General features: G+C 42.0%; 4 protein-coding genes across 8 annotated transcripts; 1 reads left to right on the top strand and 3 right to left on the bottom strand.

Moving 5' to 3' along the window:
* Nucleotides 1-23860: 23860 nt before the first annotated feature.
* LOC106579246 (tRNA (guanine(10)-N(2))-methyltransferase TRMT11) lies at nt 23861-45810 on the bottom strand. Its single transcript, XM_014158978.3, has 13 exons — nt 45618-45810; nt 45350-45415; nt 43876-43949; nt 43645-43726; nt 43459-43551; nt 43155-43289; nt 42707-42863; nt 42501-42581; nt 41797-41961; nt 41528-41609; nt 41198-41332; nt 33109-33229; nt 23861-24382 (listed from the first exon to the last, which is right to left on the bottom strand). Exons 1-13 carry the CDS (start codon nt 45693-45695, stop codon nt 24230-24232), a joined length of 1422 nt encoding a protein of 473 aa, XP_014014453.3. The 5' UTR covers nt 45696-45810; the 3' UTR covers nt 23861-24229.
* Nucleotides 45811-46090: 280 nt separating this feature from the next.
* LOC106579251 (actin-binding Rho-activating protein) lies at nt 46091-50721 on the top strand. 2 transcript variants are annotated; one of them, XM_014158989.3, is made up of 2 exons: nt 46091-46353; nt 49317-50721. In XM_014158989.3, the coding sequence occupies exon 2, from the start codon at nt 49381-49383 to the stop codon at nt 49894-49896; it is 516 nt and encodes a 171-aa protein (XP_014014464.3). In that variant the 5' UTR covers nt 46091-46353; nt 49317-49380; the 3' UTR covers nt 49897-50721. The 2 variants fall into 2 exon arrangements, with proteins under 2 accessions (XP_014014464.3, XP_014014473.3); XM_014158998.3 differs by having other exon boundaries at nt 46091-46357.
* Nucleotides 50722-50890: 169 nt separating this feature from the next.
* LOC106579257 (adenosine 5'-monophosphoramidase HINT3) lies at nt 50891-54330 on the bottom strand. Of its 2 annotated transcripts, none has more exons than XM_014159020.2 (5): nt 54148-54330; nt 53719-53836; nt 53538-53604; nt 52886-53012; nt 50891-52095 (listed from the first exon to the last, which is right to left on the bottom strand). In XM_014159020.2, the coding sequence occupies exons 1-5, from the start codon at nt 54283-54285 to the stop codon at nt 52048-52050; spliced, it is 498 nt and encodes a 165-aa protein (XP_014014495.1). In that variant the 5' UTR covers nt 54286-54330; the 3' UTR covers nt 50891-52047. The 2 variants fall into 2 exon arrangements, with proteins under 2 accessions (XP_014014495.1, XP_014014487.1); XM_014159012.3 differs by having other exon boundaries at nt 53538-53607; nt 54148-54328.
* Nucleotides 54331-55326: 996 nt separating this feature from the next.
* On the bottom strand, nt 55327-62126 carry ncoa7a (nuclear receptor coactivator 7a). 3 transcript variants are annotated; one of them, XM_082961628.1, is made up of 8 exons: nt 61964-62126; nt 61280-61397; nt 60091-60174; nt 58197-58343; nt 57672-57824; nt 57430-57525; nt 57146-57219; nt 55327-56985 (listed from the first exon to the last, which is right to left on the bottom strand). In XM_082961628.1, exons 1-8 carry the CDS (start codon nt 61987-61989, stop codon nt 56850-56852), a joined length of 834 nt encoding a protein of 277 aa, XP_082817754.1. In that variant the 5' UTR covers nt 61990-62126; the 3' UTR covers nt 55327-56849. The 3 variants fall into 3 exon arrangements, with proteins under 3 accessions (XP_082817754.1, XP_014014516.1, XP_014014524.1); XM_014159041.3 differs by lacking the exon at nt 60091-60174; XM_014159049.3 differs by lacking the exons at nt 60091-60174; nt 61280-61397; nt 61964-62126 and adding an exon at nt 58920-59151.
* Nucleotides 62127-72089: the final 9963 nt, after the last annotated feature.

The following is a 72089-nucleotide window of genomic DNA, read 5'->3' as shown; positions in this document are numbered from 1 at the left end:
TAGCAACACAACATAACAACACAGCATGGTAGCAACACAACATAACAACACAGCATGGTAGCAACACAACATAACAACAACATGATAGCAACACAACATAACAACAACATGGTAGCAACACAACATGGTTAAGATTAATCCTTGTCCTGGACAACATTTTTAGTCGAAGACTAGGCTTAATCTGTGCCCAGGAAACCAGCCCTTAGTGATCATAAGTGTATGGTCATCGTAAAGTCATTGTGGTTGGTTGGTTGGTTGTTCTGTTGGTTGGTCTGCTATTTGGTTGGTTGTGTGACCAGTAAACACTAATAATCAGCTCTCTTCTCTGTCTCGCCTGTCAGTAGCTTCTCGTTGGCAATTAAGGTCGGGGGCTTGTGCTCATTCCCTGACTTCTCTTGCTGTGTAAAGGTTGGCATGCCCTGGGGGAATGGAAGTGGATACAATGTTTTTCCAAATATAATGGTCTGAATTAGGGTTGCAAAGCTACTGGTAATTTACCGGAACCTTCAGTATTATTGGTAATTAGCAGAAACTCTATGGCAATCTAACGTAACTTTGGTAATTTATACTTGAACAACTTTTAAACAGTGTATTCATATATAGTATTCATTTATTATATCTGTGTCCATATTGTCCATTCATTTCTAGTAGATAGACTATATGGTTCAACAGAAAATAGACTAATTAATGACAAAAAGCATCGAATCAACAATGGAATTATTTTCAATTATCTCTCAACACAAAACTATTGCCTGTGTTCACAACTACCACCAGTTTGACACCAAAGCATTGACAACAAATACATATTATCATAGTCAAATAAATAAGGGTGTAAAAAATATTTATTTTCACGTTGAAAGATTCATATTAAACACCAATGGTATTCACTAAGTTGATGGTTTATATTTAGGATAATGTTTTACAGCTTTGTCATTCTATATACAGTATATATTTTTAAATCATCTAATTTAATTATTTCATATATTTTACGTGATAATCTGAAGTACAGAAAAGGGCCACTAGATGTGATTGATTACATACAATCCTTGAAAGATACCAACATTCTGGTAGTTTACTGGTAAATGCACCAAGTTTTCAGTAATATAACCTCCCTTTGCAACCCTAGTCTAAATACCTGTCAGTGAACGCGTTCTGTGCGCCTTAGTGCATTGAATATCCATTCTCCTTCTCCCTTGGGACGCCAACCTCACCTCTTTAAACCAGGTAGTGTAGATCGGCTACAAACTTTCATAGCGCTACAGTTGGTTGGTTGATGCCAAGGAACACCTGCTGAACCAAGCTAAGGTAAACGTCTTTACGTCAAACCTTAGATGGATTCAACCTGAAGAAGGGTCGTGGTGATTCATCTACTGTAACTGATTATCCGTCTCAAAAAGACACATCCAACATTCTTCAACTCGTAAAATATGTGAGAGGTCAGATGCAGTGAACCCTCACTCTGCTAATATTGCAATGTCAAAGATATGAACCTCAGTTATGGACTTGCTGGTCAACCGAACTGACAATATCAAACCCGGACATGAATAAAATGGAAAAACACAAACTTCTGTAAGCTACAGACAAACTGCTATTACTGCTCCTTCTAAAATGAAAATCCATCATTACTGCCTTTCTGAGACCTAGAAGTACAGTACTGTCGCCTCAGATCCAAAAGTGCCTTGGCTTTTCTAGGGCAGTGGTAATGATGGTGTTTCTTCAGTGTGTTGTGATGTGAGTTTACCTAGTTTTCTTTATTTTCCATCCTTACTTTAACACCCACAGAACAGAAGCCTTTTCTTCTCCTACACCAAAGGAGTGATGTCATCTTAATGTGCTTGTTATTTCTCTAATGTTCCACATGGATGATTTGATTTGATGGTGTGTGTGTGTGTGTGTGTGTGTGTGTGTGTGTGTGTGTGTGTGTGTGTGTGTGTGTGTGTGTGTGTGTGTGTGTGTGTGTGTGGTGGTGGGGGGTGGCGTGAGCGAGGCGTGTGAGTGAGAGTGAGTGGGGCGCAGCTGTTGCGTCTGCCTCTCTCTCTCTCTCTCTCTCTCTCTCTCTCTCTCTCTCTCTCTCTATCCCTCTCTTGCTCTCTCTCAATTCAATTCAATTTAAGGGCTTTATTGGCATGGGAAACATGATCAGTGAAATAGATAAGAAACAAAACAAAAAAATTAACAGTAAACATAACACTCACAAAAGTTCCAAAAGAATAAATACATTTCAAATGTCATATAATGTGCAAATTGTTCAAGTACAAAAGGGAAAATAAATAAACATAAATATGGGTTGTATTTACAATGGTGTTTGTTCTTCACTGGTTGCCCTTTTCTTGTGGCAACAGGTCACAAATCTTGCTCCTGTGATGGCACACTGTGGTATTTCACCCAATAGATATGGGAGTTCATCAAAATTGAATTTGTTTTCAAATTCTTTGTGGGTCTGTGTAATGTGAAGGAAATATGTCTCTCTAATATGGTCATACAATTTGCAGGAGGTTAGGAAGTGCAGCTCAGTTTCCACCTCATTTTGTGGGCAGTGTGCACATAGCCCGTCTTCTCTTGAGAGCCAGGTCTGCCTATGGCGGCCTTTCTGAATAGCAAGGCTATGCTCACTGAGTCTGCACATAGTCAAAGCTTTCCTTACGTTTGGGTCAGTCACAGTGTACTCTCAGTTTAGGGCCAAATAGCATTCAGTTTGCTCAGTTTTTTTGGTAATTCTTTCCAATGTGTCAAGTAATTATCTTCTTGGTTTCTCATGATTTGGTTGGGTCTAATTGTGTTGCTGTCTTGGGGCTCTGTGGGGCCTGTTTGTGAACAGAGCCCCAGTATAAGCTTGCTTAGGGGGCTCTCTCTCTCTCAATCTCTCCTGCTCTCTCCTGCTCTCTCTTGCTCTCTCGCTCTCCATATACCATTATTGCCCACCCCCTCATTGTCTGACTACTTAACTCCCTTGCATGACTGGGGAAAGAGACTACAGTATCTAACCGCAGTAGTTTCACTTGATAATTGACCTCTTTTACTATGAGTGAGGTCCCACAGCGTGCAGATAGAGACCACCTTGTTGCCCTAGACTGTGTAAAGGGTACTGTCTGAGCCCCCTGCCGGGTGCTGACATAGTGCCTGCTCTCCCCCTGGAGCGGGAAAGGGCTAAACTCATCCAGTCCAAAACCTTTAGAACAGCAGGGCCTTGCCTTTGCCTCTGTGTGTGTATGTGTGTATATGCGTGTATGTGTGTGTATGTGTGTGTGTGTGTGTGTGTGGGCATGTCTATGAGTCAGCTCATAAAGTCCAACAAGGATAATTTAAAGTGGCAATCAGCAGTTACTACATCAATGTTTGGACTTATAAATTAATTATACTGCATGTACCCATTGATTCTTCAAAAATATAACTTATAAATGGATAATGAGCTTAGTTCAACTGGCGTACCCCATCAGAAGCCAAAGTGGTTAAGAGTGGTTACATTTCTCTAGCCCCATCCCCACACGTTTTACCAAAACAGTGGTGGACAACGCTTTGGTATTGTTTTAAAGTGGAACTGACAGAATTTTAGCAACAGGAAATTTCATAAAACAATCTGTCCATATACACCCCCAGGAATAATATGACACTTTTTAAAATATGTTCTGACAAGCGAGCACTTAGATTTGGTCATTTTCACATTTTCATAAATTCTTAGAATGTTTGGCAATTACGTATACTAAGGCGTTTGTGAAAATTCTATAGCAATATAGAGTAGGACAGTGGCCGTGCATTTGGGCAATTAATAGACACTGCAGTAAATAAAACCTAGTAAAAACATCTGTCTCATCCAGGACCGGAGTCTACACAGACCGGTGCACTATAGCCAATCAGAGCTACAGCCTCCAGTTCAAAGTGAATGATAGAAATCCTGTGTCGCAAATGCCTTGTCCTCTTGCTCAGTTGTGCACCAGGGCCTCCCACTCCTCTTTCTATTCTGGTTAGAGACATTTTGCTCTGTTCTGTGAAGGGAGTAGTACATAGCGTTGTACGAGATCTTCAGTTTCTTGGCAATTTCTCGCATGGAATAGCCTTTAAGTCAGAAGTTTACATACACTTAGGTTGAAGTCATTAAAACTCATTTTTCAACCACTCCACAAATTTCTTGTTAACAAACTATAGTTTTGGCAAGTCGGTTAGGACATCTATGTGACCCCAACTTTTGTACGGTAGTGTATACGATAATAGTTTCTCACTTTTTACTTTGATTCCTTTGACATTGAAAAGGAACATTTCCAAACATTTTAATGTATCGTTTATATTTTTTCCCCAGCCAATGAGGCAAGCCAGGGCTCTGAAGTTTAGACTCAGAGTGGAGCTTGGAGGAGGACGCAGCTAACAAGCGTTACATACTCTCATGTAGATACAGAGAAAAGAGGCTGCCAGAGGTAAACTTGCAACTGTAAAATGTATAATGCTCAATAAATAACAGGACCGATTAATTCCGTTCCATTAGTGTCAGTTAGCTGGACGGTAAATCAGACAGACTTCATGGACCCATATGCGTCAGATCAGATGTTCTGCTACAAAGGTGTTGAGAAAAAGACCAGATTATTAAAAACTTTTCCATGAGCCAATATTATTTTTTATTTCAACTTTATTTAACCAGGTAGGCTAGTTGAGAACAAGTTCTCATTTACAACTGCGACCTGGCCAAGATAAAGCAAAGCAGTGTGACACTGACAACAACACAGAGTTACATATGGAGTAAACAATAAACAAGCCAATAACACAATAAACAAGTCAATGACACAGTAGAAAAAAAAGAAAGTCTATATACAGTGTGTGCAAAAGGCATGAGGAGGTAGGCAATAAATAGGCCATAGGAGCAAATAATTACAATTTAGCAGATTAACACTGGAGTGATAAATGAGCATATGATGATGTGCAAGTAGAAATACTGGTGTGCAAAAGAGCAGAAAAGTAAATAAAATAAAAACTGTATGGGGATAAGGTAGGTAGATTGGGTGGGCAATTTACAGATGGACTATGTACAGCTGCAGCGATCGGTTAGCAGCTCAGGTAGCTGAAGTTTAAAGTTGGCGAGGGAAATAAAAGTCTCCAACTTCAGCGATTTTTGAAATTCGTTCCAGTCACTGGCAGCAGAGAACTGGAAGGAAAAGCGGCCAAATGAGGTGTTGGCTTTGGGGATGATCAGTGAGATATACCTGCTGGAACGTGTGCTACGGGTGGGTGTTGTTATCGTGACCAGTGAACTGAGATAAGGCGGAGCTTTACCTAGCATAGACTTATAGATGACCTGGAGCCAGTGGGTCTGGCGACGAATATGTAGCGAGGGCCAGCTGACTAGAGCATACAGGTCGCAGTGGTGGGTGGTATAAGGTGATTTGGTAACAAAACGGATGGCACTGTGATAGACTGCATCCAGTTTGCTGAGTAGAGTAATGGAAGCTATTTTGTAGATGACATCGCCGAAGTCAAGGATCGGTAGGATAGTCAGTTTTACTAGGGTAAGTTTGGCGGCGTGAGTGAAGGAGGCTTTGCTGCGAAATAGAAAGCCGATTCTAGATTTGATTTTGGATTGGAGATGTTTAATATGAGTCTGGAAGGAGAGTTTACAGTCTAGCCAGACACCTAGGTATTTATAGTTGTCCACATATTCTAGGTCGGAACCGTCCAGGGTGGTGATGCTGGGCGGGTGCGGGCAGCGAACGGTTGAAAAGCATGCATTTGGTTTTACTAGCGTTTAAGAGCAGTTGGAGGCCACGGAAGGAGTGTTGTATGGCACTGAAGCTCATTTGGAGGTTTGTTAGCACAGTGTCCAAGGAAGGGCCAGAAGTATACAGAATGGTGTCGTCTGCGTAGAGGTGGAACAGGGAATCGCCCGCAGCAAGAGCGACATCATTGATATATACAGAGAAGCATATACAGAGAAGCATATCCCAGTTTAGGTCACCTAACAGAACGAACTCTGGTTCAATGGTTGTTTTAATATCCATATTTTATTGTTAATTTAATTAAGGTGGAGCTGGTATACAGAAGGTCAGTGTGGGGCAGCAGTCAGGGTGGAAAATGGGTCATATCTAGATATCTATGTCCCTCCACTCTCCATGTTCTCATGTGACCAATTGGGTTTGAACTCGGGTCATCTACACACCAGAAGACAGTGTTAGCCTGCTGAGCTAAAACAAAACCTAAAGGAATAACCTAAGTCTTCAGGTTTTAGAGAAGGTTGCTCATCACATGAGTAGCACTCACTATCTTCCATGTAACTTTTTCTCTCCTCCTCTCTCCTTTCCAATCCTGTCTTTCTCCAGGTAACGCTGCTCTCTACTTCAAGGAACCTGTGAATGCCTTCCCCCTAGAGGGAGAGAACATGCTCTGGTGACTGGGTCCTAGATTGTACTTTATACCAATGGAAAAATCGACATAAGTTCAGAGAATGTGAATATGGAGATGTCGGTGTGGGGGTGTTCAACTGTGGGGGTGTTCAACTGTGGGGGGGGGTTCAACTGTTGCAAACTGATGCGGAGTGGAGTGTTCGGGTGGTGGTGGGGGATTTTTGGTTTTGATAGGGCCCCCTAACAATTGGGAGCGTCTAACTGCCTCGCTGCATTCAAGTCTTAATTAATTCCTTATAATGTAAAGTTTCCCCACCAACCAGCTCCCCCACTTCAGGGGAACCCTGGCAGCGAATGAAACAGCCTCTCTGCCTCCCCATGCTGCTTGGAATGTCTGTTTTTTATTACAGGTTGAACTCGTTTTGCTACGTTTTGTTTTTTCAACTTTCATTACACAAACCATTATTTTTTGGAAATAAGTTATTTGTGATAAATGACTGTTGGAAGCACACACTGTATTTCACCACTGGACACCACTGGAAGGGAGTGGGGAGGGGGGGTGACCGACAAGGATATTAAATCCTTTTCTACACAGCAAAACACACACACACATTAGCAGACCCACACTAGTACACCAGTAGACCATTACAGTAGACCAGTACAGTAGACCAGTACAGTTCAGTAGACCCACCCCAAGCATGAATCAGCCTTACAAACAACTAGGTGAGGATGACTGGATGGCTGCTGCCTGTGGTCCTGTGTCAGGATGGTAGCTATAACACCAGCAGAAAAAACACCCACCCGCCGTGGCTGGAGCAGCTCCAAACTCCATGTTTTAACTACCCCCGTCTGAAGGTCGGCTGATGAGGTGCTAAGTGTCTAATAAAGGCAGATCAACACTCCTTAAATTAGGACATTTCTCCTTTTATACCTCACCAAGACTGCCCACTGGCCATCCCTCTAAATGGGAATGAAGTACTGTAAATTCACCTCCAACTGATGTGAAACGGATCAGGCCTTCTATAACATCATCTGAAGAGTGGATCAAATACCCTTTTTCAAAGGACCCTGAACTTTATCACAAGCTTTTTTCTCTTTCCTTCCGTGCTTCCAAATGAGAAATTCTTCAATAAATATTAGTGTTTCAGATTTGTTTTCCAGAGATCGTTCATCTACCCCTTGCAGTTTTGGCCTCGATACTCATTATGCCTACAATATTGCTACTGCACATGAGATCAGTTGAATATGGGCACTATCATAACAACTGAGCAGCAGCGGTAGAGGTATCCCAACCCTACCAACACTATAAATCTATAGTTATGCTCTTCTGAACCTAGCCACCAAGGTTTCAGACACGGACGTATGGGTATGACAATGTGAATCTATCTATACCTTTCCTTATCGCTACTTAACTGTATCCTTATCTGATCTGATCCTGGATAACCTTTGTCTCTCTTGGTTTCCCACTGAGTTCCTGGCACTGGTTCTATAGCTCTGACTCAGGCCTGTAATCCATGTCAAATCATGTGATGCGTGGAGAGCATGGAGCCGCAGGGAAGCGCTTCAAACAGCAGAGCTGTAAACACCAGACTGCATGGGGGGAGAGAGAGAGATAAACACACTTGTAGGTTTGGGAAGCCTGGGTGGATAAATATGCTAGGCTTTGGGACTATAAAGTTCTATCTGACATTTTTTTTTAAATGATATATTCCCTAAGGCCCCGATTCCGACCCGAGTTAAGCGAGCGTAAATGGAACGTAATTCAGTTTTTATGCATTTTTCCTTGACCTTGAACTTAAGCATGAGAATATTGTACTATTCACATGCTGCTTGTTTTGAATGGAGCTCAAATAAATGAAGGTGTGGCGGAGTTGTGTCTACAGAAACGGCATATTACGACTTTGACTTAATTCCCTAATAATTCCACCTCCTTTATGCGTGAGGAAACCTAGAATAATGTCTAGCCAACCTACCGGTTCCAAGAAGAAAAACATCTAGGCCTACTTTATTTTTTCTGATAGAAAAAACACCATTCTCCATGCACTGTAATTTACAAATAGACAAGCGATATCAATAAGAGCTACCGTAAATTCCGGACTATAAGCCGCAACTTTTTTCCCAGGCTTTGAACCTCGCGGCTTAAACAATGACGCGGCTAATATATGGATTTTTCCCTCTTTCAATTTTTTTTCTCCAAAAAAACACATTCTGTGACGTGCTCAGTTTTTTGGCGGCATGAAGCTTTCATTAGACCAATGAAATTGCCGAACGGGTTAAGGTCAAACAACTTTTTTGTTTACTGTTTAGATTAAATCGTGCGCTCTCAAACTTCCCATCATTCTGATTACGGTAGTCATTTTGTCACCCGCATCATGGCAAAGACACGGAGAAATGCATATGATGCAGCTTTCAAGTTGAAGGCGATTGATCTGGCTGTTGGAAAAGGAAATAGAGCTGCTGCACGGGAGCTTGGTCTTAATGAGTCGATGACAAGACGTTGGAAACAGCAGCGTGAGGAATTGACTCAGTGCAAAAAGACAACTACCGGTAAAGCTTACTGCTAATTTTTTATTTTTTGTTACAAGCCGTGTTTCGTTAAAGCCTATTTATTTTTGTTACAAGCCGTGTTTTGTTAAAGCCTATTTATTTTTGTTACAAGCCGTGTTTCGTTAAAGCCTGTGTAAAGTTAATTTGTTTCAATGTACCGGTAGGCACCTGCGGTTTATAGACATGTGCGGCTTATTTATGTTCAAAATAATATCTTTTTTTAAATTCAGTGGGTGCGGCTTATATTCAGGTGCGCTTAATAGTCCGGAAATTACGGTAGATAAATGTGTAATCCGTTTGGATAAGGGAATTGTAGCCTAAATATAAATGCTAGTTGTTTCAGATCTATTTTACCTTACAATCGCTGGAGACAAATGTGAAACCAGTCACTTTTTTCCACAGTAAAGTTTATGAAATGCTGTGCATTTATGCAGAATTTAAATTCTACGGCCTTTTAACTTGCAGGGATGGGCACTCTGGAAAGTCTTAATTATAGGCTACCCAACTTTCTCTCTCTCTTATTTCTATCATGTTAAATATTAGCCACTATCATTATCGACCGTCAGTCGGCCTAATAACCACACATATTCAACTGCCAATTTACTGTTAGTTCCTTCAGTTGGTATAGCATACATTATCATTCCATTTAATTACATTGTTTTGTTTACCTTCATTTGCTTCCTCTGTAAACGCCATCACGGCCATGTGGTTGTTTCTGACGATCATTAGTAACAGTTGATAATATTTAAAAAGACATGGAGGCTAAATAAATCGTTATGAAGTGGAGTGGAGACCAAGCCTAAGAGTTTGAACCCAATACATGGTGCAATACTTGGCTGTGTCATCACACTGTTCCATGGTTAGTGCAGGCAATAGACGAGAGTACAGCCTACTATTGTACACTATTATCCCTATTATAATTATATAAACTAACCTGCCAACATTATCATGGGTGGAAGAACTGAATGTCGCAATTTTCAGAATGAATCAAACCAGTTTTCTTTCTTTTGTGCATAAAGGCTATCCAAACCTGTTTTTTTTATGATTCATAAATACTTTTCTTCCCCTATATAATTACAAAAAATATTATCTACCAATTGGTGCTGTAACAGAGATTAATATGCATATATTTAGATGGCTTTCTTTCATTGATCCCTAATATTCTGAACCTGTTCTCTCAATATATTCTAGTGAGTCTGTCGACAAAATTATAACTACAAGGTACACCGTATTTGTCACGTCCTGACCATAGTAAGATGTGATTTTCTATGGTAGAGTAGGTCAGAGCGTGATGGGGGTGTTTTGTGTTTTTCTATGTTTTCTATTTCTATGTGTAAGTTCTAGTTTTTCTATTTCTATGTTGGTGTTTTTTGGGTTGATCTCCAATTGGAGGCAGCTGGTCCTCGTTACCTCTGATTGGAGATCATATTTAAGTAGGGGTTTTTCTTCCTGGGTTTTGTGGGTGATTATCTTTTGTGTAGTGTTTGTTTCTCTCTGTCACGGGTTGTTGTTTTGTAAATTCAGTTACTTATGTTTTGCAAAGTTTCACAGTTTTAATAAAATGTGGAACTACAACCATGCTGCACTTTGGTCCGATCCTTTCGACAGCCGTGACAGTATTTAAAGGGATGGCTTATGATAAACTTACTCGAAACCCTAATGAATGAAAACTCCACAAGAAAATCTGTTGGTTAGCAAGAGGAAAGTTTTTCAGCAGTTGAATTACATTTATGCAGCGCACGCAAGGAAACCATGCCTGCAAAGCCTGCTATGCACCTTCATAAGGTAAGTCTGAATAGCAACTACTGAGAAGTGCGTAGGAAAGGTGTGTGTAATCAATATGTAATTTCCTAATTTGGAATCGGGCCCATAGAGTTACTCTTTAGTTGGTCCTTTACATATTTGGTCCTTTAGATATTTCAGAACAATTAAAAAAAATGAAACATCTGAAAGTTCCATCTGCGCAAACACCTTTGAACTTGGTGCTATAACGTTCTATCTGCAAGCCAATCACACAATGCTGGGTTGTCAATCAAAAATAATTGTATGTAAGGTGATATACTTATTGAGTCATGAAAGAGGAAGACATCACAAAGCAGTTCTAAGATCTGGGACTTGAAACATACTCATTATTTCAAAACTATACATTTTGCAGTTAGAACTTTATAGTCCCAAGTCCTTGATTATTCATATCATCGGTTCTGGTCCTCTTTTTCAATTCATTACATTTTTTTTCACCACTTTTTCAGATGAATGGCTATAACGTCAGCTCTTTATGGTAAAAACAAATCAATACAGGTTCCTTAGAGCATGTTTTAGGCCCTTAGGAGAGGCATTGCTGTTTTTGTCTTGTTCTATATCAATACGGAAACCTACTTGGAAGGGGGTATTTCACAAACATTACAATCTTACCACATTTTATTGATTAATAGCAAGTATTTTACTGACTTTGGGTGTCAGAGACCAGAAAGATATATCAGTTTACTTATCCAGAGCTAAGCTTTAGCAATGTTGCTAGTTATCCATAGGATATAAGGTGCATTCTGAAAGTATTCAGACCCCTTGACTTTTTCCACATTTTGTTACATTACAGCCTTATTCTCAAGATGGATGAAATAGTTTTTTTGTCCTCATCAATCTACACACAATATCCCATAATGTTAAAAAGCAAAAACAGGTGGTAATTTGTTTTTTGCACCTTTACTCAGTACTTTGTTGAAGCACCTTTGGCAGCGATTACAGCCTCGAGTCTTCTTGGGTATGACGCTACAAGCTTGGCACACCTGTATTTGGGGAGTTTCTCCCATTCTTGTCTTCAGGTCTTCTCAAGCTCTGTCAGGTTGGATGGGGAGCTACGCTGCACAACTATTTTCAGGTCTCTCCAGAGATGTTAGATCGGGTTCAAGTCTGGGCTCTGGATGGGCCACTTAAGGACATTCAGAGACTTGTCCCGAAGCCACTCGTTGTCCTGTTGGAAGGTCAACCTTCGCCCTAGTCTGAGGTCCTGAACGCTCTGGAGCAGTTTTTCATCAAGAATCTCTCTGTACTTTGCTCCGTTCATCTTTCCCTCTATCCTGACTAGTTTCCCAGTCCCTGCCGGTGAAAAACATCCCCATCGCATGATTATGCCACTACCATGCTTCACCGTAGGGATGGTGCCAGGTTTCTTAAAGACGTGACGCTTGGCATTCAGGCTAAAGAGTTCAATCTAGACCAGAACATTTTGTTTCTCATGGTTTGAGAGTCCTTTAGGTGCTTCCAAGCAGGCTGTCATGTGCCTTTTACTGAGGAGTGGCTTCCATCTGGCCACTCTACCATTAAGGCCTGATTGGTGGAGTGCTGCACAGATGGTTGTACCCTTCCCCAGATCTGTGCCTCGACACAATCCTGTCTCTGAGCTCTACGGACAATTCCGTCAACCTCATGGCTTGTTTTTTTCTTTTTTGACATGCATGTCAGAGCATAGATAGGTGTGTGCCTTTCCAAATCCTGTCCAATCAATTGAATTTACCACAGGTGGACTCCAATCAAGTTGTAGAAACATCTCGCACCAATCAATGGAAACAGGATTCACCTGTTCAATTTCGAGTCAAAAAGCAAAGGGTCTAAATACTATATAAACAACGTATTTATGTTTTTATGTTTTAATACATTTGCAAACCTTTTTAAAAACCTGTTTTTGCTTTGTCATTATGGGGTATTGTGTGTAGATTGATGAGGATTATTATTTTCTTTAATCCATTTTAGAATAAGGCTGTAACGTAACAAAATTTGGAAAAAGTCAAGGGGTCTGAATACTTTCTGAATGCACTGTAGTGTATTTGTCATTTTAGGGAACTATCGCTTTAACAAATGTGTGATGAACATAAATTAATATATTTGATTATGTGATTAGAAAGAAGGAAGTGTATTCTCTTTATTTCATTATTAAATGTCTGTACTTTTCTATTGAAATTATTTTAACATTGTGTGCCATATGGCCTTATGGCTGAACCCAGATTGACAATTCTATCTGCGATCGCACCCCCCAAAAAACTGATTTACAAATGTCTTAGAATTTTGATACTCAACACTTTAGGTACCTTTAAGGTGAGGACCCTGGGTTATGAAAGAAGAATTCACTACAAAACAGTTCTACGATCACAACGTGGGATGTGAAAACTTTGATGCTCAATATCTCAGAGCTATGCTTGTGCAGATAGAACTGTATAGTTCCAAGGTCTTGTATTGTAACTTGAGAGAGTCAACCATGTGTCTAAGGGACACGTTTGGGGTTCTAAGTCTCAGATAGGGCTATGTCTTCATGAGAGCGTGTTTCCAAATCACCTCCACTACACTATGTACTGTATTGTAGGTTTGGTTTTTGGAAGCTTGGGTTCACATGGTCTCAGGTTTGAATGAAATACCTAATTCAAGGTAGGCCATTATTACTGAACTCTACAGAGCAGTTACGTTGTAGTTACTGTAAATGTTTATTCTGATCCAACACCTTTTTATAGGATTTCTCCTGAATGGACGATCCAACCAACAGAAATATCCACAAAATCCCAGAGCAACAAAGGTACCGCCTGAACTACAGTGGGGTTTGATGTATCGCTGTCTGTGCTGATTCACTATATTACCTTCAGAGGTGAAACTAGATAGTCATCAAGAGAGAAAAGAGAAGCACATTTCAGTGTGGGCAAGAAAAAGGTATCAAGCACAAGTTTTGGAAAACCCCACTTTGACACATAACCGCAGAGATATGTTAATCGCTCTCAATCTCATAAAACACAAACACACAAACGCATGCACCGCACACATACACAAACTGATGCACCCATGTACGCAAGCACAAACACACACGCCAACAAACAATTTGCCTCAAACAATCCACACACATCCACATATTTAACCCAGTCAACCCCCATACATATAACAAATATTCACACACAGCCCAGATGAAAGCTGCCTTTAAGCACGGTGAGTTTGTACCAGGAGGGTAGCTACTGTACACATCCTGTATACAACCCATTCCCAACCCCCCAGACCTGCCAACCTCCAGCAGCACTGCAGGCTAGGCCTCGCTGCTTCTTTGTGGTTTATCCTTTAATAGCAAAAAGGGGTAGCATGGCAACATTGTTTAATAACAGTAAAACTGAAAAGAGCAAAAATAAACAGAATTTCTGGCAGTAGCTTGAAATCAGTTGTAAACTTGTTAACCTGCCCATAACACTTGATTTTACACAAGCCATTTACAGTGCCTGAAGTAGCTACTTTTCCTTCTGTCTCTAGAGAGGAAAATACAGCGCTGTGGTTTTCCTTATCAGCCCCATCCAAAAATGTTTATTAGAGAGAAAGAGACAGATCGAATTCCAGATAAAGTAAATGAATGGATGGAGAGGGGTTGGAAGAGAGAAAGATTCCCTCCTTTTCCAAAGGCTGTCTGATAAACTTGCTACATTGCCACATCTAACCTTTTCTCCACAGAGAAGCTGCACTGAAGGCCTGTGGTTCCGAACCACTCATATTCCACAGATTCAGCAATCGAACTCGCAACAAGTTCAGTTACAAGCTACAGTACAGTAAACCTCAGATCACATAGCAGTAACTTTGTTTTATTTTCTGGCTCGTACAGCTACATGATGTTTGATACTGTAAGCCCACGGTACTTTATCATCATGTTCACAATCACCATCATGTCCAGGCAATGTGCATACAGTGGGGCAAAAAAGTATTTAGTCAGCCACCAATTGTGCAAGTTCTCCCACTTAAAAAGATGAGAGGCCTGTAATGTTCATCATAGGTACATGTTAACTATGACAGACAAAATGAGAAGAAAAAAATCCTGAAAATCACATTGTAGGATTTTTTTATGAATTTATTTGCAAATTATGGTGGAAAATAAGTATTTGGTCACCTACAAACAAGCAAGATTTCTGGCTCTCACAGACCTGTAACTTCTTCTTTAAGAGGCTCCTCTGTCCTCCACTCGTTACCTGTATTAATGGCACCTGTTTGAACTTGTTATCAGTATAAAAGACACCTGTCCACAACCTCAAACAGTCACACTCCAAACTCCACTATGGCCAAGACCAAAGAGCTGTCAAAGGACACCAGAAACAAAATTGTAGACCTGCACCAGGCTGGGAAGACTGAATCTGCAATAGGTTAGCAGCTTGGTTTGAAGAAATCAACTGTGGGAGCAATTGTTAGGAAATGGAAGACATACAAGACCACTGATAATCTCCCTCGATCTGGGGCTCCACGCAAGATCTCACCCCGTGGGGTCAAAATGATCACAAGAACGGTGAGCAAAAATCCCAGAAGCACACAGGGGGACCTAGTGAATGACCTGCAGAGAGCTGGGACCAAAGTAACAAAGCCTACCATCAGCAAGGGCATTGAAGATGAAACGTGGCTGGGTCTTTCAGCATGACAATGATCCCAAACACACCGCCCGGGCAACGAAGGAGTGGCTTCGTAAGAAGCATTTCAAGGTCCTGGAGTGGCCTAGCCAGTCTCCAGATCTCAACCCCATAGAAAATCTTTGGAGGGAGTTGAAAGTCCGTGTTGCCCAGCGACAGCCCCAAAACATCATTGCTCTAGAGGAGATCTGCATGGAGGAATGGGCCAAAATACCAGCAACAGTGTGTGAAAATCTTGTGAAGACTTACAGAAAACGTTTGACCTGTGGCATTGCCAACAAAGGGTATATAACAAAGTATTGAGATAAACTTTTGTTATTGACCAAATACTTATTTTCCACCATAATTTGCAAATAAATTCATAAAAAATCCTTCAATGTGATTTTCAGGATTTAAAAAAAATAATTTTGTCTGTCATAGTTGAAGTGTACCTATGATGAAAATTACAGGCCTCTCTCATCTAAGTGGGAGAACTTGCACAATTGGTGGCTGACTAAATACTTTTTTGCCCCACTGTATATACAGTACATAGCCCCTCACCAGTTTAATGGAGGTTTGATCTAACATACACCATGGATTACAACAGTAAATGACACAACTGTCTTTGCTGGGTTCATTGGGTATGAGCTGAGCTCCATCCAGTCGTTGGCAGCCAGTGTTACAGTTGGATCAGCCTGGGCTAACGCTGTACCTGAATTGAGGAGCAACTGAGGGAGGGAGGCAGTCAGCAGGCTCACCTGTACACCAACAGACAGGTGTGCCTGCAGCCAGGGCCTACCTCTACCTGTACCTATAGCTCCTCAACACCCAACACCCATCAGCCGGCACAGATTCCTCTATCCGCCCCAATAGGGGTGACTGTCTCCAAGGTCCCAGGCAGGCAGAGAAAACAACATTTCAGCACCATGCGTATTTCCTGGCCCCTGCTAACGTAGACCCCCATGGAAAACACATTCCAGTGATCAAGGCAGCCGTGAGAGCCCCCCCTGCCCCCAACTCCCCTCTCCACACACACACCCTCACACCCCAATCACACCCTCCCCACGCGCACTCAGGCGCATCGCCGAAATTCAAACCCAACGACCCTCACATGCAACACTCCAGTTCCTGGAGAGACAAGAGGCAGAACATCTCATCCTGAAAGATGTAATATGTCCTCAGAGTGAGATGAGTGTGAGGGCTGCAAACACCGTGTAGGCAGGCATGGAGGTACATATGGTTCAGATAGGAGTTGAAGTTCAGAGCAATTTAAGTACTGTTACCTGAACTCTAATAGATTCATTTGATTCTATCAAATGAATTGATTCCACTTTATTCTAATAGATTAGATTCTAATAGATTCTATTGATTCTATTGTTTCAATCAGAGAGTATCCTTCCACTGTAGGCCCTATTTTCACAAAACAAAGGGAAGCCTTAAGGTTGAAGACTGTAATACTCACAATATCTGTTATGAAATCTCTTTCGAAACCATTTAACCGATTCAGTCTTGCAACTGTTGCATACCAAACTCACACGCCAACTATTTGAACAAACACGGTGCATTGCCATCTTGATATAAAGCATAAGGACTGAAGAGGCTTTCTGATTTGAAGAAAACATCTACTTATTCCACACACAAGAAGCCCTGACTGAAATACGCCTCTGCCTATAGTATACATTCCAATTTGCTTTGTTAAAAACCATTAGCACTTCTCCTCTTGAGTCCCCTGACGGACTGGAAAAGGAAATGTGTTGTGGATGGTGTCACCACTGCCCTGGTTGCCCACTTGGCACCTCAGAGTCATTATACAAGGGCTGGGCCATTGTGAGCCCGGCGGAGGTTTGCCTTGTTAACGAACCAGGAGCTGAGAAGCATGGAGCAAACTAAAAGTTTACCCACTTTTTCCTCTTTCTGAGTCCTTCTCTCTCTTCATTGCTCTCTCTCCCGTCTCTTTCTCTCTCAATCTCTCACTTTCTACATCACTCTCTCCTTTCTCTCCCCACTCTATCCTTATCTCTCTCTCTCTCCAACCCCCTCCCTAGCTGAGCTCACCCTCCACTTCACTCTGGTTCTTCTCCCAGTTGCTCTGTATATTACACTTTCTCTGTAGAAACCTGTCAAATAAAGTGATGACCCTATTAACACACGGCATGCAAATGACCAAACAGTAATGAATGCAGTCTTTACTAGGGTGAGCAAAGGCTCTTTCCACAGTCTCATATTCAGGGGCCACAGTTGTATAATGGCAGTGATTCGCTTTTTAATAGTTGTGTAATTACATATTACTGAGGTTGAACCAGGTTAACAAACTGATTACTTAGTACACTATAAAGGAAATAGGGTGCCATTTGGGATGCACACAAGGCCTTAATAAGAATAAAAGGCACTGAGGGAAGGGGGGTGTGCGGCGGTGTGGAGGGTGAGTTTGGTGACAGGGCGGTCAGTGCCCTCTTGTACTTCCAGGTCACTGACCCGCTCCACGTCCAGTCGTGTATCTTTAACAGCATGGCGTGTGTTCAATGGTCATCTGCCTTTTTTCAAAAGCAACTCATCTAGACTATCCACCATCCAGGGCGAGGCACGAAACAGCAGGACATGTTGGTTGGTGTATCCTTTACTCAAGGCTGTCACCTAGTGGTTTATTTTTAAAAGAATAGACACTCTTTTACTTGTTTAAAGGTTAGACAGATAATTTGAGAGCTGTAGCCTGTCCTTGATGTTGAGGCAGTAGTCTACAGTGGTTTTAGTTTCACACAGCTGTATGAAAACAAGCCATGGTCTCCTGCAGGGATTTGTGGCTCCACAGCTGACTGCTGGAGGAGAGGAGGGTCGAGGAGGGGAGGCCAGGTCAAGGTGGGGTGGAAGGGGCATTGGGGTGACCTGGGGGCAGAAGGTAGAGGTGGGTGGGTGGGGAACCTGCAGGTGTGTGTGCGCTGCTAACTCCTCTGGCTAGGGACAACTGCACTGCACCTGCACCACATATGCTCAATCAAACCCACACTCATTCACATTCCAACATCCACAATGCAAATACATACACACGGACAACAAAATAGTGTTATTGTGTGTGTGTGTGTGTTTGTGAGTGTGTGCGTGATGCCTTGTGTTACAGCATAAAACACCTCTCTCCCCCAACACACGTCATCAGTCAACAACAAACAGATGTGGGACAGTCTATCTGACTTGGTAAGAGACATCACCATGATGAATGTCTTCTTCTCCCTAGACCTGGACTCCCTAAATCTCTGGGGGCTGGGTGTGATGCTCCTCATTTTCTACCTCCTCCTCGGTCTGTTTACCTCGACTGACTCAGCAGTTTGGAGGGCACTATCACACGCTGGAGAAAGTAATCAGGAGTAAGCAGTGTTCTGGAACAGTGGGCCTGGAGGGGCGGCTAGCTTCCAACCCCTCCCCCAGGCTAGCAGTCAGGCCTCCGGGATCTAGGGATGCAGAGGAGATACCTTGAATGATATGATGGCATGGACATGGACTTTCTGGTCTCACAGGGTATGTGACTTGTAATGGTACTACCTTTGACCTTTGTTTCCTGCCACTTCAACAATATCTCTATCAGGTTATATAGACAATCCCTCAGTATCCTGCAAATTATCACATTTTAGAGGACATTTTAGAGTGGCAGACAGTACAGACAATGAATCACCACAATCAACACTATCATCTATTCCCAATAGACAATGTGCACAACAAAGATATGACTGTAGGCAAGAAGAGTGAAGACACAAAATTCCCTTCTGGTCTAACAGAAAGGAAACAACAAAATCCACTGCAGGGTCGTTCCATGTCATTTCCGCAAGCCATGACACCCACAATCCCAGATTGTTCTGAAATATTTTCTGTTGTTAGAAACATAAGATATACAAAATATAATTTCTGGGATGCTTAAATATAATTTAATCTTCGTGAATTTAAGATAATTTATTGCACCAAAATTGGCCATTTTAATTTATAGGATTCATATAATATTCAATTTTACAAGTACTAAGGAGCAGCTCAGAGTATTGTTCCCCCCCCCCATTTTTTAAAGGGATAGTTCACCCTAATTAAAAAATTATATCAGATTTGGACCAAACTTTTTCCTAACAATGAGTAAGACATGAGGAATACAAAGGTCAAAAACCCTCCATGGACCCCCCACGTCAATCCCACACCAACAATGAGTATATAGCATCAGTTCTCAGTTTGACAGGTAGCACGGAGCTGCGGCTCAGAGAATTGTTTCTTCATCCTAAGTAATGTATTCTCAGTGAATTTGGTGATGTTTTTTTCCCGTCATTGAAGTCCTTGGGTTTATTTTTTGGTAATATCAGGATGTAGGATGGGACATAAACTCAGCAACGTCAATGACTGATTTCTCTGAACAGGGGAACAAAACATCACCAAATTCACTGAAAATGGGGATCCTCAATAAATACAAATACATTACATAGGATGAAGAAAAAAATACTCCATGCCGCAGCACCATACTACTTGTCAAACATAGAGAACAGATAGTATATACCCGTTGTTGCGGTGGGATTTGGCGTGGGTTCTGGGGGGTCCGTGGGTGATTTTTGACCATTCCTTTGGATTCCTCATGTCTAACTCATTGTTAGAAAAAGTCTGGTCCAAATCAGATGTTAGGTACTGTATGTATTGAATATTATGTTACCCTATATATTAAAATGGCCAATTTGGGTGCAATCAATTAGCTTAATTTAAAATTCAACAAAATAATGTTTCAGGAATGCTAATCTTTCTAACAACAGAAACGATTTCAGAACAATCTGAGATGGTGGGTGTCAAAATCCTCTTTCTTGTGCTTTATGAGGTGGAACGACCCTGTATCTACTTGTGTCTGGACAGCATCAGAGAAAGTGAGAGCGAAAGCGAGAGAGAGTGAGAGTGAGTGTGCGTGTACACCACACGTCCAAAGAAAGAAGGAACCCCCTCCTAATTATAGTCTCCAGCCACACACTGGAAGTTTGAGTAAACTTTTTCTCACTACGTGGTGGCAACACTCCATAGAGAGACCAGTAAAAATAACAAGCCTGAAAAGCTCTTCTGTTTCTTCATAGGAATTGTTTGTTTACACGTGATGAAGGGGTGAGGAGGAGTTTGGGGCGATAGAGGGAAGATGGGAGGTCTGTGTGTCGTGTGGTAGGGTAGAGTTTCCCCTGATGGGCCAAGGCATGTTAGGAAATCTAAACGATGTGCACCACAAACGATGCAACTGGCGATCGTGTGATCATGTTTTTGCCCTTTTTTTCTCTGGGGAAATTGGGGGGAATTATGGGCGCAGCTGAACCCCGTTGATAAACAGGCTGAGGAGTAAAGTATATAAATGGTCGCTACGCAGGCTTTGGAGATGAAAAATGACCCAGCCACATGTAAACTGTGGTCGGAAAACACAGAAAGCTGCTGACTAACTGCAGTGGGGTAAAAGGTGGGGGCGCCCTGTTATTTGGTCTGGGCCTGGGCTGCCTGACAGAGTGCCTCACTCATCTAAACATGTCCTCTTTAGTCTGGGTATACCAACCACCTAACCAACCCACCAACCAGGGCTGTATTTTTTGCCACCATCTGTATCACATAAATATTTGCTCATCACCTTCCTCCTCCCATCCAAAATAGGCCTGCTGTGAAATAGAGACCTGTTGCTGTTGTTTTTGCTCTTTATTAGTTTAAAGGCCTGTTCGTGGGCACCCTATTTAAACAACACACCTCATTTAAAAACACAGGAAATTAGTTCACTGAATGCAGTTCATTATTACTTACTTTCCTTACAGAGGATAAAGAAACACTTTAATCTGAGGAGTTTTCCTAAATCTTCAAGTGACCTCAATACAGATGGCATTTAATCTGCTCAGGGACTAGAAATTATCTCATTGGGTTCATAGCTCTAGTAAATGTGTGTGGCTTTTACTGGGTTGACAGGCATCATACTCAGAACCATTCTACAACCATTAGTGCAAATCAACACATCATTAAAAAAAGATAAAATAAACAAGCATAACCGTATCACCTTGAAAACAGATTAACAACAGGTTTCCTACTGGACTAGAGGTTGGTCAGTGGACTGATGCTGCTCAAAATGCCACTCTCAGGGATCCAGAGTAATGTTATTTCAGCCAAACACGCTGACAGGCCCTGTACAGAAACAAAACCTATCCCCTACCCCCCTAACAAGCCCTAGACACTTGGCCTCCACCTTACCACCAGCACTGAGAGAGCTCAGCCTCTCAGGTCATGGGTTTATTTATCTGTCTCAGTTCAAAGGTCACAGTTCACCAACAGACAGGGTAGTAGTATTAAATCTTTATTACAGGAAGGTGCCAACCCAGCCCCTGCTCAAAATAAGATCCCTGATTGATTTATGGTATAGTAATAACAGGGTTCATACCCAGGAGGAACCTCAATTGGGGTGACAGGCTCGTGGTAATGGCTGGAGCGGGATCCGTGGAATGGCATCAAATACATTGTTTACATGTTTGATGCCATTCCATTTGCTCCGTTCCGGTCATTATTATAAGTCTCCTCTGGTTCATACACATTTTGACAAATGGAATTTCATGACTTTTCCATGACTTTTAAACCAAACTTCCATGACCAACCATTAGCTGTGTCTCTATGTACATAATGTATAAAAAAAAAGTAAATGTAATGTGGTATTGACACTGGCAGGCTGATCTCTGATCCCATTTACAATCTCCTGTAGTTGTGCAAGCACTTAACCCCCCCCAAAGTAAAATACCAGATAGGCAATTGCAAAAAACACATGGTCAACCCTCAGTCTGTAGAGATACTAGGTGTGCAGGCATTTGATCAAGCCCTGTTCAAACACATCAGAGCCAGTTTATCAAGGCCCGGCTGAGCAGCTAATTTCCAAAGTGTGGTTTGTTAAATGGGGACTGTAATAAAAGCCTGCACACCCACTAGCTCTCCTGGAGGATGGTTGACCACCCTTGATGTATAACATATAAAATACATTTTATGCCTTTGGAAATAATTCACTGATTTAATATATCAAAGAGCAAATGGCTATAGTAGCCTACACATTTTTTTATTCAGCAGATGCAAGTCCACAACTTTTCTTCAGGAAAGTACCTTTTCTAGTTTACTCATATTTATCTTAGAAGTGTTTACTGTGCAGGCTAACTAGTTGTCTGCTAGAAGGGCTGGTCCATTTTTAGCCTAGTTGGCCTGCCTAACTAGTTTTTTTATTTTTATTATTATAATTATCTGGACTAATAATGGGGGCCTCAAGGGAAGAAAACGGGCCGGTTTGGGGGCCTCATGGAAAATATTTGCCGATGTGTTACAAATGCCAGGGACGATTTCTGGTCCCAGTCCGCCACTGCTGACTAACGTCTATTGAGTTGCAATGTCCTATACACTGGATACCCAAATCAACAGGAACTAACTCGTTTTGAAGCCAAATAATCCAAAATAAAGGCTACATCTAATATTTTTTTCCTAAAATTACTGTTCGCGATTCACAAAATTATTTTGATTCACATTCGGTTCGAATGAACAAACACAGACGCGCAGTGTCATTCCGATCTTGGCGATATGCAGATTTTTGGGGGGATTGATAAAATATGTAAAAACTGTGACTAAATACATTTTATTAACAAATTATTAAATACATTTCCATGACTTTTCCAGGCTTAGGAAACACCATTATAAAATTCCATTACTTTTAATGACCATAGAAACCCTGAAATAACTTTGTATCGTGTTATGTTTTGATGGTTGTTTGAAAGAGGTCAGATTTGACAAATTAGCAGGTAACATTTAGCCAGTTGGAACCAGCCGGATCGGTGTGGCTAGGTAAAATTAACCTCTGAAGTTATTCCTCCCTGATTCTGTGGTGACAGAGTCTAGATTTCTGACAGAAACTACAGACAGTTAGGTTGCTTCTCACTCTAGCCATATTGTCAAAGGTAGACTGGTATGATTCAGGCTGCGTCCCAAATGGCATCCTATTTCCTATATAAAACGCCCATAGGGCTCTGGTCAAATGTAGAGCACTATACAGTATAGGAAAGTGTGTGCGCCATTTAGGACATACCCACCGTCCTCAAAAGCACTGCCCCCCACCAACACCAGGCAGCCTCCACAAAAGTATTTCCTTCAGTCACACAAACATCACTTCACACAACACCCCCAAGGCTTGGACCATGCAGGGTGGCCAAGATGATGGCATCACTTCTCAGAGCCAACGTTAGATAAACAACACCTTCACTAAAAGAACACACAGTTCAGTATGTCCCAGATTCTGCCAATGATGGCAAAACAACAAACGAACCATGGCTGGCACTTCAGAAACGTATTCTGAGTGTCTTTACAATAAGGAACCGTTCGTTTCTTATAATGTCCGGATATAAAAGCTTGAGAAACGACTTGTGTGATACTGTCAAACTGTTATCTAAATGCCCTCTGGTACATGGATACAGCTGCCTGAAAGTAAAGCCCTTTAACAGTACTCTAGACACTTAGGGCCCTCTTGAATCAAATCTGATAATGTGCTTGCTGGGATAAGACAAAAAAGAACACAGAAAGATGTAGATGTAAATCTCCTGCATCCAATAAATAAATACATATTTTTAAATGGTGTTTATTCGTTCACAATTCACACTCATTATTACACAAAGGGCAATAAACATCAAACAATAAAAAACATATTTGAATAGAAAATGAGACATTTAAAACAGGGAGCCCTATGTCCCCATGGAGTCCATTGTAAACCATAGGCAGGTGTCGGCCCAATCCTAAATGGACCCCTAGAACCTTCACCTAATGCTCTTGTGAGGATTCGATTTGTATATGCAATATGGTGAAACCTTCACCTAGCCTATCAAACAGCAAGGTGGAGTTATTACCATATCGATTGCACCAGTCAAATCCTCTCCACAATTGCATACTGGCTTAGGGGTCCATTTGGAATTGGGCCATCCTGTGATCCTTACATCACTCCCCACCGTTGGTGGCTATCTTGTTGGTCTCCTCCTTTCCTGTCAATGTCCTTTTGCTGATGCCGCTGAAGTACTTTTCCCTGAAGGCGTTGTGGCCTTGGTATGGGCTAAAGTGAGGGTCTGACAGGTGGGCCAGCACATCTGTCTCCTATGGAGAGAGAAAATACAATTTAGCCCCATATACCAACGACAGAAAGGTCTTAGTACAATTATACCTCTTAAATATGCGGAAAAAAAGTGTGAGGGTTTGCCTTCACAAAGTGGAACCAATTCACCTACAACATCGGTTAAGTAAACAACTTTAGCGTCATAAAAATGCCTTTGAACACAGGCGAAGGAAGAAAGAAACCAGATGATATCAGACCTCTGCCAGGTATCCCATTAAACTAACCAAACAACCACAGGATAAAATTCTCACCTTGTTTTCCACCTTTCTGTCACAAGCTCAGTGTAACAATAATAAAATGTTAGCAGAGTGTTAAGTTCCTCATATTGTCCTGGTTAGGGCTTTGGCCAGGTCGTTAGGCAGTGTTTGGCAGGCAAGTTGGATGGAGCGGGAGGGATGGTGAGAGGGATGAGGAGTAACGAGGTGTCGGGGATGCAGAGTGCTAGAAGGGATGACTTCACAACTGGCCTGCCATTCGTCAATGCAACCTCTCTCCGTCGGCCCTGGTTACCACTGCCAGGCAACCTGTCATGGACCTAGAGATGGTTTCCTTCAGTCTCCACCACATCCAAGAGCTTAAAGAGCAATCCTAGATATGAAGCTCCTAATACTTCGTTAGAGCAGGGCTATTCAATAACCACAGAGGGTCAAAGTTTTCCAGGTTATCTTTTCTACCTGGTAGTCATTGATAGGCCTAGAGTTCACACACCTGTCCCAGATCTGAACATTTCCCAACACGACCATACACCAAACCATTCGACACAGAATAGGAAAGCACAGCAACTAACTTCAAAGTGCTCCGTGGTAGGAGTTAAAAACACAAACATCACCTCTGAATGGAAGCAGTTAAATTCACACAAACTGACACTGCAAACTCTCTGACACACACACCACCCCCCGTCCCATGTCATAGAGACATTGAACCACTGGACACTTCCCATTTCCCACTGAGTATTTAAACACTCTATTCCCATCATAGCTCATTCGAATAATTCTACTACTGTACTTTGTATTTAGTGACTGTTTATACCCACAGCATATCTTATTTACATACTGGATTATTGACATAGCTCACTAATATTTACTGCTGTACACATCATTCTTAGTACATCTGGTGTAAATTGTTCCGGTGTATACATACAGTGCCTTTGGAAAGTAAAAGGGTCTAATTTTGGACTCATCAGACCAAAAGTACAGATTTCCACCGGTCTAATGTCCATTGCTCTTGTTTCTTGGCCCAAGCAAGTATCTTTTTCTTGTTAGTGTCCTTTAATAGTGGTTTCTTTTCAGCAATTCAATTCACGCTGAACAGTTGATGTTGAGATGTGTCTGTTACTTGAAACCTGTGAAGCATTTATTTGGGCTGCAATTTCTGAGGCTGGTAACTCTAAGGAACAGATAGATCCTCCACAGCAGAGGTAACTCTGGGTCTTCCTTTCCTGTGGCGGTCCTCATGAGAGCCAATTTCATCATAGCGCTTGATGGTTTTTGCTACTGTACTTGAAGAAACTTTCAAAGTTCTTCAAATGTTATGGATTGACTAACCTTCATGTCTTAGTAATGATGGACTCTCGTTTCTCTTTGCTTATTTGAGCTGTTCTTGCCATAATATGGACTTGGTATGTTACCAAATAGGGCTATCTTCTATAAACCAACCATACCTTGTCACAACACAACTGATTGGCTCAAACGCATTAAGAAAGAAAGAAATTCCACAAATTAACAAGGCACATCTGTTAATTGAAATGCATTCCAGGTGACTACCTCATGAAGCTTGTTGAGAGAATGCCAAGAGTGTGCAAAGCTGTCATCAAGGCAAAGGGTGGCTACTTTGAAGAATAGAATATCTTATATAGATAGATTTTGTTAACACTTTTTTTGGTTACTACATGATTCCATATGTGTCATTTCATAGTTTTGTTGTCTTCACTATTATTCTACAATGTAGAAAATAGTAAAATAAAGAACAACCCTTGAATGGGTAGGTGTGTCCAAACTTTAGGCTGGTACTGTATGTAAATATGATATTTCTGTAGATGATTGAGAGAGAAAAAACCCGATTTAATCCATTTTGAATTCAGGCTGTAACACAACAAAATGTGGAATAAGTCAAGGGGTATGAATACTTTAAAGGAACTGTATCTATATATAATAGCATGCTATGAGATATATGTTTCAGGTTTGGGGCTCTGGGAGTCAGAGACATATTCCAGTGTGTGTGTGTGTGTGTGTGTGTGCGCGCGCATGCGGTGATTCGTGCAGGTCTTGCCTTTATGGGAACAATTTGGTGTTTTGAAGTGAAGAGGTTGTCAAATCCAAAGATGGATTATTTTCCATAAAATGTGTGATTAAGTCATTTAAGTGCTGTATATAAAAAAAGCCAATCATAGCCAGATGCTGAGAAGAGAGAAGCACCATCGACATCCCCCTTAACTGTAACTGTGTTGTATTGCGCGTGTACGTTTAAAGAACACACACAGACAACTCATAATAAACATTAAAAGAAACGACCTCACTGTCAACTGCATTTATTTTCAGCAAACTTAACATGTGTAAATATTTGTATGAACATAACAAGATTTAACAACAGACATAAACTGAACAAGTTCCACAGACATGTGACTAACAGAAATTGAATAATGTGTCCCTGAACAAAGGGGGGGGGTCAAAATCAGAAGAAACAGTCGGTATCTGGTGTGGCCACCAGCTGTATTAAGTACTGCAGTGCATCTCCTCCTCATGGACTGCACCAGATTCGCCAGTTCTTACTGTGAGACGTTACCCCACTCTTCCACCAAGGCACCTGCAAGTTCCCAGACATTTCTGGGGGGAATGGCCCTAGCCCTCACCCTCCGATCGAACAGTTCCCAGACGTGCTCAATGGGATTGAGATCAGGGCTCTTTGCTGGCCATTGCAGAACACTGACATTCCTGTCTTGCAGGAAATCACACACAGAACGAGCAGTATGGCATTGTCATGCTGGAGGGTCATGTCAGGATGAGCCTGCAGGAAGGGTACCACATGAGGGAGGAGGATGTCTTCCCTGTAACGCACAGTGTTGAGATTGCCTGCAATGACAACAAGCTCAGTCCGATGATGCTATGACACACCGCCCCAGACCACGACGGACCCTCCACCTCCAAATTGATCCTGCTCCAAATCCGACCATCATCCCTGATGAGACAAAATGGCGACTCGTCAGTGAAGAGCACTTTTTGCCAGGCCTGTCTGGTCCAGCGACGGTGGGTTTGTGCCCATAGCCGACAATGTTGCCGGTGATGTCTGGTGAGGACCTGACTTACAACAGGCCTACAAGCCCTCAGTCCAGCCTCTCTCAGCCTATTGCGGACAGTCTGAGCACTGATGAAGGGATTGTGCGGTCCTGGTGTAACTCGGGCAGTTGTTGTTGCCATCCTGTACCTGTCCTGCAGGTGTGATGTTCGGATTTACCGATCCTGTGTAGGTGTTGTTACACGTGGTCTGCCACTGCAAGGATTATCAGCTGTCCATCCTGTCTCCCTGTAGCGCTATCTTAGGCGTCTCACAGTACGGACATTGCAATTTATTTCCCTGGCCACATCTGCAGTCCTCATGCCTCCTTGCAGCATGCCTAAGGCACGTTCACACAGGTGAGCATGGACCCTGGGCATCTTTCTTTTGGTGTTTTTCAGAGTCAGTAGAAAGGCCTCTTTAATGTCTTAAGTTTTCATAACTGTGACCTTAATTGCCTACCGTCTGCAAGCTGTTAGTGTCTTAACGACCGTTTCACAGGTGCATGTTCATTGATCAAAATCCAAGATGGCGTAGCAGTCAGATGTGTGTTTGTCTTGTCCCATGTAAATAGTCGGTTTCATCGTTTTTTTCCCCCTATATATTTTAATCTCACTTTCCACCTACGATCTAAATATACTTTCCTGCAACACGCCTCACCCAATGTGGTACGGATCTGCTTTTTTTATACGTTATAACTGGAACCTCCATCAGAAGCTAGCTACTAGCTAGTAGTCACTGTTAGCCACGGCTAGCGGTCTTCACCTTTAGCTCGAACACCAGCCAGCTTTAGCTCGGTCAATACTTGCCAGTCTGCACAGCGCGATATCAACCCAGAGCATATCGGACAGATTTTCTCCCCCACATCACCGGATTCCTGCCGCAAGCTCTGGGCAATTACACCGGATAATCACAGCTAGCTAGCTACAACCGAGTGGCTACTGCTGGCTAAAGCCTCTGTCCTGCAGCAAGCACCAGTTGGCCTTGAGCTAGCCTGGAGCTAGGCCCATCTCCCGGCTAGCCTGAAGAGGTATACCCGCTTATTCGTGGGCTACAATACCTCTTTTGCCAATTGGCCTGGACCCTTTATTGCCAACACGGAGCCCGCCGATCCATCATGACTGGTCTGACGACGTAATTGTCCGATGTGGTTTCAACAGGCTTTGCCTTTGCGTTGTCGCCGAAGACCCATCTGCTAGCCCCGATCCGCTAGCTTTCTGAGCGTCGTGCCTCCCACTCGCCTAGCATAGTAGCGACTACCGAACAGCTCCCGGACTCACCTATTGCTGCTCATTAGACCCTATGATCACTCGGCTACACATCCATCTCTCTAATGTCAATATGCCTTGTCTTCTGCTGTTTCGGTTAGTTATTGTTATTTCACTGTAGAGCCCCTAGTCCAGCTCAACATGCCTTACACACCCCACACATGGGGAGACCTCACCTGGCTTAAATGATGACTCCAGAGATGCAAGCTCTCTCATCATCACTCAATGCCTAGGTTTACCCCCACTGTACTCACATCCTACAATACCCTTGTCTGTACATTATGCCCTGAATCTATTCTACCACACCCAGAAATCTGCCCCTTTTATTCTGTTCCCAACGCACTAGATGACCTGTTCTTATAGCCTTTAGCCGTACCCTTATCCTACTCCTCCTCTGTTCCTCTTGTGATGTAGAGGTTAACCCAGGCTCTGTAGCCCCCCAGCATCACACCTATTCCCAGGCGCTCTCATTTGTTGACTTATGAAACCATAAAAGCCTTGGTTTCATGCATTTGACTTCAGAAGCCTCCGACCTGAGTTTGTTTCATTCACTGCTTTAGCACCCTCCGCCAACCCTGATGTCCTAGCCGTGTCTGAATCCTGCCTTAAAAAGGCCACCAAAAAACCTGAAATGTCAATTCCCAACTACAACATTTTCCGTCAAGATAGAACTACCAAAGGGGGCGAAGTTGCAATCTGCTGCAGAGATAGTATGATAGCATGCAGAGTTCTATCTAGGTCTGTGCCCAAACAGTTCAAGCTTCTACTTTTAAAAATCCACCATTCCAGAAATAAGTCTCTCACTGTTGCCGCTTGTTATAGACCCCCCTCAGCTGTGCCCTGGACACCATATGTGAATTGATTGCCCCCCATTTATCTTCAGAGTTCATACTGTTAGGTGACGTAAACTGGGATATGTTTAGCCCCCCGGCCATCCTACAATCTAAGCTTGACGCCCTCAATCTCATACAAATTATCAAGAAACCTACCAGGTACAATCCTCAATCCGTAAACATGAACACCCTCATAGCTAGCATCCTGACTAACTTGCCCTCTAAATACACCTCTGCTGTCTTCAACCAGGATCTCAGCGATCACTGCCTCATTGCCTGCGTGCGTAATGGGCCAGCGATAAAATGACCACCCCTCATCGCCGTCAAATGCTCCCTAAAACACATCAGCGAGCAGGCCTTTCTAATCGACCTGGCCCGAGTATCCTGGAAGGACATTGACTACATCCCGTCAGTAGAGAATGCCTGGTTGTTCTTTAAAAAGTGCTTTCCTCACCATCTTAAATAAGCATTCCCCATTCAAAAAATGTAGAACTAAGAACAGATGTAGCCCTTGGTTCACTCCAGACTTAACTGCCCTTGACCAGCACAAAAACATTCTGTGGCGTACCACATTAGCATCGAATAGCCCCCACCATATGCAACTTTTCAGGGAAGTCAGGAAGCAATATACTCAGTCAGTTAGGAAAGCTAAGGCTAGCTTTTTTTTAAACAGAAATTTGCATCCTGTAGCACCAATTTCAAAATGTTTTGGGACACCGTAAAGTCCATGGAGAATAAGAGCACCTCCTCCCAGCTGCCCACTGCACTGAGGCTAGGAAACACTGTCACCAGAAAAATGCTTATTGAAATTCTCGATTATTGAAGATTTATCATCTTCAATAATCGAGAATTTCAATAAGCATTTTTCTATGGCTGGCCATGCTTTCCACCTGGCTACCCCTACCCCGGCCAACAGCTCTCCACCCCCTGCAGCAACTTGCCCAAGCCGCCCCCGCTCCTCCTTCACTCAAATCAAGATAGCTGATGTTCTGAAAGAGCTGCAAAATCTGGATCCCTGCAAATCAGCTGGGCTAGACAATCTAGACCCTCTCCTTCTAAAATTATCTGCCGCAATTGTTGCAATCCCTTTTAACTAGCCTATTAAACCTCTCTTTCGTATCGTCTGAGATCCCTAAAGATTGGAAAGCTGCCCCAGTCATCCCCCTCTTTAAAGGGGGAGATACTTTAGACCCAAACTGTCACAGACCTATATCCATCCTGCCCTGCCTTTGTAAAGTCTTCGAAAGCCAAGTTAACAAACAGATGACCGACCACTTCGAATCCCACCGTACCTTCTCCACTATGCAATCTGGTTTCCGAGCTGGTCAAAGGTGCACCTCAGCCACGCTCAAGGTCCCAAACGATATCATAACCGCCATAGATAAAAGACAGTACTGTGCAGCCGTCGTCATCGACCTGGCCAAGGCTTTCGACTCTGTCAATCACTGCATTCTTATCGGCAGACTCAATAGCCTTGGTTTCTCAAATGACTGCCTCGCCTGGTTCACCAACTACTTCTCAGATAGAGTTCAGTGTGTTAAATCGGAGGGCCAGTTGTCCGGACCTCTGGCAGTCTTTATGGGGGTGCCACAGGGTTCAATTCTCGGGCTCTTGCTGGTGGTGATTCTCTGATCCACCTCTACGCAGACGACACCATTCTGTATACATCTGGGCCTTCCTTGGGCACTGTGTTAACAAACCTCCAAACGAGCTTCAACGCCATACAACACTCCTTCTGTGGCCTCCAACTGCTCTTAAATGCAAGTAAAACTAAATGCATGCTCTTCAACCGATTGCTGCCCGCACCTGCCCGCACGCCCAGCATCACTACTCTGGACGGTTCTGACTTAGAATATGTGGACAACTACAAATACCTAGGTGTCTGGTTAGACTGTAAACTCTTCTTCCAGACTCACATTAAGCATCTCCAATCCAAAATCAAATCTAGAATCGGCTTCCTATTTTGCAACAAAGCCTCCTTCACTTATGCTGCCAAACATACCCTTGTAAAACTGACTATCCTACCGATCCTTGACTTCGGCGAAGTCATTTACAAAATAGCCTCCAACACTCTACTCAGCAAACTGGATGTAGTCGATCACAGTGCCATCCGTTTTGTCACCAAAGCCCCATATACTACCCACCACTGCGACCTGTATGATCTCGTTGGCTGGCCCTTACTACATATTAGTCGCCAAACCCACTGGCTCCAGGTCATCTATAAGTCTTTGCTAGGTAAAGCCCTGTCTTATCTCAGCTCACTGATCAGCATATTAACACCCACCCATAGCACGCGCTGCAGCAGGTATATTTCACTGGTCACCCCCAAAGCCAACACTTCCTTTGGCCGCCTTTCCTTCCAGTTCTCTGCTGCCAATGACTGGAATGAATTGCAAAAATTACTGAAACTGGAGACTTATATCTCCCTCACTAATTTAAGCATCAGCTGTCAGAGCAGCTTACCGATCACTGTACACAGCCCATCTGTAAAGAGCACACCCAACTACCTCATCCCCATACTGTAATTTATTATTTTGCTCTTTTGCACCCCAGTATCTCTACTTGCACATCATCATCTGCACATCTATCACTCCAGTGTTAATGTTAAATTGTAATTATTTTGCCACTATGGCCCATTTATTGCCTTACCTCCCTAACCTTACTACATTTGCACACACAGTAGATAGAGTTGTCTATTGTGTTATTGACTGTACATTTGTTTATCCCAAGTGTAACTCTATGTTGTTGTTTTTGTCACACTGCTTTGCCTTATGTTGGCCAGGTCGCAATTGTAAATGAGAATTTGTTCTCAACTGGCCTACCTGGTTAAATAATGGTGAAATAAATTAAATAAAAATGGTTTATAGTTCATTGAACAAGCATGGGAAAAGGTGTTTAAACCCTTTACAATGGAGATCTGTGGTCATTTGGATTTTTACAAATGATCTTTTTAAGACAGGGTCCTGAAAATGAGAAGTTTCTTTTTTTGCTGAGTTTATGTGCATGCTCGCACATACAAACACGGCACAAACATATTCAGTGGCACACACGGGTACTTTCTTTAGATACATGTGTGTCATTCATAGTAAGCGCAACACGAAAACCTACAATTATATGGTGTTGCAATCACATTCACAAAGGGATCCATCTACCTTTTCGAAATGGGTGACGTTCCACTCAAATGCATACACACGCTCATAACAGCACAGTCACATACAGGCCAGATGAACACACACAGGGTAGTACAAAAGGAAAAGCACACACACACACACACACACACACACACACGGGCGGACAGACAGACACATACAGATGGAAGGACAGACAGACACCCACCTCTGGTTCCTTGATCTTCTCCATGGTGATGAGACGTCTGGAGGTGTGGCTGGAAAGGGTCTGTTCACAGTTACTGACCAGTCTGAGACAGGCGTTCAGGGGCACCATCTCTTCACAGTACCTACAACACACACACACACAAACACTCTACTGGTGAATCATCATGGTTGAGTACATTTTTAAACAGCCGGTCCTGTACTGTAGCATGAACCAATAAGTCTAAAGGGTTGATGGGTCCAAAATATCCTCCAAAACCACAATATCTGCATCTCACCATACACTCACCTGCAGAGTAGACCAGCCTTAGCCTCCATGTAATCCCCTCAAAATTACACTACATCCAGGCCAGGTCAGCTCTCTCTCTCCATTAAACTCAACCCAGATCAGCCCTCTCCTCCCTCCTTCTCGCTATCCTCTTTCCCGCTCCCAACTCTAGGCCATTTCTCTCTCAGCTCTAGGCCTTTACTGACCATGTCATGATCTGACTGAAGTGGACAAAAGCCACTGTGAAAAAGGTGAACTAGATTAGATTTAAGATATCGGGAAAAACGTAGTCTTGTCAGGAGTGCTCAATGTGTGTGTGTGTGTGTGTGTGTGTTCATGCGCATGTCGGCCTAGCACCACAACTAAAGCTGTCCAGGGCAAGGTACTGTATTTATTAGGATCCCCATTAGCTAGGGTCAAAGCTGTAGCTACTCTTCCTGGGGTCCATGAAACATGACATTAATAGACCATTACATCTGAAGGACAGAACTACCTAAAATTACATAATACATAACATTAATCGACAGGTACAGAACTACATCAATTAAAAATAACACACTTTCATATTCTTTTGCCTTGGCAATCCATGCAACATGTACTCAAATGGCTCCACTACAGTCATCCATTTTGATACAGTTGCTTACTGTTACAACTGCAGCTCCTCATCCTAACCTCTCAGAACCAGTTGTTCTGTAAACACTAGCCAGAATCTCACAAAATTAGGAACCCCCCCATGTCCTTGGTTCTCCAGTTTAACGTCAATACTATTCATAATAATAATAATAATGTGATTAATAGATGCTATTGAATGCAAGTGCCTGTAGAATACAGGCCTCTAGTGTGTGTGTGTGTGTGTGTGTGTGTGTTTGTCAGCACTGTGACCAGAGCAAGGCATTCCTTCTACCTGCCAATCACATCTTATTACTGGGTAGCTGGACCGTCCACATGGGCCGTTTTACCACCTTTATGGATGGTAGACTGAGTTAACACTTTAAGGGCGGTAGACTGTAACACATACCTTAGTTAACACTTTAAGGGTGGTAGACTGTAACACATACCTTAGTTAACACTTTATGGGCGGTAGAATGTAACACAGCAAATGTTTGGTTTAGTTCATTTCTATGCACTAGACAGGGTGAAGGACGTAAGTTATTATGAATAGTATTGACGTCAAACTGGAGATTCTTATTTTGTGAGATTCTGGCTAGTGTTTACAGAACAACTGGTTCTGAGAGATTAGGATCAGGAGCTGCAGTTGTAACAGTAAGCAACTAACTAAATGGATGACTGCAGCATAGCCATTATTATGAGTACAGGTAGATTACGAGAGAGTGTTTGTTTGCATCTGTAGCACTTTCTCCTACCAGCACCACACTGACGCTGGGCCAGATTTTCACCCTACTGTTTGTCTTCTGGGTTGCCATGGCCACTGTGGAATACAGGCCTCTAATGTATTGTGGTGTGTGTGCTTCGGTGAGCACCCTAAACAAAGCGGGCGTTAATTCTTCCTGCCAATCACCTCTTATTACTGGGTAGCTGGATCTGCCACATTGGCCGTTTCATTTAAAGATGGGTGGGGCTGGGCCTTTCACTTTCAATACAGCTTTTTCCATCCTCAGACAAATATAGAGTTGAAACCTCTGTGCAGATGCTTATAAGCAGCACAGGAGGCTGCTGAGGGGAGAACGGCTCATAATAATGCCTGGAACGCAGCGAATAGAATGGCATCAAATACATCAAATCAAAATGTATGTCACATGCGCCGAATACAACAGGTGTAGACCTTATAGTGAAATGTTTACTTTGAAGCCCTTAACCAACAATGCAGTATATAAAAAAACAAATACCCCCCCAAAAATAAGAAATAAAAGTAACAAATAATTAAAGAGCAGCAGTAAAATAACAATAGCGAGGCTATACACAGGGTGCACCGGCACAGAATCAATGGAAACCATGTGTATGATGTATTTGATACGATTCAAATAATTCCACTCCAGCCATTACCACGAGCCTGTCCTCCCCAATTAAGGTGCCACCAACCTCATGTGATAGGCAGGTAGACTAGGGGTCAGGTTAGAGTCCATTTAAGCCCAGTAGGCTGAGGTGCAGTAGACTAGCCCATGTCTTCTACCTTTATTTCCTGGTCAGGGCTCTACACTGACTTTTTTTGACAAGGGGCATGTGTGCGCCTAAGTTGAAAAATGTAGGAGCACAAAGAAATTTAGGAGCACAATGAAATATATTTGACGTAACAAGCCGTTTTCATTGTAGCAATGGTGCAAGGGTGACGGTCATGAATCTGCACTCCGTGTATTCTCCATGGCACTCAGGGGCTGCCGCACAGTGAAGTAATCCTTGCCATAATTATCTTATTATTATTTTATTTTTTTGCCGCTCTGGTGCTCCAAATAAAAAATGTCAGGTCGCACAGCAAAATATTTAGACGCATATGCAAGTAAAATGGTCGCACTGGAGAGCCCTAATGGTATACTGTAGGTCAGAGACACCGGCATTAAGCAGAAGGATCTGTCCTCAGTATGGCAGCAGCAGGAGTGTTGTAGACAAAAGGAAGTTGATAACCCGGTAAAACCAACCATGGGGATTCAAACCCCATCAGCTTCCTGTTAGCTTTGCACTCTGCTTCATTAGCGCCGTCTGGCTCATGACTTTAACCCATAGAGAATGATAGAAACCTCTATTGACCAAAAGGCCATTTTAGCATGGGCAGCGCCATTGAGGGCTTCCACCATGCTTCGGCCATTTTAAAGTAGTCAACTCGTGGTGATTCCTATGGGTTGTAGCCTCAATGGCGCTGCCCATGCTGTCACAGATGCCATAATAGCACAGATATAAAGATGAGTCCTCTATCTATCTCTATGCTTTAGCCTCAGAGATAATGGGTCTGGTTCCTGCCAAGGCGCTACAGCAGAGGAAATGGCAACAGACCACACCGCAACTGGAAAAGTTTTGAACTAGTTCAAACTTAAATACAGCATCAGAGGGGGGAGAAAGAGAGCGACTAATGAGCTTGAAAAGCCACAGAGTTAATTGAAACACTGAAAGGCAGCTGAGGCACGGGGCAAGGCGGTGCTCGTCATGACGATGGCGGAAATGTTTTAATTGGCTGGCTTAGGGGACCTCATCACTCAGGCCTGTGACCAGTGTTTGGGGACCCCATATTGGCCTGCGTCTGGTCCCACCCCAGCCCAGCAACAGTAATACAACACAGCAAATCGTTTTTTCCTACAGCAGCTGCACTGCAACCCCCCCCTTTGTGACACCAGTGTTTACAAACAAGCATGTTGCTACACAGTCCTGTCCCCTTACACCATTTAGTCACCCTGTTCTATGTCAAAGGTCCACTGCAGTAACAGTCATTGGTGAAAGGCGACATCTAGTGGTGTAGTATATCTCGCTCTCTCAGGACAGACTTAGAACCACCTAAATCTAACCAGCTTAGAGCTCTACCATTAATGTTTCAACAGTGTTGCACAGATCTGGACCTGGAGACAGGCTGTGTTTGGTCAGTGTCAGCCAATCAGCATGTCTGGCCTCATGGGTTTATTTTGGCACTCTGCCCTGAATGAGACAGGGTCAGGAACTGCTAGGTAGTTACACACCCGGAGTGAGGAGCAGAGCAGAGCACAGGCACACACAGAGGCACACAGTCAGTCAGACAGAGGCATACAGTTGCACACAGACACAAACACACACTCTCTCTTTCAACCACCAATGCTAAGGGCTATAGCCCTCTCTCCCTTTCCCTGTCTCAGCCAGTCAGTGTGGGGAACTCCAGTGTGTGTGTCACAGACAGTCAGGAGGAACTGCTGGAGGTGAGCGGGAGGTGTAATAGAAACATCACAGGGCTGTGGTGCGTGGTCTGGTCTCATCTTCCTGATGCTCAGACCCTGCCCTGTAATCAGTGGCCAGGAGTCCCAGGGGCCTGTATCCTGTCTGTGGTCCACACAGTAAACCAGCTGTATGAAACAATACACCCAATATACCTCAGGACACCTGCACACTGACCAGAACACCACTAACCCCAGGCCTGAAGACTTTATGGGACAGAGAATGAGATGTACTGATGGGAATAAACACCTGGTCCTGACAGAGAATATGATGCTTATGAGGGGGGAAGAGGTGCAGGGAGAAAAGCCTGTATCTAAACTAGAATGCTTCGTTAAGCAGATCTAGTACAGTAGCAACACTTCATCAGGGTGTAGGCTAAATCACCAGTGTGACTGTTGCCCTCTAGTGTTTTTAAAGTTATTTTATTTAACCTGGTAGGCCAGCTGAGAACAAGTTCTCATTTACAACTGCAACCTGGCCAAGATAAAGCAAAGCAGTGCGACAAAAACAGCAAGTTACACATAAACAAACATAGTCAATAACACAATAGAAAAATCTATGTAGAGTGTGTGCAGATGTGGAAGAGTAGGGAGGTAAGGCAATAAATAGGCCATTGTGGTGAAATAATTACAATTTAGCATTAACACTGGAGAGATAGATGTGCAGACGATGTGCAAGTAGAGATACTGGAGTGCAAAAGAGCAAGAGGATAAGTAACAATATGGAGATGAGGTAGTTGGGTGTGCTATTTACAGATTGGCTGTGTACAGGTATAGTGATCGGTGAGCTGCTCTGACAGCTGATGCTTAAAGTTAGAGAGGGAGATATGAGAATCCAGCTTCAGTGATTTTTACAATTCGTTCCAGTCATTGGCAGCAGAGAACTGGAAGGAAAGGCGGCCAAAGGAAATGTTGGCTTTGGGGGTGACCAGTAAATATACCTGCTGGAGCGCGTGTTACGGTTGGGTTTTGCTATGGTGACCAGTGAGCTGAAATAAGGCGGGCTTTACCAAGCATAGACTTAAAGATAACTTGGAGCCAGTGGGTTTGGTGACGAATATGTAGTGAGGGCCAGCCAACGAGAGCATACAGGTCGCAGTGGTGGGTAGTATATGGGGCTTTGGTGACAAAACGGATGGCATTGTGATAAACTACATCCAGTTTGCTGAGTAGAGTGTTGGAGGCTATTTTGTAAATGACATCGCCAAAGTCAAGGATCGGTAGGATAGTCAGTTTTACGAGGGTATGTTTGGCAGCATGAGTGAAGGAGGCTTTGTTGAGCAATAGGAAGCCGATTCTAGATCGAAGATGCTTAATGTGAGTCTGGAAGGAGAGTTTACAGTCTAACCAGACACCTTGGTATTTGTAGTTGTCCACATATTCTAAGTCAGAACCGTCCAGAGTAGCGATGCTAGGCGGGCGGGCAGGTGCGGGCAACAATCGGTTGACGAGCATGCATTTAGTTTTACTTGCATTTAAAAGCAGTTGGAGGCCTCGGGAAGGAGTGTTATGGCATTGAAGCTCATTTGGAGGGTTGTTAGCAGTGTCCAAAGAAGGGCCGGATGTATACAGAATGGTGTCGTCTGCGTAGAGGTGGATCAGAGAATCACCAGCAGCAAGAGCGACATCATTGATATATACTGAGAAAAGAGTCGGCCCGAGAATTGAACCCTGTGGCACCCCCACAAAGACTGCCAGAAGTCCGGACAACTGGCCGTCCGATTTGACACACTGAACTCTGTCTTCGAAGTAGTTGGTGAACCAGGCGAGGTAGTCATTTGAGAAGCCAAGACTATTGAGTCTGCCGATAAGAATGCGGTGATTGACAGAGTCGAAAGTCTTGGCCAGGTCGATGAAGACGGCTGCACAGTACTGTCTTTTATCTATGGTGGTTATGATATCGTTTAGGACCAGCTCGGAAACCAGATTGCATAGCGGAGAAGGTACGGTGGGATTCGAAATGGTCGGTCATCTGTTTGTTAACTTGGCTTTCGAAGATTTTAGAAAGGCTGGGCAGGATGGATATAGGTCTAACAGTTTGTGTCTAGAGTGTCTCCCACTTTGAAGAGGGGGATGAACGCGGCAGCTTTCCAATCTTTAGGGATCTCAGACGATACGAAAGAGAGGTTGAATAGGCTAGCAATAGAGGTTGCAACAGTTTCTGCGGATAATTTTAGAAAGAGAGGGTCTAGATTGTCTAGCCCAGCTGATTTGTAGGGATCCAGATTTTGCAGCTCTTTCAGAACATCAGCTGTCTGGATTTGGGTGAAGGAGAAGTGGGGGGGGGCTTGGGCAAGTTGCTGCAGGGGGTGCTGAGATGTTGGCCGGGGGTGGGTAGCCAGGTGGAAAGCATGGCCAGCCATAGAAAAATGCTTATTGAAATTATCTATTATCGTAGATTTATCGGTGGTGACAATGTTTCCTATCCTCGGTACAGTGGGCAGCTGGGAGGAGGTGCTCTTATTCTCCATGGACTTTAGTGTCCCAAAACTTTTTGGAATTCGTGCTGCAGGATGCAAATTTCTGCTTGAAAAAGCTAGCCTTAGCTTTCCTAACTGACTGAGTATATTGGTTCCTGACTTCCCTGAAAAGTTGCATATGACGGGGGCTATTCGATGCTAATGCAGAACGCCACAGGATGTTTTTGTGCTGGTCAAGGGCAGTCAAATCTGGGGTGAACCAAGGGCTATATCTGTTCTTAGTTCTACATTTTTTGAATGGGGCATGCTTATTTAAGATGGAGAGGAAAACACTTTTAAAGAGCAATCAGGCATCCTCTACTGACGGGATGTAGTCAATGTCCTTCCAGGATACCCGGGCCAGGTCGATTAGAAAGGCCTGCTCACTAAAGTGTTTTAGGGAGCGTTTCACAGTATTGAGGGGTGGTCGTTTGACCGCGGACCCATTACGCACGCAGGCAATGAGGCAATGATCCCTGAGATCCTGGTTGAAGAGAGCAGAGGTGTATTTAGAGGGTAAGTTGGACAGGATGATATCTAAGAGGGTGCCCTTGGTTACGGATTTAGGGTTGTACCTGGTAGGTTCCTTGATAATTTGTGTGAGATTGAGGGCATCTAGCTTAGATTGTAGGACGGCCGGGGTGTTAAGGGCACAGCTGGGGGCAGAAAGGGGTCTATAACAAGCGGCAACAGTGAGTGACTTTCTGGAAAGGTGGAATTTTAAAAGTAGAAGCTCGAATTGTTTGGGTACAGACCTGGATAGTAAGACAGAACTCTGCAGGCTATCTCTGCAGTAGATTCCAACTCCGCCCCCTTTGCAGTTCTATCTTGTCAGAAAATGTTATAGTTAGGGATGGAAATGTCAGGATTTTTGGTGGCCTTCCTAAGCCAGGATTCAGACACGGCTAGGCCATCCGGGTTGGCGGAGGGTGCTAAAGCAGTGAATGAAACAAACTTAGGGAGGAGGCTTCTAATGTTAACATGCATGAAACCAAGGCTTTTACGGTTACAGAAGTCAACAAATGAGAGCGCCTGGGGAATGGGAGTGGAGCTATGCGCTGCAGGGCCTGGGTTAACCTCTACGTCACCAGAGGAACAGAAGAGGAGTAGGATAAGGTCTAACAGGGTAAAGGGAAAAAATAACAGCATCTATCAGCAGGAAAAACAGCTGACTGGTGAGGTTGACCCTGTGTGCAATGAGGTCTTATCAAATGCTGTTTGTATCTATTCAACATCACAACAGTTGATGACAGTGCTACTTGGTTTACACATAGAGAAGAGGGAGACTGTGTAGACGATAAATCTGTGAGCTCAAACCCATCTAAACACCATGACGATACATTAGACTGAACACCAGATGTGAATATTTGACCAATTCAGACTATAGAGCTTTAACAGGAAGTGCTGTATCCAGGGACCACAGATGGATATTAACCATGTACCTGTATGTAGATAACTCTGGTGCAATACTGGTGTTGTTGTGAACGGTCTCTGACAAATAAACACGTCAATACTCACTCTGGCCTATAGATTGGTAGCCAGTAGACTAGCCGCCCCCCAATGACCAGGTGATGAGCTGAGAAGTTTAACAGGTCAGTGAAGATGTCACTCAGGTGGTAGGCCATGGAAACGGGGACATGGCTGTCTCCAACACTGGATGAAAGATAAGGAGTCTGTTACTGCAGTGAAGATGCCTTTACACAGATTTAACATCATCTGAGAGGACTTTGTATATCTCTAGTGTATCTATTGCTTGCTTGCAAGTTTTATAGGCCTTCTTTTTCAAAACTAAGCAAATATGCAAAGCACTATAAACAACACAGACTCAAGAGGAAGATGAAGACGTACTAGTCTTCAGATGGCTTCACACTGTTTACACTGTCCTTCTGAGAGCCTGTTCTCCTGGTTGACTCCCGAATCCCATAGGGGGCTGAGAATGAAACAAAAACAAAAATGAAAGACAAGAGATTTCAACAGATTTAAATCTGAACAAATCACAAAGAATGTGGACTTCAACAGACAGACGTTTTACTCATGTATGACTGTACAGGAGACATTACTGGATGGGGGACCCTACATGGGAAGAGAACACACAGAGCTCTAGGATAAGAACATACGGTCAGTGATGATGGCGTCAAAGAGCACTCCATCCCTCCAGATAGGCTTGGAGGCGTCAGACACAAGGACGTCCACATACAGCTTCTCTGAGCCGTACTGACGCAGGTTGGCTCTGATGTTCTCATCTGGACCCCTCCACTTCTGGTTCTTACGACTCGCTTTGCCTGAAAAATAAACCAAAATACAGCAATGCACTGGGTTGTAATTAGGGCCGGGACGATACCAGTATCGCGATACCTCTTAGTATCGTGGCAAGGAAACAAAACACAAAGCGGATTTAACTTCTTTAGGAAAACAGCCCTAATGTTGGAAACATTATATTGTCATCCAGATTCATATTTATTTATTTTCAAAGCTATAGCACACAATATTTTACATGCACACAGGTATAAAAGGACCAGTAGAGTTTGATCTACTTCTTGATTTCTTTGCCATGGAAAAAATATTGAGATAGTGGTTATCGTCCCAGTCCTAGTTGTAATCATATCACATATCAAGTGTTAGGCCTATAGGACAATACAATTGGATTTGAGCATGAATATGAGCACAGGAAAAATTGAAGTATTTAAAAAGATGATAGAAAGAGCATAACCAACATAATGTTCATCGTATAAATGGATTAACTCGCTTACCAAAGCACAAGATATTTAGCTCTGGGTTTCAAAATAAGAGAAAGTAAACAAGGCCATTTCTAGGATATTACCTATCCCATGGATGGTGTTGTAATCAATATCTGTTCCACAGACATACGCACCAAAATGAGAGCATGCAACCAGGAGGCTACCTGAGAGAGAGAGAGAGAGAGAGAAAGAAAATATCCAATAAGCACAGACTAGCCTTGGGTTCAGCTAAGATGCAGTGTATTTCTGCAAGTGTCAGTTCAAAGACCAAAAGTAACTTTTTTCTTACCAGTCCCAACGAAGGGGTCGTAGACCAGGTCGTAAGCTTTGACCCTGGCGTGGTTGGCCATGATAAAAGACAACCCAGCGTCCATACTGGTGTTACCTATGAAGTGCCTGTTCTTCACACTGTGAGAGCGAATCAACTCACGCTGGCCATCTGCAATCTAAGGAACATACAGTTGATAAGACAAGATCCAATATAGGCTTACCTTCATCATTAAATTAAACAGTGCTTTTCAACCTGTTACCTGGCTTATACACGGGGGACTTGGGAAGACTCATAAGGACATAGGCCTCATGATAAGTTACACAAGAGGGAATACTTCAGGCAGACCAAAATGTGATTGGGAACCAAAGGTTAACAACCACTGCGGTAAATAACATTAATGAGTTATAGTAATTACTCATTTATATATTGACACAGAAATGAAGGAGCACACAGCACACTGACTCACCCATCTCCCAAAGTAGATGTAGAGGGGCTCGTCTGGGATGTCGTTAGGGTCAGTTCCATAGTCCTCCAACAGACAGAAGGTGTGTTTAGGGTTCCTTAGATTGACCCTTCCCTCGAAGGAGAGATATTCCATTGCCTTGGGGAGGAAGACCACAGGGTAACTTGTCCAGGTGTCATGGTGCATACTGCATATCAGTGCCTGCCTTTAACACAATAGTGCAGTACAAAAGGTAGAGTAAGTTGACTTTTCTGGGCTCAATCTTAGGTACAAATTACTGGGACCAAGTCAAATGTATCATACTCACATCTATCTTCTTAATTCTATCTTCGAACTCTAGAGTCTTGTTGAAAGTGTAGACATTGATTTTGTATGTGGAGTCTTTTTGTAGGAAGGGTGACTGTTGGGAGGGGTAAAGTTACACACATTAGATACTCCACATTAGTGGAGTAGTTTGCGCTCCATTTAGATAGTAATGTAATTTCTCACAAACCATGTTCTCTGTTGGATATTTCAAGAGCGAGGTCCTGAGTTCAATGTGCGTTCTGCCATGACCCCACAGCTCAAATGCAGACCTAGGTGATAAACAACCACAAAAAGGTCATTACAATTACTCTGACATTCAAGTTGAGAATAACCTCAGAAGAGAAGGGCTGATGAGCAATGCTGCAGTACCCCTCTAGCTCTTTTCATTGCAACTCCATTGTTGTTCTCTCTCACTTACTTTGCACAAACAGTTCTGGCCATGATGCTGTTGACATCTTCCTCTGACAAGCCATTCAGGCGCCAGAATGGAGACTGGGGAGAAGAATAGCAGATTTTAGGATTTGAGTAGCCTATGCATGGACACATGGCCAACTCCTCCCTTCATTGTGGGCCGGTTTAGGATTATTGGTGTCTCTGAGGGGTCTTTGGCCTGGTTTGCTAACTACCTCTCTCAAAGAGTGCAGTGTATAAAGTCAGAAAATCTGCTGTCTCAGCCACTGCCTGTCACCAAGGGAGCACCCCAAGGCTCAATCCTAGGCCCCACGCTCTTCCCAATTTACATCAACAACATAGCTCAGGCAGTAAGAAGCCCTCTCATCCATTTATATGCAGATGAATTTTGTGTCCAAAACAAAGGTCATGTGGTTTGGTAAGAAGAATTCACCTCTTCCCACAGATGTTAACACTACCTCTAAGTGTTTAGAGCTTGAGGTAGTCACCTCATACAAGTACTTGGGAGTATGGCTAGACGGTACACTGTCCATCTCTCAGCACATATCCAAGCTGCAGGCTAAGGTTAAATCTAGACTTGGTTTCCTCTGTCCTACTCGCTCCTCTTTCACCCCAGCTGCCAAACTAACCCTGATTCAGATGACCATCCTACCCATGCTAGATTACGGAGACAATTTATAGATCGGCAGGTAAGGGTGCTCTCGAGCGGCTAGATGTTGTTTAGCATTCGGCCATCATATTTGCCACCAATGCTCCTTATAGGACACATCACTACACTCTATACTCATCTGTAAACTGGTCATCTCTGTATACCTGCCGCAAGACCCAGTGGTTGATGCTTATTTATAAAACCCTCTTAGGCCTCACTCCCCCCTATCTACCTCAGCCCTCCTCCTCCACATACAACACCCGTTCTGCCAGTCACATTCTTTTAAAGGTTCCCAAATCACACACATCCCTAGGTTGCTCCTCTTTTCAGTTCGCTGCAGCTAGCAACTGGAGAATGAGCTGCAACAAACACTCAAACTGGACAGTTTTTTCTCAATCTCTTCATTCAAAGACTCAATCATGGACACTCTTACTGACAGTTGTGGCTGCTTTGTGTGATGAATTGTTGTTTTTACCTTCTTGCCCTCTGTGCTGTTGTCTGTGCCCAATAATGTTTGTACCATGTTTTGTGCTCCTACCATGTTGTGTTGCTACCATGTTGTGTTGTCATGTGTTGCTGCCTTCCTTTGTTGTTGTCTTAGGTCTCTCTTTATGTAGTGTCTCTCTTGTTGTGATGTGTGTTTTGGCCTATATTTATATTGTATTTTTAATCCCAGGTCCCTACAGGAGGCCTTTTGCCTTTTGGTAGGCCGTCATTGTAAATAAGAATTTGTTCTTAACTGACTTGCCTAGTTAAATAAAGGTTAAATAAAAAAATTAAAATTGGTATGGCTATCAGGCAAATAATACATATGGACACTAACTTATTTTACCTTTTCTTTGAAGCTTTCACCTGGATCAAACGGTTTGCCCCTGAGGGACAGCAGCGCCCTAATCTCCTGTAATGTTACGATGTACAAGAAATAAAATCAGAACATTTCTGAAGAATTCAAACATGACAGCTTGCAGCTTGTAACGTTACTAGCTTAGCAAGCTAATGTATGGGGAGAAATGCCGTAATGAGACACCCAGATCTTTAGAGATGGAGAGAAATAACACAACATTTACAGTTTGACAGAGGTGCGACATTGATATGCATACCGGTAGCCTGAAGTCAACATTGTCGTGGGCCAGATGTATCAAATATTGTAGGCATGTTCTGCTACAGTGGATCGCCATGTTCGAGTTCCCACGCAAAATACATCCGGCTAGAAACCGCGTCCCCGAAAATAGTGGTTCCTGTCTGTTTCAAAATAAATACCACTTTACCAGCAATGAATGTGCATTAAATGCATGTATTTTGGCAACGCAAAATAAAAATGAGTATGTTTCAGTTTTGTCATTAACGTCCAAATAATTGTGTGCTTATTATTCTGTATAGCTGCTACATAACTGCTTCATAAATTAGGGTGAATCATTTTACTGTAGAGAGAGCTAATGATCCACCAACTAAACATATCCCAAAGTTAAGCTGCTTTACTTCAGAACATTGCTCACTGACAGGGCACGTGACACCAACATTTAGCTACTTGCGTCATCACCACATTGTCATTGGCTACTTTGGATGCCGATCAGTGTTTTTCACTGTGGGTAGAAAAATAATCCGATTCAGCACTGTTCTAATGTAAAGTTCCATAGCATGGATACAATGTTGCTAACAGACACATGCTCCTCAGACTATATCAGTGATTGTGACAAGAAGTGTAAGGTACCTAAAATGAAATATCAGGACCAATGTCAGCTATTCATAACGGGTCGACACGGACAGAAGAAGAAAATCTCGGAATAAGCAATACATCGATTTTGACATTGTAGCAGTGACACTTGTCACCTTACCGTATGTATGTCACTTTCAGTTTACAGATGTGTGCTCACCTTGCATTCCTATATTTCTTGTAATGTGACATTTATTTGTGCGAGATAAATTAAATGTTTTTCATTTATAAATCAATCTGGAACAGGGGCATCATGTACCCTAACAATCTGAGGGGGCACAAAGTATGTGAGGATGGCAGGGGGGTGGTCCCCTTCCTGAAATGGGCAAATTTAGCATTTTTCAAACATCTGACACAGTTTTTTCCTGCAGTCTAGAGCCATAATCACTATGCTTAATTCTATTTTTAAATTATGTATATTTTTCTGCATATCTAAGCATACCTCTTGAGCTCTCTGTATTCTCCTGACTGGTGATTATTTTTTTCAAAGAAACTAAATATGCTTCTCTGCATCTCTACTAAAGTCTAGGTAAAATATTCAAAGGAATGTGAGTCTTACTCAGTACATTTAGTAATTGCTAGCTTTTCTAAAGACTACCAATCTTGCCAGCAGGCATGCCAACTAAGATAGTTAGACAAGCTAGCTACTCTAACCTGATAAATAGCCTGAAATGGCTTCTTAGTATCTAGTTATGAGGTTGGGAGATTGGGAACCTATCTGGACTAGCTAAAGCCAACTTCATAAAATTGCTACAGTAGGTGGCTAGTAGTATTATAGAGAAACAACAAAAGATTTAACAAAAAAGTAAATAATATATATACACTGAATAAAAATATACACGCAACATGCAACCATTACCAAGATTTTACTGAGTTACTAGTCATAGATACCTTAAAAATAAAAGTAGGGGCGTGGATCAGAAAACCAAACAGTATCTGGTGTGACCACCATTTGCCTCATGCAGCGCAACACATCTCCTTCTTATAGAGTTGATCAGGCAGATTGTGGCCTGTGGAATGTTGCCCCACTCCCCTTCAATGGCTGTGCAAAGTTGATGGATATTGGCAGGAACTGAAACACTGTCAGAGCATCCCAAACATGCTCAGTGGGTGACATGCACTGGTGAGTATGCAGGCCATGGAAGAACTGGGACATTTTCAGCTTCCAGAAATTGTGTACAGATCTTTGCGTCATGGGGCCGTGCATTATCATGCTGAAACATGAGGTGATGGCGACGAATGAATGACACAATGGGCCTCAGTATTTCGTCACGGTATCACTGTGCATTCAAATTGCCACCGATAAAATGCAATTGTCCATAGCTTATGCTATGAAATGGAGAAAGGAGAAATTCTCACTAAGAGGTACAGTACCAGTCAAAAGTTTGGACACACCTACTCATTCAAGGGTCTTTCTTTAATTTTACTATTTTCTACATTGTAGAATAATAGTGAAGACATCAAAACTATGAAATAACACATATGGAATCATGTGGTAACCAAAAAAGTGTTAAACAAATCAAAATATATTTTATATTTGAGATTCTTCAAAGTAGCCACCCTATGCCTTGATGACAGCTTTGCACACTCTTGGCATTCTCTCAACCAGCTTCACCTGGAATGCTTTTCCAACAGTCTTGAAGGAGTTCCCACACATGTTGAGCACTTGTTGGCTGCTTTTCCTTCACTCTGCGTTCCAACTCATCCCAAACCATATCAATTGGGTTGATGTCAGGTGATTGTGTAGGCCTGGTCATCTGATACAGCACTCCATCACTATGCTTCTTGGTCAAATAGCCCTTACACAGCCTGGAGTGTGTGTTGGGTCATTGTCCTGTTGAAAAACAAATGATAGTCCCACTAAGCGCAAACCAGATGGAATGGTGTATCGCTGCAGAATTCTGTGGTAGCCATGCTGGTGCCTTGAATTCTAAATAAATCACTGACAGTGTCACCGGCAAAGCACCTCCATACCATCACACCTCCTCCTCCATGCTTCACGGTGGGAACTACACATGCTGAGATCCTCCATTCACCTACTATGCGTCTCACAAAGACACGGCAGTTGGAACCAAAAATCTCTCATTTGGACTAATCAGACCAAAGGACAGATTTCCACCAGTCTAATGTCCATTGCTTGTGTTTCTTGGCCCAAGCAAGTCTCTTCTTCTTCTTGGTAACCTTTAGTTGTGGTTTCTTTGCAGCAATTCGACCATGAAGGCCTGATTCACACAGTCTCCTTTGAACAGTTGATGTTGAGATGTGTCTGTTGAACTCTGAAGCATTTATTTGGGCTGCAATTTCTGAGGCTGGTAACTCTAATGAACTTATCCTCTGCAGCAGAGGTAACTCTGGGTCTTCCTTTCCTGTGGTGGTCCTCATGAGAGGCAGTTTCATCATAGCACTTGATGGTTTTTGCAGCTGCACTTGAAGAAACTTTCAAAGTTCTTCAAATGTTCCGCACTGACTGACCTTCATGTCTTAAAGTAATGATGGACTGTCGTTTCTCTTTGCTTATTTGAGCTGTTCTTGCCATGATATGGACTTGGTCTTTTACCAAATAGGGCTATCTTCTGTATACCACCACTACCTTGTCACAACACAACTGATTGGCTCAACACATTAAGAAGGAAATAAATTCCACACATTACCTTTTAACAATGCACACCTGTTACTTGATGTCTTCACTATTTTTCTACAATGTAGAACATTTAAAAATAAAGAAAAAACTATTAGTAGGTGTGTACAAACTTTTGACTGGTACTGTATATATCTTTAAAAAAAATTACAGGACAAATTTGAGGGGGCACGTGCCCCTGTGCATCCTATGGGCTTGATACCTCTGATCTGGAAGAACTCTCACCTTCATCAGAGCATTAGTAGGGCGATGACCTATTATTATAACTTTATTATAACTAATATAGTTTATCATAATTTTATTCAGGGTGTAATTAAGGGTTTAAATAGGCTATTTCTGAGGATTAATTTGTGTCTTCCTAAATTAGAAATAGTCCTAGGCTACCATACACAGACATGTAATTGTGCTGTCAACAGTTGTTCATTGAAACTTTTATTACACCCACAGAAAATGAACTATGCCTAAAAGTGGACAAACCACTTAATACGTACAAGACATCTGAAACACCACCATGGAGAACAACGATGCACCTGTCGAGTTTAACGATGACAGGACAGTGTGTGTGACGTCAGTGAAAGGGTTAAAGGAGAACTGGCAGAGATGGTCCAACAAGCACCAGGAGTACCAGAAACACAACCCCTTCAGTAACGACCGGGGGGCTATGGTGAATGTGACTGCCCAGCAGCAGAGGCTCCAACGGGACCAGGATGGCTACGGGAGGCCCCTGGAGGGCTCCTTGACAGAGCAGAGGGGCCGGGATGCCCACGTCCACATCAGCCGGGAGGTGGAGGAGCTCTGCCAGGTGATCAGGGACATCGGGGAAAGCCGTGGCGGTGGGGACGGAGGCAGCGAGGAGAGACCTGTGGTGACAGTGGAGTTCGGGAAGCTGTTTGAGCACTATGTGAACATCTCCAACAAGGTGGTGGGGATCCTGCTGAGGGCCAGAAAACAAGGCCTGGTCAGCTTTGAAGGGGAGATGCTGTGGCAGGGGCAGGATAACCGGGTCCTCATCACACTGCTACAGTAACCAGGATGAAATGACAGGGTCGCCATTATGCTGCTTCAGTGACCAGGTTGATGCAGCTGACGAACAAGACAGTAACCAAGGCCCTGTCCAGAAACATCCCCTAGCCCTCTAGGCATTTGTGTAGTTGTGAAAGGATTGGATAGGTCTAAGCAATATGGTGAAAATTACATTAGGTAGCAAGGTGCAGCAACAACACCTATCCAATTCTTTCGGATTTACACCTGCACCTAGTAGGGGTAGTTGTTTCTGGGCAGGGCCCAAGAGAATCAACCTGTGGCAGCAGTGACATGCAATATCGGGCTGTAGGATGAACCAGAGTTTATTGGCCTGAATGGACTTTGAGTTGCATTCCCAGTTACACCACTACACTGTAATCTACATAGCGTTTACAATGTTTCTTAGCAATCTTTGTAATTAGACAGAGGAAAGGTGTACTTTTTTTAATGGCACAAATACAACACACTGACACTGTAGGCTTATGTTAGAAATGCTGGAAGGAGGCTATGAAACTGCATACATGGTTGACAATGTAGCAAAATGCATCACAATTCTATTTACATTCAGGAGAAATAGCACATCACTTTTTGGTCCACTGGCATTTGTGGAATTCACACTGTACTAAATGCACATTGTTCAACCTAACAAGGGTTGTTTGAGGAATGCTTTTTGCAGCTACTTGCACTCATAACACAATATGATGAAATATACTGTAACACTTTACTCATTTGAAAAATAATTATTTTGTCACTAACTAATATACTGTATTCCAAACATGTTTATAAAAGAAAGCACTGATGTTTATCAATAAAGTCTTCCAAAAGATCACCAAAACTGACTGCTAATTCATGATAAATTGCATTAGAATGACAGGTAACACTTTATTTAAAGCCTGCATAACATATAATAAGGCATTAGAAAGGGTCATATCGCCTAATAACTGTAAGTGTTACTGAATGATGTTTTCCATTAATAAGAGACCAGGAAGGAAATCTGATACCCTTGTGGAGGCAGCAATGCATCATTTATTTAACCATGAACAACCATTATTATTTTACAGCGACACGTCAACCAATAAATACAAACACATGACACTCAATTTCATGCAGCAGCATACACTAAACATACATTACTTAATTGAGTGTTCCATTGGGCTGTAGTGCATAACAAAATTAAGAATCACTCCAACATTCATAATAAAATAACACAATTAATGTAGAGTATTGTGTTAAAAGAATGTGTGACTCAAGAAAATTGTTTATGGATGACTGAGCTCCTCTTATTATGCATCTTGAGGAATTAGTAATGTAGGTATTATTCAGTGAATATACTAAACCTCCACAATCCAGTGTACACTTCCAATTTACTCTTCCATTGTATATGATTGATTACTATTCATGCAAAACAGTTGCTTTTCTGACCACTTGACTGAGGCCTAAAAGAGCTCATACTTCTCATTATATTTCTCTGCTTTCAGTTATTATACCTCATAATGCGGGATACTGTTGCCAGTGACTGCATCGCAAATGGCGCCCTATTCATTACACTACTTTTGAGCCCTATAGGAAAAGGTGCCATTTGGGATGCCAGCCAGTGGCACAATGCACATGCATTAGTCATCTTTATCAAAGGTATCCTGCAATGAGACTTACAGTAGGTTCCCCAGTTCCAATACATCCCATTCACTTACCATTCTCAGGTCTCCTGGTTATGATCACTTAGGAATGGCTTTACGTTACTAATCGTTCTTTACATTAATACTAGAGCCTAAACACAAACATGTATATTTGTATCACTTTTCTATACCAACAGAAATTAACCCCAAAATCATTCCAGTCATTACTATTTAATATTCTGTGGTAAAAAATAAATTGGAACTATTGGTCATTTTCAAAAAAGTATTTAAAATAACAAGGAAGGAAAACATATTTGGCTTAATTTCTGATTTGGCTGTTCAGCTTGATACTAGAATTAAACACCTTGGTTGAGTTGATTTGTACCATCGTCACTAGTCTCACTGTAACCTGCTGGGGAGTACAGTACACTCACACAGAGAACCACGGAGGGAGACCAGACCAGTCCTGACCTGCTCACTTCACTACTAGTAAGGTAACCCCGTTTCTCACTGGACCAGCCCAGACTGCAACCCACCCCTCAGTTGGTCTCTCCCTTAGAGTTCAGCTGCTGAATCAACTGATCAGCCTGCAGGAGACAAACACAAACAGTACAAGAATAAATACATGACAATTCATGGCTTCTTCATGGATTTTTTATGTCTGAATTGCCAGTCCATTGTCACGCTCATGTATTGTATCTAAAGGTAGAAAAACAAAGGCTCTTGCATGAGGTGCATGCCTGCAAACCAACCTGATGGGAATAGACTGATAGAGGTGAATGTCCCTGACATACTGTATAGATGGCCATCCTTTAACCTGGGAAGACCCATATACACAAAGGCAGATACAGGTGAAAACAGGTTTCCTAGTCCGGTGTATTTGGGGCTTTAGTCACCTTACTTCATCGCAACAGATTTCCCCAGCCCAGTAGTCTCCACAGGGAGTTAATTGACCATGAAAGCTGGCAGTGATAATGCAGTGAGAGATCAGTGTTGGCTGACTGGCTCTTAACAGATGACAACACAACAGCCAGGGTGACAGAAAAGAGCTGCTAGAACAGTGAGGAACAATGGAGCTGTTCATCAGCTGCCAATCTAGACTGTCTAACTCTATGTTTAAAAAAAAGAGCCCTCTTTCCCAAACACAATGCTAACAAGCTACTCTGACAAGTCTAAATGAGTGGAGTTGATGTTTGTGTCCAGGCAGCAAGGCAAGGGAAATTATTGTTCTATCCCGACTTTGGTACTGTACGAACACTGAACTCAATAGGTGGATAATATTACCACAGAACAGACAATGTGGGGGGAATAGTGAAACATTTATCACACAAATTCTGACAGCTACTGTACTACAATGGCCATTTGAAAGAGACATACCGTGACAAACCAATAGGAGTTGGGTCTGTAGAAGAGGCGGGACATGAAGCCCATCTGACTGGCAGGTGCCAACACATGCAGGTGCAGGTGAGAGACAGAACAGAATGGGGGCCAGTGGAAGCCAAACCTGTAGATAAAAAAAAGAAACATTGGCTGCTTCTTTGTCTCTGCATGATCTGCTGTGACAACAGCAACATGTTCAAAATGCAAAATTCTACAGACTGCTGAATGTGATTTGCCATTGTATGTTATTTCATTAAGCCAAACAACTATGCATGCATAGCAAAAATAAATAAATTGGCCTATACAATTGGAGCCACTTGTTAAAAGGGTCGGGACAATACCAGTATACCGACTCTCGGCAGTATCGTGGCAAAGAAACAAACACACAACACTGATTTAACTTACTTTGGAGAACAGCCATCATTATGTCATCATCTAAACACATTTGTTCATTTTTCAGGCTATAACACACAATTGTTTGTATACAGCAGGTTTTTAAAGAACCAAAAGAGTTGTCCGCTTTCTATTTCATTTTTTTTGCCATGGAAAGCATATCTCGATACTGGTATTGTCACAGCCCTAATAATATCTGAAGATTGAAAAACGCTCCTTCATTTGACATTTGCTGGAGAGAATGTTGTGGTCATACCTAACGTCGCTGAGGTCTAAGACACTGTTCTTCTGAAGGATCTCCATCCCTATCTCCACCATCTTCTCTACTGATCACAGACACAGCAGGATAATCGGTTAACACACACGCGCGCGCGCACACACACACACACACACACACACACACACACACACACACACACGACTTTAAAGTTGCATACCTAATGACACATGCTCTTTACTGAGTGATTTACAGTTTCCAACATGTCTCGTGGGCACAACCAGGTAATGATGGGGAGCTCCAGGCTTGATGTCCCTGAAGCAAGAGACCTCCTCGTCCTGTCATGCGCACGAAGTCAAACACATAGGGTGGTCACTAGTTGGTTCAGCTAGGACGTCCATCACAATCAGCATTGTTTTCAGTTTGGAAGCTAACCTGCCTAAAAACTATTTTTGGGATCATTAATGTATATTGTTTCCACATAGTTATGGAAATATGATAATGGATTAGCTCAAATGACCTGTCGTTAACTGTCAGTGGTCATCATCGTTGCTGTTTTCTGACAGCTAACCTAGCCAGCTAACGACGTTAGTTAACGTAACGTTAGCCTAGCTAGCTAGTTTAGTGTCAATAATTCACTCATACTTACAACATGAAGAAGCTCCGTGCCCATCTCGTTGTTGGCAACCTTGCAGAATATGCATTTCTTGTCGTATCCTTCGCCTTGACCTACGTTTATTTGAGAAATATCTACATTTGCAGGGCCAGAACTCTCGTTGGTTGCCATATTTATTGGTCGTCACTAGTTACTACAGCCACAAAGTCTTAAACCCCGCCTATTTCTACAATTAATTTTCTTAAAATATCGATTTTAAACCTAACCTTATCTCTAACCTTAACCACACTGCTAACCTTATGCCTAGCCAATTTTAACTTTGTGGCTGTGGAAATCATATTGTCGGTGAGACTGGGACCTATAATCAACGAATGAAGACAAGTGGATCAAACGGTTATCGTCTGTGAGTCGAAGGGTAAAGCAAACAATTACCCAGCTTTGCAGTGCACACGAATGTCCACCTGAAGGCGGCAGTGAAACACGTCTCTCACTGAATCGTCTAGATAAAATATTTACATTTTAGTCATTTAACAGATATGCTTTTCTATTTTCTGCCACATCTTCAACATGTATAAGTCAATGCTACGGTTAAAGTGCATTGTTGTATTCGCCTAAATTATTTAAAGATGGGATTTTTTAAGCCATTTTCGAGACCTAGGAAAAGAACGATAAAGATGAACTTCTTGATTTTTTTTTGTTTACTGGTCATAGCCTATAACTTTGTTTATCTAACTCCTCCTTACTATTTACAGTAATAAAGATTTGCTCAACTTAGGTATTTTGTATTTTATTAGGATCCCCATTAGCTGTTGCGAAAGTACATTAGGCTGCATCCTATGTAGATCTTGCTTTTGAGATTGCAGGTGTCACTTTCATTAAACAAACATACTTTCTTTGACAGTACAGCAACATGTAAATCACTGCTGTAACATTTTATAATTTCTTTCAAAACCAATAGTCTTACAATGACTGATGTATGTGTGATTACTGAGGTGGCCTTAGTCTACCTATTGCTAGCTTAATTTCAACATACAGAAATGACTGGGCATCTAGCATGATATTTCCAAATACTGGGTTAATCTAAAACATGTCATATGTCCTTTTGTTATCATGAATCTTGCTTTTATATTGTTGTTGATGAGATTAATATTAGTATTACTATTTTAGGCAATAATGCTTATTGATCTTATAACAATCAGTCACATAATCACAGAAGTTTAAAGCACATTTATTGTCACCTGGAAATGCAGAATTTTAATAAGGAGCCATTAACAGTGCCAGCACTGTACAGCACACATACAGAAAAACAAAACAAAATATTTCCCTGGATAACATTTCTTTAAATATATCTATATTTTTTTTTATAGCAAATATAAAAAAACATCAAAGGAATGTGAAAAAGACGCCAAATTAAAACAATTGGTCCACCTTATATCCTGTTTTGTTCTATTAAACAAATTCATTATTCTCTTTTAGAAATGTAAGAAAACATTTAACATGTTTTTTTTACCCATACCTTTAGTGCAAACCATTAGAGGCCACAGGTGCTTTTAGCAGCTCTAAGAGACAGTACTCTGCTGTGGCTGTTTCTAGACCTGAGTGTTGTGTGTGTGAGGAATCCCTAGAGGGCATCTGATGTTGTACCCTTATAACACAGACGCATAAATAAATACAAAATAGTTGGGTAGTACAGTAGTGTGTTCATCTTAGCCTCTATAAAGTTTAAAGCTTATGATGGAATTGTCATGAGAATAGGATCTTACTCTAAAATGGTCTTTGGTTTGTAAATGCTGGCCATAACAAAGGATTGATGGAGGGTTTTCAGCTTAGATGTCTAGAACCAGTTGTAATGCTCGTATTGGACAGAGCTTGTTAAGTAGCAGGTATTGAGCAGCAAACAGCAGGACACTGTAAAACAGCCTGTCTATCTCTCACCATACAGTCCTCAGTTAACCAGGCAAAACACAGATACAACCCGAGTTAATGCTGGTATAATAGGTTACGCACTGGTAAAACACAGGTAAAACCAGCCTAAAAGTCACTAGACCAGGTTTTACACAGGACAAACCCAGGGGAGAATGACTGCCCCCTCTCATTCAAGGCCAACCACAGTACTGCAGGCATTATTTGAAGAACACAGGATCCCCATTACAGTGAATGGGAAGATGGCAATCTTCATGGTCAATCTTCGTGTAAATAAAATAACAAATAAAAACAAAAAGTTGTACTAATAATTGCTTCTATTACCCCAGATGTATGTGCTTGAACCGATTATTTTAAAATCGCACACAGACAAAGTTATTATCATAATTTAGTAGCTAATGGCAGCATGCCCCATTCTGCCGTTTACGTGAAATACTCAATGAGAGGGGGCAGCACTGAGCTAGCCTGCAACATCACATCCTAGAGTAGCTCAAACTAAGCATGTAATGCCTACGTAAATCTCCCACATGAGACGCCATCTTAACGGACTTCCATGGCTTCAAATGCACTATTGAGTTTTCACATAGGAATGACTGGTGTCACGCGATCGATGGCGTTGTCCATTCATATATACAGTCATTGGACAAACCAAGCTTACTGTATTAAGCTTACTGTACTTTAACAGCTTGAACACAGGCTAAACCTCACTGAACACAAGTACAGCCATGTTGTAAACCATAGATAGATAGACATGGCTCTGGCTTTTTTCTCTCTCTCTTTCTGCTTCTGAGTCTCTCAGCGTCTCGCTCTGTTTACTGGACAGTCCAGACCTCCAGGTCCTGCACTGTGAAGTCTTGCTGGGTGGACAGGGGCTGGTTGTTGAAGGTGTGACATGGGAAGCTGGCACCGTAGTACAGATCAGCATCCAGCCACAGGCCAAAAAGTCCCCTAGAGGTCAAGAAGAGAAACATATATCAGACCAGAGCCAAAGGATGCGGTTTAGCCTATCTGATCTGTAGACATCAATGAGTTTGTGGAAGCTAACTAGATTTACTTTTAGATGATAAAGGCTTCGGTATTTCTGATAAAGAAAATTCTGAACACTTACCCTCCTCCACCAATCTGTAGAGAGTCCATATGGCCCCTGATGAAGTACGAGTTCTCACCACTCCACCTGTAGGCCTGTGTGAAGAGAGAGGTGTCAGATTAACTCCACCCATCACAACAGTCAAGAGACAGCCTATTAACTACAACGACAGGGGCTGTATCTGAAATGACACCCTATTCCCTATAGTACAAAGGTAAGCTCTGTGGTCAAATGTAGAAGTGGGTATATAGTGAATAGGATGCCATTTTGGACAAAGCCATGCACACAACAGTATGCAATGTTACCTTGAATGCAGGGCCGAAGCTGTAGACAAAAGTCTCTCCTGTTCCGTAGCAACAGTCACTCACTCTGAATGGATGGGAGGAGAAGGCACCAAACACCTGAGAGAGAGGAAAACAAACTTATTAGCATTTTAATGGGATCGTATGACCCGTTCATAATGTAATAACAATGTAATAGCAGTACATGGATGTAACAGTACGTTAGATGTCAGTTATATAGAACAATGCGTTGTTGAGATGTCTACCTTTTTTTCCATGTCTTTGATGACCAGAAGCACAGGACTGTCGATGTGGGCCATTTGCCTGTACAGAGTCTTCAGGCTGGTGCCATGAATGGCTGTGCTGTAGACCAGGTTCCATGGATACCCCTGTGTCCTTGCTGGTAAGTGATTGGCTAGCTGTGGGTTTCAGAAACAGAGGATGAGATGGATGATGAGAAAATGTCTCATTTAAATTCACATGTCAAAGCTGTGTAATGCTGAGATGAGTATGTGCACTTTATTTTCCCGGAACTCAGTATAAATTGAAGAACCCCAAAAAAGTCCCATATTTAGCTTTGTATATATCAAACAAACCAAAGCACTAAGTTCCTCCCATGAGCTGACAGTGTAGCCTATATAGTGCTGTGAGATGATTGCTTTACTTTTCCTTTACTTCATTAGGTTTATTTGACAGGTACAAAGCACCATCATCAACATTTCTGTAAACGTGCCAGAATTGACTGTATTAGCCACAGTGTTTTGTTGTAGTGTAGCTTAACAGTAACTCACACTCTCGAGGTGTTGGTCGTTGAGGAGCTGGCTGTGGTTTCGGAGAACCGGAAGTATGTCCTCAGGCTCCTCATCCTCAGAGCGGTTACCCTCCTCTGAGCTGCACACGCTCCGTCGACGCTTTACTGAATCCTTCCCTGTGATGATCTGCAAGGAAATAACCACAAACTCTGTTAAGGGGAAAGTTCACCAAAATTACTTATATGTCCCAGATATTATAATTTTTCACTTTCATGTTCAAATTATCTTAAAGTAACTTTATTAAGGTACAAAATCCATTTCAGACACTTTGGGATGATTTGGACATGAAATCACAACTCTGTTAAAACACATTCTCCCTTTCTCTCTGTGAGTTTCTAAGCCACATCTCTGTTAAAACACACTCTCTTTTTCTCTTTGCTGTGGTTTCTTAACCACACCGATATTGTAAAACAAGGCTGAGTAATTAACTGACTCAAACACAAACACAATAAAACATGAAATTACACCCACAATCAGTACTAGTGAGTGAGGGTGGGTGATAAAAGACAAAATACAATAATTTCTTCAACCCTTCACCAATAAATTGACATTATTGCACACCACTCTAAAACTACTCTTCACATATTTGGGTCATACTAAAGGTATTTCAAAAAATACAAATAAAAACGGCATGCATACTAGTACATTATCTCACACTAAACATTACAATTCACAAAAATCAGAGTATAGTTAGCAACCCACCTCTACATATGGCTCCAGACATTTATTTGCAAAGTAAAGCACCTTGATGTTCTCCTGCATTGGTTTCATGTCTACTAATATTCTTCTTATTCACCCCAAACACAACTCATGTATACTAATAATGTAACACAGTTGCCTCAGTATATGATACTGTATGTACCACAGGCACAGGTAAGAGTGTGAACTGATAACCTATACCCAACCATCAAATGCTCTCTCTTACTTCATTCAACTTCCATCCCCCTAAATCTCATTGGCTGATAGCAGACCTGCTTGTGGAAACCATATTGGCCATCTCAGTTTTGTGTTTCAGATTCCTTTCTCGATAAACAGGATAGCGCTTGCGGTAAACTGAATTACGGGGCATAAGCCCATATATGGGGTGTCCGGCAGGTTTGAGCAAACTGTCAAAATATCTCATTGTTGCACTCATGGCAGTGAGCCAACAATTCTGTAGCCTGGGTACTAGTCTGTGCCTCCTAACCTTCCACTCCTTGTACTCCGTGCCATTTGCCAAACATGTTTAGCATATGAGAAGTGGCAAGGAGTAGAATGTTAGGAGGAGAAGAAGACTGGTAGCCAGGCTAACAAATATGTGCCTTAAAGCTACAATATTTCATAGATATTTCATCACAACAAACCTAACATAGATATATAAATGTCAAATAAAAATGGTTTCAAACTTGCTTAAATCTATTATTTCATACTTGTTAAATTTGTCTAATCCATTCTTTATAATGAGAAACTGCTCTCATTGTATTAGAGATAGAGGTGGTTGAATGCAATGCCACATTTTTAGATCCTTGAATCCAGGGGCGAAAATCTGATATCAACTTTGGAGGGGACAATTACATGAAATCTTCTCAAGAGCAATTCCTGGGGGGGACACCAAATGTAGTGCTGTAACACATAGCCTACATTGTAATATGGTAAATGTATATTGAGGAACCAAAGAAATAAGGTGTTTGCCGTACTCCTAACTACCGGTACCCAAAACTACACAACTAATCACAACAGCAATACCATTGCCTTTAACAAATCTTAGTTCAGTCACCAGTTTAAGTTGAGAGTGGGGGTATCCATGGCATTTTCCAATTATATTCCTATTTTACAAGTCCAAAAAATTGAGAACCTTTCATAATGTTGCCAAACAAAGACTCAACAAACTTACCTGAGACTCCCTGTCTCTGCCAGTCTGTCCCTGCATATCTGTCCCCAACTCTGCTGTCTGTATGCCATCTGTTGCCTGCTCTGCCTAATGACATCATTGTAAAACATTTCCATTAGAATTTCATTTCTTTCTTATGAACATTTTATCAACTAGTCTTTGAGATATTAGGCTACTAGGGTTCTTACTATGCGTTTTGGTGTATTGAAAAATACTCTGATGTCCGTCTTTTATTTTTCAGCCATTTTTCTACCTGGCTGGCTGGCTACACACACACAGTGTGTAGGTTATTTACAGTAGGAGATGGGCTTCTATCATCTTCTATCATTCTATTTGGGCTTCGATCTAAAAGGTAGCTAGCAAATGTGAAACGGATTAAAATGACAAGAGTTGACAGCTGTATGAGTTCACCATTTACACAACATATGCTGCAACCTTCTGTAATTTTAATAGTTTGTTTCATATTGGCTGGCTTCCAACAATAGCTGAATTTGCAAAGCTAGCGAGCACCAATTCAGTTTCAGTGGTGTTTGCTATAATCTTTGCTACCCGGGTTAAATAAAGGTGAAATAAAATAAATAAATAAAAGTTCACTTGCGACAATTTAGCTTTTGCAACGATACCATTAAATATATTTAAGACAATGGTAGAAGAGAGTGTAGTTGTGTTCAGTTTGGATTTCAGTTTATCGCTAACCTTATCACAGGGACTTTGAAGCACAAACTTACATCATCTGCATGCTGATTCCATCTTTGACGATGCCACATAAATGGAATAGGTACTAGCTAGCTTAATAGTTAATATTTGCGCACTAGCTCTGCATATTCAGCTAGTGTGTGTGCGCGATTGACTGGATTAACCTCACGTCAGTTACGTGCATTGAGTGCCTTTCAGACAGAAGATACGACCCCTCTGTTACCGAGCAAGCTAAGGAACTGGCAGTGGATCAAACCATTGTGAGGCAAAGGGTGGGGGGGTTGCAATCTTTTGAAACTTAAAAACGCGCTATTAAGTGTCTATAATCAGCACAATTGCTTTCATTGCGTATTATTAATATTATTTAAATTACATAGTTATGTTTCAGTGATATATTGGGGGGGACAAATCATATTTTTCCCAGGATGGGGGGGGTCGTGTCCCCCCCGTCCCCCCCCCCCCCGGGATTTCCGCCCCTGCTTGAATCAGAACTCACCTCCCAGTTTTTGGCAGCACAGCAGCACAGCACAGCTAGCTTGTATTTCTCCACTACCAGACAGCGGGGATGCTTGTGGTGTCTCGTGTTGTTGTCCTTGGTGTGGGTCTGTTCAACCCTGAGGAGGCAATCACATACATCAATATATTGTTTATGTACTTTAAATTATGTAATACGTTTCACCAAAACCCCACACACTCCTCTACAATATGATTGAAACACAATCTAATCTAACAACCACAATCCAGAAATCTTTAAACAAGCCTAAACTGAACCAATTTCTGCATGGAAAAACAAGTCTTTCAGCTACTTTTCAGAAATAGCTCTTACAGGAAAAAGCTCATTTAGGGTCCAAATACATGACTGCAGCCCATTGGAATGCCACTATCAGATCATACATAGCCTCCACTTGTGGCTCACCACCCACATGCATTCTGGTCCACATGAATAATGACTTAAGCACCCACAAGACCTGAAGAGGCTGGAGCTGAAGCTGACATAGGCCTAGCTATTTTCCCGTTCAAGAAAACCCCCAAAATCTGCAATATCAAAATCCCTCCTACTGCCCTTATTAAATTACATTTTTAACCTAGCAAAGAAAGGGCAAGATTCGTCTTTACAAAACCCTTATTTCTCCAAATCAAGCGTCCAGGTTTGGTATCCATAGTAAGTATTGTGACTTACTCTTCAAAGCTGTAATTGACTCCCATGCTGAATAGTAGCTGGGGTACAAAGGAGGTGCAGGAGATGGAAAAGGAGGTGAAGAAGAGAAGGTGATGTGGTGAAGATGAGAGCGGATTGTCTGGAGGCTCAGTGCTTTAACAGCATGTCCACCCATCTCAGCCATCAGGCATCTTATACTCCAGCATTCCCTTAGATAAGCCCCTTTCACCATAAAACCCTCCCTTAAGGTCCTTCAAGGCCGCCTGACATGGAGGATTTCACAATGGTGTTAGATAGCCTCTGTGACACATTATCTTGACTTGCTACAGTATGCCTCCCTGGGCTGAATCTGGGTCAGAAAATGACAGTCAATTCACCTTCGCAGAGACGTTAATTTCCAAACAAATAAAGGTCTGGCTGACAGACACTGTCTTTCTCTATCTGTCTCTTTTCCTGATAATTTTGTTTTATTGCAATCTGCACTTTATTGTGTGAAACACAGCCAGTCCAAATTGACTCCCTACCACTTCACTTAGGCCCTAACCCTTCAAGGTGTGCAGATCTGTAAGGTGGAAGCTCCTCCACTACATTGCGTATACTTATCCAGACCCTGTACAGAGTCGTCAAATCTCCAAGAGTTAGTGTCAAGAGGAAGGGATAAGGAGCAAATTGGAAACTCTGTCTAAAAGAAAGCCAGGGGTCACAGAGGAGGCCAAGAGGTTACACAACAGTAGCCAACCGTAGGATGGAAGAAATCCATATCAGACTGTGTGGGGGCTGATTATACAGACACACATGGAGGGTCGATGGTGTTGCACATTTACATGACTATGTGAAATGTATTTTATTGTGTTAAATATAAATGGACAACTTTTCCATGAGTGAAAAACATGAATCATATCCAATAGACAGTAGTGAGTTAAAGATCTACTGGTACCTACTGTATATAATAAATAAATGCAGACTGAGCTATCAATCTGGTATAGTGGGTGCGGTTTCCAGGATAATTGCTTAGTAGTTACAGTTTGTACTGTACCTGTTAGACAACTTTCCCTTGGCAGTGAAGCATCTAGTAGTTGCTTCAACTCTCCTCCAATTCATGCAAATCCGCACTCTGCCACTGCATGTTCCAGATGAGTCATAGGAAAATCCCACATGGACCTGGACATGCTAAATGCATCCTTAGTGCATTTAACTATTAAATGCAACTAATTGAATGGCCACTTTGGGATCGTGTACAAAATGCAAATCAGGCAATAAGTATTTAAGCAAAATGTGTATATTTAGATGGGGGATGGGGAAGAAACCCATGGTATGTCTTTAGTTTGGTTTGCTGTGGTATACTGCTGTAGACCCTGTGGCAGGCCCTCTATCAAAAACAATAGAATAGAACAATAGAGTAGAAGGATGAGGAATTATCATCCAGAATACAAACAGAGTTTGACACTTCATCAGATCATTATCACCGAGACTTTGACTGGACCTAGGGATATTATATGTAAGAACCACTGAAACTCTGTATAGCGCAACCCCAATCTATGAAATCCATTGATTAAAAAAACTTACTGTTTCACACAGATGTTATCATTCCATATTGTGTGTTTTCATGTCAATAGTGGTGCGTATCTGAGTGATAATAGGCAGTAGAAAACATTTGTCTATCACCCCTAACTTGCTTCAGTTAGTCTTACTGCTGTAAACTGTGTACGTGACGAATAACAGTTGATTTGGGATGGGAGAGCTAAAGTAGGGTTCACACACAGGTCACAGACTCTACAGAGGTGTCAAAGAACTAATAGGATTACTAGGCTACCATGTGAAAACAAAATTGTGAGGAGAATATTGACCGTTCAAAAGGTTTTGAAAGAGTAAACAGCATTCACTGGTAAAGGGCAAAGCTGCAGGTGTCAGCCCTCTTTAAAGATGGACGCCTGATGTCCACCTGTTCACTCACAGATGTTGAGAAAGAGGAACTGCCTTACTGTATATTTATCATCCTCTGATACGGAGTTGTCTCTTCCTCCTATATACCCATTTTATGAGGATTGAATGAAATGCAGAAGCACTATCCACCTAAAAGCACACAGCAATTCAACTGTCAAATACAAACAATGACTACATTCAGTTGTATGAGATGAAAACTGATACTTTCCTTATTTATCTCAGTTTAGAAATGTCATTCTGTTACAAGTCACCCATTAGGGAAAGGGGATATCTTCTCAGTTGCACAACTGAATGCATTCAACCGAAATGTGTCTTTCTCATTTAACCCAACTCCTCTGAATCAGAGAGCTGCAGGGCCTGCCTTAATTGATGTCATCGGTGCCCGGGGAGCAGTTGTTGTTGGGGTTAACTGCCTTGCTCAAGGGCGGAATGACAGATTTTTCCACATTGCCAGCTCTGGGATTTGAACAAGCAACCTTCCGGTTACTGTCCCAACACTAAATGCTAGGCTCCTTCACCATCCAGCGGTTCCAGTCCAGTCAAACAAACTACATGCAGTAACAAACACATTTTATTAGCAGCTAAACATGCATAACTCTCTCTCTGATTTTCATGCGTAACCTTTTGCTTTGGGATCAGTACCCATTTAGAGCGTTTGCAAAAAGTTGAACATTTGGGCCAAGTGATGACGTTTGTACTTTTTCTTCAGTAGGCCTTCAGACGGGCCAAATTTAGTTTAGCTTGTATATGCTGTAGTTTCATGTGTCTATTTCTCGGGTTTGCTGCAGCAGTGGAACATTTTTCATTACCAAGTCAACTCTGGGCACATTATAGAGAGAAGTCACCCTCACCTGTCCTTCTATAAGGCACAAGAGAAAAACTTGTTGAGTTGAACCAGTTAATTTTGAGTGACCTAGTGTCCTAGGCCCCACAGAGCAGCAGTAAAACGACAACAATAGCAGCCACATCCTCCTGACTGGGTTACCTTAAACTCACCCAAATGACAATACACTACATATCTCAATGAGAGATCCAACCACTTTCAGCAACTATAGCCTACTGTAGCCTATCCAAGACTAATTTCCCAATAGAAAATATCACATTTTTAAATAATCAAGTCCGCCTGCTGCAGGATTATTTTACTCCTGTGATGAAACTGGTCAAATTAAGATTTGACACCTGTATTTCTTCCCTTCATACACTAAACCACAGCAAACTGTTCCCATGGAAAAGCAAGTCTGCTGCAGTCAGCATCAAATATACTTGTATTTGTCACATGCTTCATAAACAACAGGTGTAACAGTGAAATTATTACTTACGGGTCCTTTTCCAACAATGCAGAGTTAAAGATAAAGATGATATATACAGGTATATACAGTATAATATAAATAGTGACATGAGGAAAAAATACACAGTGAATAACGAATAACAAAAAATAGTAAAAATAACATGGCTATGTACAGGGAGTACCAGTACTGAGTCAATGTGCATGGGTACGAGGTAATTTAAGTAACTATGTAATTACATACATTGAGTGTACTAAACATTAGGAACACCTTCCTAATATTGAGTTGCACACCCTTTTGCCCTTAGAATAGGCGTAATTCGTCGGGTCATGGACTCTACAAGGTGTCTAAAGCGTTCCACAGGGATGCTGGCCCATGTTCACTCCAATGCTTCCCACAGTTGTGTCAAGCTTTTGGGTGGTGGATCATTCTTGATAAACACTGGAAACTGTTGAATGTGAAAAACCCAATTCTTAACACACTCAAACCCGGTGCACCTGGCACCTACTACCATACCCTGTTCTAATGCACTTAAATATTTTTGGGGTGCATAGCATCAGAGCATTACACAAGATGAATAAATGTGTTTATGACCAAGCCAAATCTCAAAGCTCCCTGAACCTGTTTGGTCTGGAAAAGGATGTCTAAGTAGCTTGTATTCATTTTATTGTCTTATTCTTGTTTTTGTTCTATACTCTTTGCTGTACAGTGAGTGTCTGTGGGTTTTTCAAAAAGCGTATTCAATCCCATGTATTATTATTATTATTGTACTGTTGACAAGTAAAGTTTGTACATTTTTGGGAAGAGGCCTGGGTAGAATGGGGACAACATATTCTCCTCATGCTATTAATGTTTATCATATGGTCATTATCTGAAATAGAATTTAATAGATGAGAGGGCAATAAGAACAAGAAAGGAATCCAACTTCACAACAGACTGTTCAAATAGATTGCAATTCATCAATACCACATCTCTCTCTCCCTTTATCTCTCTCTCTTCCCCTCCTCCCTCTGTTAAAGTTCTGTCTATATCTAGCAATAATATTATGTCACTGCAAGATGGAACTTTGGTGTCTTTCTTTGACTCAGTGGTGCATTCTCTGGTGTAATGCACAATAAAAGAGGGTTTTATGCTTGATGGTAGTGATATTACTTAAAACCTTCAGAGTCAAGTGAGTTAATGCTTCTTCCACTGACCTACATACTGCTAGGTTTCATGCAGCAGAGAGTCACTGTGGTAAAATGCTACTCTACACTTCTCAGGCTCAAAGAGGTAAGGGGCTTCCTAAGAAATTAAGTAGGCCGATGCATGCGTCATTTTCCCATTTAGAACCAGCCATGCAGTATTTTGAAATGTGAGAGCAACCGCAGTTTACTTTCCTCCAACATGTTTACTGATGTTTGAGGTAATGTTTGGGGGTCAATTTAATTGTTTATCTATATGAATTGTGGAAACATATAGATTATACTGTTGTTATTACCTAACATGACTGTAATCATAGCTGATCAAATTAAGGATAAATAATAAGTAATAATAAAGAATCATACTTTGTTGGAGGGTTAAGGGGTTTATAAATCTATTCATAACCTAGATTACAAAATAACTTTTAGGGGACACATTTCAGTAGGAAAGGTGTTGAGAGCTCAGTTGACGATACCAAACATTGAGTTGAAGAGAAGATAACTGAAATAAAATGTTCAGCTGAGGGCCGTGCACAGACCTTTGATGGGGTTACTTCTTTGCTAGAACCTCTCATGGGGTGGGTAGGAGGCTATATCAGCTAATCATCGCTAATGTAGGCTAGATGAATCAGCTAGTTAGCTAGGCTACGCTGTCAAAACAAGCTAACTAGTCTTTACTCGACTTGAATTCGTTCTGATACTGAAAAAGAGGAAGCTCGTGGTTGCAGAAGGGGGAGGAGGGGACTTTTTTCAAGACTAATTAAAAATAATCTAGTTTGTTAGACAAACCTTATGTAAAGCTTTTTTATACGCTGAACAAAAATATAAATGCAACATGTAAAGTGTTGGTCCACTTGGTTTCATGAGCTGAAGTAAATTATCCCAGAAATGTTCCATGTGCACAAAAAGCTTATTTCTCTCAAATCTTCTGCACAAAATTGTTTAAATCCCTGTTAGTGAGCATTTCCCCTTTGCCAAGATAATCCATCCACCTGACAGGTGTGTCATATCAAAAATGTGTTTAAACAGCATGATCATGATCTCTGAATCAGAGAGGTGCGGGGGGCTGCCTTAATCAACATCCATGTCTTCGGCGCCCGGGGAACAGTGGGTTAACTGCCTTGCTCAGGGGCAGAACAACAGATTTTTACCTTGTCAGCTCGGGTATTCAATCCAGCAACCTTCCGGTTACTAGTCCAACGCTCTAACCACTGTAGTTAACTCCTACGTCGTTTTAGAGAATTTGGCAGAACGTCCAACCTGCCTCACAACCGCAGACTATCTGTATGGCGTCATGTAGGAGAGCGGTTTGCTGATGTCAACGTTGTGAACAGAGTGACCCATGGTGGTGGTGGTGTTATGGTATGGGCAGGCATAAGCTACAGACAACGAACGCAATTGCATTTTATCGATGGCAATTTGAAGGCACAAAAATACCATGATGAAATGGCCCATTTGTAAGGTATCAGTGACCAACAGATGCATATCTGTAATCCCTGCCATGTGAAATCCATAGATTAGGGCTTAATGAATGTATGTCAATTCACTGATTTCCTCTTTGAAATTGTTGCATGTTTGGTTTATATATCTTTTTCAGTATTTACATTTTTTCATTTTTTTCATTTGTAATTATTATTATTCCCCCCAAAAATAGTGTGTAATTTCGATCTTGTCTCATCGCTGCGCTGCAACTCCCCAACAAGCTCGGGAGGCGAAGGTCGAGTCACATGACCCACCAAACCTCGCTTCTTAACATCCACCCGCTTAACCCGGAAGCAATGTGTCAGAGGAAACACTGTTCAACTGACGACAGAGGTCAGCCTACAGGCGCCCGGCCCACCACAAGGAGTCGTTAGAGCGTAATGAGCCAAGTAAAGCCCCCCCCCCTAGCCAAACACTCCCTTAACTCGGACGACGCTGGGCCAATTGGGTGCCGCCCTATGGGACTGCCGATCACAGCCGGTTGTGATACAGCCTGGGATCGAACCCAGGTCTGTAGTGATGCCTCTAGCACTGCAATGCAACGCCTTAGACCAATGCGTTGTTCGGGAGGCCCAATATAAAGAATTTTATACTCTTTGTTAGCTGACTCTTCTTCTAAAAATCCTCTCTCTTAGTGGACTGTAGTGACTTGCGTCAGTATCCACCAGAATAGATCAGCCTTACTGCCCTTTGGACCTGGTTAGCCTCTTCATTTACAATTTAGTAATTTGGGAGACACAGTAGTCAGTAAATACATTTTCATATTTTTTTTGTAATAACAACTGAGCCACACAGGACCACGTAATGTCTTAGCATCAGCATGAGATCACCATCACCTATCAAAACTATCACATTTTATATCAGTACATCTGCAGACCTTTTTATGTATTTTATGGGTCGTTCTGCCATAAAGACACAATTTTCTTTTGTTTCAGCGGCCCGTAGTATGGAGTGCAGCATTGATACATGAAGGGGGCAAGACAGCATTGTGCTGTGGGAATTAAGGGAAAAAGAGGAGGGCCCCCCTTATCTGCAGGGGACATGCTGAGAGGGAACATCTCAGCAAAAGGGTTTGACGTAACTGTATTAATATAAAAACAATCATACAATTCAGTTAACATTCAGGGCATACACATTAATATCAGTGCCCTCATACACAAAGTGGTCTTTTGACTGGGTTAAGAAACTTAACTTCCATTTTTCCACAGAAATTTCAAAGTAAAGGGTCAAAGTGTGTGTGAAGAACCCTGTAACATTGTTATAAAGTAAAACAATGCTTTTGAGTTAGGGGTCAAACAGCTTGTGATATTCCTACTAATGCAGTCAGTGTCCCACTGCCAGTCAGTTCAACACTTTGCCCTTTAAATTTGCACCGCTCTGTGGTTGGCATGAATTTGAACCACAGCCACCCCACAGTCAGTGACTTTCTGTCACTTGTATGTCAGTCACATTAAAACTGGGACTTTAATTTAAACAATGACAATGTGGGCACCCCTCCTCTTTTTTGGTAAAAAGCTGAGGGATGGGCCTAGAGAAATTCAAGCACTTTCAAATTCATAGACAGAACTATGGATGCAGGGACTAACAATTCATTATATCAAAATTATAGTTTAACCATGTTTTGAGACTATATAGTGTTTGTTTACATTTACACTGTTTACGAACCCTGGAGTAAAACAAGCTTATTTTTTAGTTCTGATGGGGTATGACCTTTGAACTAAGCTCACGAGGCATTTTTAAGCTACATTATTCAGGAATCAATGTATGTAGTAAATAAGTATTCTAGCATTAAAACTAAAACATGCAATACAACCAAATTAAAAAAACATTTAAAATATGTATTTATATTGCCAAATTGCATGAAGTTACTATGGATGCTGTTTCCGCCATAATACAAAATAATTGTCAGGTAGGGTAGACAGCACCAATTTAACTCTAGGGAGAGAGAGTAGTGAGACTCAGACCCCCCAACTCAATCCTTTGCAAAGGCATGGGAACCGGAAGGCAAGTTCACTCAGAATGCATCAACAGGCTTCCATGGAAACTAACCAGCAACACCATCATTACTTATCAAACAGAATCTTGACATGTTTTTCTATTTGCTTCACTTTTACCCATCACTCTAAGAAAGATGTGGGGACAGCTATCGCTTGTGGTACTGTAACCAGGCTGTATCTAACCCTACCGCTGTGGCTGCTCAGTGAGTGGGGTTTCTGTCGCAGTGGAATGAGTAGCAATCTGAGTCAGGGGATTTTTATGTGGAAATTCATCACCCACATTAATCTTCCAACAAGACAATAACCCCAAGCACTAATCAAAATCCACAAAGAAATGGTTAATTATCCATAAAATCGACATTTTGCAATGGCCATCTCAGTCTCCGGACTTGAACCTCGTTGAAAACCTGTGGTTTAAAAGCATACAATATAGCTCAGTATTTGTATTATTTGTTTTATACAGTATTTTTTGCTCATCTTTATCAAGGGATCCAATCATTCCGGTCCCCACTGTATATGAAATGTTGAAACATATAGTTTACTTTTGTTATTACCTAACATGACTGTAAAGAATAAGTAGTAATAAAGAGCTTTACTTTGTTGGAGGGTTAAGGGGTTTATAAATCTAATCATAACCTAGATTCCAAAATAACCTTTAGGGGACACATTTCAGTAGGAAATGAGCTGAGAGCGCAGTTAACGATACCAAACATTGAGTTGAAGAGAAGATAACTGAAATAAAATGTTAAGCTGAGGGCCGTGCACAGACCTTTGATGGGGATACTTATTTGCTAGAACCTCTCATGGGGTGGGTAGGGGGCTATATCAGGTGATAATCGCAAATGTAGGCTAGATTAATCAGCTCGTTAGCTAGTCTATGCTGTCAACTAGGGCAAGAGAGCGTAGTGCTGTGGGAATTAAGAAACTTTGTACAACGCAACCCCAATTTGAATCAATGAAACCTATTGATTTAAAAAACTGTCTAACACTGGTTCACGCAGAGGTTATCATTCCAACTCTTTTTGTGTGTTTTCATGTCGATAGTGGTGCGTGTCTGAGTGATAATAGGCAGTAGAAAACATTTGTCTATCACCCCTAACTTGTCAGTCTTACCTTCTGTAAACTGTGTACGTGAACCTCACCATCATTTGGAATGCTGCAGAACTTCACGGCTATGCTACGTGACAAAGGCCGTGTTCCCCTGATCAGGCGAGGCGACACAACAACCAATAAACACAATGAAACAATGGAAACGCCACGGACGACCCCTCTACTGAGATACCAGCAAGAATAAGCCAGACCTGGCAAGAATAAAGCTGTTACCTCGGCAATTTCCATTCTAAATATAATACCCGCAATGAAGATCGTAAGAAAAAATACAAATGGTCGTAAAATGTTATTAGGAAGCAGACTTAAAAATATAACTATGAATAGCCTTAATAGCACAAATAATATTAAAGCATTGACAATACTGTTAACAGCAATAAGAGTAATGATTACTATAAAGCTATTATGGTAACAACAGTTAAACAAATAACATAACATTATTTATAATACTTCTATTAATAATAGTAGTAATAATAATGATATCATTATAATAATCAACTTTTTTAATCTTTTTTTTTTTTATCCCATTGTTATTTTGTCCATTATTATTTAAGTGATGATGCCCGAGAAGCAGGTGTTTGGAGGATATATTAGCACGGTTGTTGTTCGTTGAGGGCCAGAAAACAATATATAGTCCCGACCAAATCTAGGGTTGCTACCCAAGCTGGCTGGTCGTTCGATCTATCTGTTTGGTTGCCATGAGACCGACCCAGTCATTCAGTATTTGTGTTCTGTATTCATGGACACGACCCAGTCTTTCATTCTAAATGTTCCATTGCCATACTGGCTGGCAACGTTCTTATCCCTTGCTCGCTAGCTAGCCAACTACGGCTAATTTACAGTCATGTCAAAAAGCCAGAATAACAGCAAAGTAGCTGCATTTGCGTTTGTTTAAAATGTTTTCTAGTGACATTTATTTGGATACATCCATAACAATACATCCATAACATGATTTCGCCTGGTCAGATTAGACTAGAATTGAGCTTTTTGGCCATCAAGGAAAACGCTATGTCTGGCGCAAACCCAACACCTCTCATCACCCCGAGAGCACCATCCCCACAGTGAAGTAAGGTGGTGCCAGTGTAACAGGCGTAAAATATACTTTATGTATTTCACCAAAATCCCTCATATCTATTTACGTGTATTATTT

This window comes from Salmo salar, chromosome 02 (assembly GCF_965601325.2).
Source record: "Salmo salar chromosome 02, fSalSal1, whole genome shotgun sequence".
Lineage (NCBI taxonomy): Eukaryota > Metazoa > Chordata > Actinopteri > Salmoniformes > Salmonidae > Salmo > Salmo salar.
Note: the sequence above shows the minus strand (reverse complement) of the source record. Positions and strands in the feature narration are given on the sequence as shown.

Coding starts and splice junctions, on each gene's coding strand:
- LOC106579257 (XM_014159012.3), bottom strand. CDS start 54,285: ATGGCAACCAACGAGAGTTCTGGCCCTGCAAATGTAGATATTTCTCAA. Junction 53,837..54,147: donor GCACGGAGCTTCTTCATGTT/GTAAGTATGAGT, acceptor TGCGCATGACAG/GACGAGGAGGTCTCTTGCTT. Junction 53,013..53,537: donor TTAGACCTCAGCGACGTTAG/GTATGACCACAA, acceptor TTTTATCTACAG/GTTTGGCTTCCACTGGCCCC.
- ncoa7a (XM_082961628.1), bottom strand. CDS start 61,989: ATGGGAGTCAATTACAGCTTTGAAGA. Junction 61,398..61,963: donor GTCAATTACAGCTTTGAAGA/GTAAGTCACAAT, acceptor TTGCCTCCTCAG/GGTTGAACAGACCCACACCA. Junction 58,344..60,090: donor GCAGAGACAGGGAGTCTCAG/GTAAGTTTGTTG, acceptor ATTTCCTTGCAG/ATCATCACAGGGAAGGATTC.
- LOC106579251 (XM_014158989.3), top strand. CDS start 49,381: ATGGAGAACAACGATGCACCTGTCGAGTTTAACGATGACAGGACAGTG.
- LOC106579246 (XM_014158978.3), bottom strand. CDS start 45,695: ATGGCGATCCACTGTAGCAGAACATGCCTACAATATTTGATACATCTG. Junction 43,552..43,644: donor AATATCCAACAGAGAACATG/GTTTGTGAGAAA, acceptor CCCTCCCAACAG/TCACCCTTCCTACAAAAAGA. Junction 42,582..42,706: donor CGACCCCTTCGTTGGGACTG/GTAAGAAAAAAG, acceptor TCTCTCTCTCAG/GTAGCCTCCTGGTTGCATGC.